This window comes from Nylanderia fulva, unplaced genomic scaffold (genome assembly GCF_048542155.1).
Source record: "Nylanderia fulva isolate GAGA-0341 unplaced genomic scaffold, ASM4854215v1 Scaffold2, whole genome shotgun sequence".
In the NCBI taxonomy this organism is placed as follows: Eukaryota; Metazoa; Arthropoda; class Insecta; order Hymenoptera; family Formicidae; genus Nylanderia; species Nylanderia fulva.
In genome coordinates this window covers 4,111,109-4,178,970 of record NW_028190263.1, presented here as the reverse complement: position 1 = coordinate 4,178,970, position 67,862 = coordinate 4,111,109, and the positions used below count along the sequence as shown (strand labels likewise).

General features: G+C 40.2%; 1 protein-coding gene and 1 long non-coding RNA gene across 2 annotated transcripts; one reads left to right on the top strand and one right to left on the bottom strand.

Annotated features, from left to right (window-relative positions):
• Positions 1–10,845: 10,845 nt before the first annotated feature.
• LOC114942969 (uncharacterized) lies at positions 10,846–12,016 on the bottom strand. Its single transcript, XR_003821922.1, has 2 exons — positions 11,617–12,016; positions 10,846–11,548 (listed from the first exon to the last, which is right to left on the bottom strand). It is a non-coding gene; the product is annotated as an uncharacterized LOC114942969 (long non-coding RNA).
• Positions 11,421–64,687, top strand: LOC114942964 (Meis homeobox homothorax). Its single transcript, XM_029318478.2, has 6 exons — positions 11,421–13,339; positions 23,862–24,115; positions 31,298–31,439; positions 40,865–40,915; positions 55,431–55,481; positions 62,098–64,687. The coding sequence occupies exons 1-6, from the start codon at positions 13,325–13,327 to the stop codon at positions 62,725–62,727; spliced, it is 1,143 nt and encodes a 380-aa protein (XP_029174311.2). The 5' UTR covers positions 11,421–13,324; the 3' UTR covers positions 62,728–64,687.
• Positions 64,688–67,862: the final 3,175 nt, after the last annotated feature.

Genomic DNA, 67,862 nt, shown 5'->3' with positions numbered 1-67,862 from the left:
CCTTCCGAAGATGCTGAACCGAATTTTAAGTTTTTTATATTGAGAGAGCTTTTCTCTTTTAAAAGAAGAAATATGTTAGCGCAATTACGAAGATAATTTTCTCTTCGAATTTACTCCAAAAATAATGGTAATGGACATGGCAATATCTACCATCATATAAGATATAAAATATGTTCAATTAATTTTACCGTGTACATTATTAATATATTTTTTTGTGGTAAATATTAATCAGAGAAACTCTTAGGTATAAGATTCTTCCAATACCATATTGTCCCATGATTATCATGATTTTCATGATAAATCTTAAGAAAAAATTATCTCCGTGTATAAACAACAAACACACAGGATGAAATTAATATTTTGCTAACAAGAGAAAACAAGCTGTCAGATAAGTTACAAAGGAATAAATTAATGTTTAATGCAGGTATAGGAGATAACGGGGTGAAACGAAGTCTTTTTGATGCATATAACTTGATATCCGAATCGATTGAGTCGAAGTGATAACGCGTCTCGGGCGACACGCAACAATTTTGCACGACAAGCGCTTACGGATCACGCGTCGTACGCGTCTCGCGCGAACTCGAAAAGAGTGAGATCGCGTTTGTTACTCCCCGTCATCTTGTAACGCGTAGAAATTCTATGCATTTGCAAGTGACGACGGGGCTGAGCCGGGGATTCCCGACGTGTCATCGCCTGGCAACATTATAGGGGGAGAGGGGTACATACACGCGTGCGTGTGCGTATGTTTGCATGCATGTAGGCCGGCAAAGTTCGATTTTTCGTTGTTGAAAGCTTCCCTATTTTCCTCAAGAATTCCATTCGCTGCGTACATGTGGAATTTTCATGCCAGCGTATGTCGATTGGAAATTTTTTTTCATTTTATTTTTTTTTTTATTACTTTTGCAAATGTCCATTTACACCTCCTTCGAACATGATTATCTCTTCTTTTTTAATGCAAACATAAAATTCTCTCAAAGCATGACACCGCGTTTTTTTTGCGCCAGCTCCTAGATCAAAGCACGATGATCGAGGTAGATGAACGCAAGATATTTCACAGTCTATAAAGCCATATTTCTGAGATGTATAAATACGAGACATAAATATTGCCGAGGTATACCTAAATATTCGTTCAACAAATATTTGAAATGAATGCGTGCGTTGACAAGGTTTAGACAATTTGGTTCCTTCAGAAAATATATATGACTTTTGTCTTAAACAAAGTTAACCACATACATAATCAACCTGCGTGAACAGAGGTATAATGCAGACCCCATATGAAGACACGTCATTGTTACCAGAAACAAAGAGAGTGAATCGAAACGAGAAATTCTCTTTCTTTTCTTCTCTCCTTCCTCTTCTCTCGAATTCCCGATATCCTTTTTACATAATGTTCTCTTACTCTAATCATTTTGACAGCGATTCAAGGAAGGTAATGAGCGATGCAAATCGCGTACTGACAATGAGTGCTCCTTAGTCACATCGAAATTCGAATCTACGCGCAAGCAGTAATTCATATTCGCGGAACGATCATCCGTCATTCTCTGTTGTAAATCAAAACGCGCCGCCCGCACGTATTCTCGCACGTTAACGAATCTTCCGGCCGTTCGATTTCGTCTCGCTATTTTCAGGACGCGATCGTACAGTTCAGAGGGAAGAACGAAGAGATGAGATTCTGTCAGTTAGTATAAGCGACGCCGGCGATTGTAACGCGATAATTTATAGCCGCGGTTAATCTTGTAACGCAATAAAACTTTGTATTAACATAAATAAAAAATTTTAATTTGTAAAACAAATTGTACAACTTGCTTCTTAGTCACATAGAATTTTGAGTCACTGATCTTGCGTACAACTGCCAGGCCATAAAGCTCTTACGTCGAATTAACTCTGGGCTTGCCGATTATAAAGCAACGTCTTTGACATGAATGCGGCTGGTGCAGTAGGCTTTTCGGTGACCGGTCGCTAGGTACGATGCATCATCTCGGGTCGACTCTCCCTTTCCATCTTGCTCATCGTTGCTCACCGTCGCGTCGATCTCTCGCCTCGGCCCGCCCGGGTCGTCTCAATGCAGGGAGGAAAGATTCTTTCTGATACCTCTCCGACGACCCCAGCTCTCCAGCATCCCGCGCGTAAGGCCTGCCAGTCATCTGTAAGGGTTTAGTCACACTGGAATTTGTCGGAAGATATTCCGTAGTCCTCTCGTTCTTTTTATTCGATCGAAATATGTCCCGGTCGTTGTCATATATATATAAACAATATTAGGTCTGATCGTTTTGGCTACTCTGGCTACACTAATTCAGAAGTTATTTCCTTCCAATGTCCCTGTGCAAAAGAGACAATCTCTGAACTAGTGTAGCTATATAGTGTAATAACCGAAACGAACAGACCTATTGTTTACTTAATTCTAGTCGTACAAAACACAATTGAATTTTATTTTTTCTTGTGGAAAAATATTTTATATTTCGTCAAAAGAATGAATGCCTCTGTCACGGAAATTTAATTCAGTGAAATAACTTTCAACATTTGTCTCTAAAAAATGTGACCATGAAAAGATCGTGTACAAATAAAGGACTACTTTCAGTTAGTATACAATGTATTAACTTTTGAAGGCTAGTTCCGCATAGAGCCGGAAGTAATTTGTTTTCTTTAATCGTTTTATTTAATTTTATTTTCTTTTGAAAAGATGCGTCGGCTCACGGCCTGTTTATTTCAAGATACTTTTGAAAAGCGTTATAATAGTCGCTCCTATTGTTTAGTATTTGTAGTAAAAATTTCTTTCTATTGACGATTTCTTGACGTTTCCTGTCGAAACGTGCAATTCTTTTTTTTCTTGAATACTTTTCTGAATGAAAATAGTCGTCAATTTTTAAGACCGTGATTCTGAACGCATTTAGATTACGGCTTTTGACCGCGAATTTTCAGAATAAGCGAGATATTATTTTTTTTTTACTAACGTTGTCTTTATTTTATTATTTTCGATCGAACACGCGCGCGGGATTGATGAGCATTTCTACAACAATAAAAATGCATGCGTAACACACGTGTCATTATGACGCAGCGAAAAATGTAAAAGCTACCAACATGTGGAAATTTTCTAGTACGAGCAATAATAAAGGGTTGTACTTGGGGTTGTACGAAATTTTTTTCTTTGCCGAATCTTTCGACGAGAAAGATATGTATTATATATAGATATATATTATCACGTATATTATATACAATAGTTTCTCAATTGTAGCATGAACAATTATCATAATCATTGCTTTGATTGGTTATTTTAAATTTCAGTTTAACTATCTTCAGTCAATATAAAATTTGATATTTTATATAAATAATTAAATAAGACAAACAGAAAAAAATAACAGATTACACATATAATGTTTATAATACATATACATAAATATTATATTTTTTCAAGCAACTTAAATTATTTCAATTTCTTTTCATGCTTATCATGCTTACTTTCGCACCCGACACACGATTACAAGCACGACGGCGCAATGAGAATTTCAGTTTCATAAGCGGGGTTAGCGGCGCTTAATGACGAGATCAGATTTCCACCTTCATTTCGGATGGTAATTTATGCCGCGCGCAGAACTCGCACGTCGCTAAGACGCCCACGTAACTTCGTTGCCTGTCTATCACTATTATCGCTAACACGACGAGAGCGAACGGTTCTCGCGCGGCTCTCTCGTTCAGATTCGCTCGATCTCATAAAAGGTATCGTTCCCAGGCACCGATATCTACATCGGATTTCTACCGTTTACACTGGGCGATTATCGTTCCCATTAGACTCTGTACATACTAACAATTACATAATCAGAGAAGCGGCTCTTTAAAATATATCCGGAGTAAATATATAATGTAAATATATAAATATAGATAAAATTCTTTCTTATAGAGTTTACCCAAGAAGATCATGGTAATCGTGAGATAATATGGTATTGAGAAAAATATTTTACAAAAGTTTCTCTGATTAACCATTTACCACAATAAAAAATATTAATATAAATATTAAAGTAGTTATAAATATTAAAGATTTCTAAATTCAAGTAATTCTTTAAGCGGGGATAGATCGATATCAATTTTAAAGCGAAAAAATTTTGCAAATGATCCCACTTTAAGATATTTCAAATCCGCTTGCGCAGTCTTACTTAAATTCGTTTGTAGTTTTGTTTGTAGTGATTTTATATTAAGGGAAAAAGTATATATTAAAAAATCTTTAAAATTGATAATTACTTTTGACAATTTTTTTAAACGATTGTAATTTCTAAACCGTGCAACTATACAAACGAAACGAGAATCGCTACAATCAACTACAATAAATGATTCTTAAAAATAGTGCGCACTGAAATTTAAGATATCTTAAAGTCGGGTGCTGTTTATCTTTTGAATTTTTTTTAATTAACTATAAACTATAAATACTATCATTTTCCGTATTAAGTAAAAATTTAATGTTTTGAATGTCAGGTGCCAGATTCAAAAGCTGCATGAAGTCTCAGTTTGTTCTAAAGCATTTTTGTTGCTTTATTGTCTAAAACTATATTTGTTTAAACTATATATCAGGAACTCTGGAACTATTGTAAATAAAATCAGAACTCTTAATTATTTATGAGTTTTTACAAAATGAGAACTTGACGTACACCGCGATGCGATCTCGCAAAGGGGAAGGAAGGACCTTGCTGCTCGGCCCGGCGCGATAGGTGCGCGCGCCATAGCTCGCAAGGGTGGACTACCGGTTTAATGGGGCGCGGATGTGCGTTTGTAGGGGTGTCGCATTCACCGGGGTGATCGATCACGGGTTATCCACCCTTAGTCTGTTATAATGCCGCGCCGCGCACTGTGTACACGTAGGTACCTAGCCGCCTTCCTTGCCTTGCGATGCCCGACTCGACGATCTTCCTGTTAGTCTTGGAGCGAGCTCGACGATAAATCGTATTTCAAGATTAATACAATCGAAGTAATTCAATAATCTGCTGGCTTATATTAATCACGTATCGTCATCTAACTGTTGTCGTAGCTAAATCCATAGAAGCTGAAAATTGATGAGTATGTACGTTTAATTTTGTAAATTGATATTAAATTATACTTTCGTATTTTAATTGTCTATTTGATTGATTATTTGAGATCAAGATTTTTTGATTATTTTCATGCAAAGGAAGCAGCCTTAGTTAAACGCGTTGTAATATAAATTCTCGCTTTCCTCAAGAAGATAGCCGTCTTACTCGTATAATTTGCGTGATCTCCGCGAGCGATCGGCGATGAAACTTTGCACGAATCACGCGCCATGACGAATAAGATACTTTCATTCTTTACTGCGGATAGTTTAAAGCGATTCGTTGTGGTTTAAGATCCCTTTTTCTCACGACCGGTTATTCCAAATCGTACGAGTGGCGAACGTTCGAGAGAACACGCGGATGGATGCATGTAGGATCGTCGAAGGAATTCATTGCGCGCTTTTCTAAGGACTATAAACAAGCAAAAAAGGAGTGTCGCTTATATGGCGCGGTTTCACGAAAAACATCCATACAGAAAGGGATGCGATTTCGAGGAATTTGTAATTCGAGAGCCTTAATCGGATCAGTGTTGTGTTTCACGAAACCAATAATAACAGCGCATCGGAGATTTCTCGCGATGAAAAATAACAAATTATTTCGTGTTGATTTTTTTCTGTGTATTCTATTATTAATACTTTTTTCGTTTATGTAATCGTAACTATTTTAAACACATCATCGATCGCGTAAATGAAAATTATGTCAATAATTACTCGAGATATACTCGTATATAAAATGATTATTATTATAATTACTAATTTATTTCTCCTTGTTTTAAGAAAATTAGGAAAGCTCGATTTTATTTTTTATACGTTTTCTTCCTTTCACTTTGTCTTCTGAAAAGAATTTTTATTTTTATCAAAGTTCAATAGCTGTAAGACCTGAAACGTTACTCTTGCAACATTTGACGTTGCTCGATTTGAATGCATATTTTTGTGTTCGCGTACTATAATCGGAAAACATATGTAGTTTCATAAACGTAAAATTGACGGAAACAACACGCAATTATCTTCGCTGAAATGTCTACAGCGAAATTGCGAATTGCTCTGTAGAATCTATTGTTCGCAAGACTCGCTCGTCGTAAATTACACAGTATATGTAATTAACTCAGCTATGTCAGGAGAAATATTTAATTCTTTATCGAAGAAGGAAAGAGCGTTAAATGGATTACGTATGTAAAACCTTCGGAATTTGAGTTTAGCTTAATTTGAGATTTACTTAAAGACTTAAATAATTTGAGATTTACTTAAAGACTTAAATAATTATAAAATAATTTTAGAATCCGAGTTGTTTTTCTGTTATCGGAATCGATGACACATTTTGTATCAAATATTTCTGCATGATGATAAAAGAGTTATCTTAACAATATTTAGTAAAATTTTGAAATTATAATTATAAATATGATATTTTTAATTCACGGAGATAAAATTGGGCTTTAATTTTTTAAAAGCTCTTTTTACCTCTTTTCTTTTGTTCTTTGCGTTGAAAAAATATTCCAAAAGATGTGGAATATTTTACCCGCGCTAAAAGATTTTTTTTTAATAAAATCAACTTTTAATTGTCGTCAACTGGAATAAAAGTTTTTATTGTAAAATTTGTTATGTCCTAACTGAAAGTTCGTATATATGTATATCATTTGTCGTGTACATACAATGTTAGTTTGTGTTAACAAGTACAATTCTGAAAATTCTGTGAAAGCATCTAGATTTGCAATGGAAAGAAATTAAATGGAAAGAAATTTATTATCACTCTCGCTCTCTTAGATATGTCTCGCGCTCTTCTTCGAAAAACTTTAAAAGATTTAGACCATAGTTAAATGGAAAGAAATCTATTACTCTCACTCTCGTTCTTATGTCTCGCTCTCACTTTCGTCCGAACAAATCAGACAAAATTTACAGAGAAAGTAAACTCGAAATTAAACAAGTCCAGATAGTCTTCGATAGGATAAGATAATTTTAAACAATCTTGCAATAGGAAAATATTAAGATTAAAGTTTCCCTTAGATTGTACTTTCGTAAAAACTTTACTTCTCGTATTTATTGAGCGCAAAGTGCATAAAATTTAACCAACGCATTCTAAATTCGCAAGTAAAAATCCTTCATAAGACGAAATATGATCTGCGTACATCGCACGTGCACGTGTACATACATAGTACATGTTTCGTTTTTTTTTGTTTGTCCGGTTAAATCGTACATAGCTTCAAAAGGCAGTCGAGACGTTTCGGAGAATTATGGACACAAACGGATTAAATCGCAAACTATTTTATCAGTTTTTTCGACATATTAATTCACGTTGTATATTTTTCTTCGGTTGTGAAGAACTTTTAATTCCAAAAACTATAATTCTATTTTTGTAAAAAAAATGCTTTTACAATTTGCCAAACTCTGACTGCTCCGAGAATACGACTACTTAGTGTTTTGTCAAACTTTATAACCGAATCGCGATCGCATCAAAGTTTATTTGTGACATATTTAAACGTAATCAACCTTTCCATCGTCTTTTGTATAACGTTGCCGATACATAGACAATAGGAAAATAAATCAGAGACGAATTACGTTTATTTCTCTTTTAAAAGCAAAAAATAAAAGCAGATATATATAATTTAATTTTATTTAATAAAATTAATAAAAGATTGTTGATAAGATTCTATAAAAAGGGAACCTATATACGAATAAAATATAAATAATACAGAGTTATACATATAATATATACTTATAATATAATGAGTAATTAAATAAATATAGAAAAGAATATATATAAAATATTAGTAAAATAAGAGAGTAGAGAAATAGAAATAAAAAAATAGTAAACTAAAATTATAGTATTGAATTATAACTTTTTAATTCAATTGTCGATGGATTATAAACTTATTGTTTCACACATTTCATTCTTTTATCTTATCTCATCTCATATTCTTTTACTTCCCGCGCTTTATCTTATAAATCTTAAAATTTAGTTGTGAAGCACGTGGTTTCAAACCCAGAAGAATAGCGAAGGTGGCAGTTTTCTCGGCTCCGTCAACGTTTATCGAATTTTTTCGGGAAGCCACTTAGATAATTCGCAGGCAGGCAGGAGGTTTATGTAAGAATCAATCATTCTTTGGCGTCACGAGGAATTTAATAGCCCGTGACTGGTAGCGCGATCGAGAAAAAGAGGACAAAAAAATTTTGTTTTTATTACATTGACAGATACGTTGACGTAGTTGTTTGTTTCATTTCATTGGCGAAATTTATGGCGAAGTAACAAACCCCGGGAGTATGCCCCCTGCATTCTGCAGGTAAGCACATTTTAACGACTTCCTGCAACTTAGAAATTAGACAAATAATGGCGTGTTCAGCAGAAGAAGTATGAGGGAACACATTTCATGGTGACCATGCTGTTTCTTCCTTATTGTTAGTTCGATTCCGGCGAACACGACTCGACGTGAGCGCACGTTGATGCTTTAGGATCGATTTGCTCTTTGGGTGTTTACTGTACAAACACTCCGATAAGAATGGTTCTGGTTTCATAAGACGGTCTAATGGCATACCTGAACGCTATTTCGAGCAAAAGCTGCTAAACAATTTCTTGCAATTTTCACCGTTGAAATAATTGTGCTTTACAAACTATTTTTGTATTTACCAATTCTTAATCCAATGTCTCAGTGTAGGTATATTTTAATTGTGAAATTTAAATTAAAAGTGAAACTTTTTTCACATATATATAATTCGTTCTCTTAGTCGTTTGCAAAAGTTGCTATGTAACTGAGCAAAGAAAGCTTGGAGTCTTGGTGTGAGAATAGAAAGTTAACCTTTAAACTCAACAAAATCTTCTGTAAGAATTTCTCATAATTTACGCACGATAAATTTTATTCACTATAGTATGCATAATATTTTAATCATACAGTCTTACAATTTATGTCATGTTTGTTTTTTTTTTTTTTGTATTTATAAATATTAGTCCTACAATTAATAATATCTATACTTAAAGAGTACATAATCGGTGCTTTCCCATTTAGCAACACACAGTTCGACACAAGCATCATTCTATCTTTATTCTTATAGAATGTAGAACAAAGATAGAATGACGCTCGTGTCGTTTTGTGTTGCTAAATGGGAAGCACCAAATATTATTGACTTTACGAAAATATAAACAAGTCGTATCCTCAAGGGGACGTTCTTGTCTTGGCGTTTCTATGTATAGTAAGAGGAAGGCTCGCAAACGTAAATTCGGAGATCCGGGATTCATTATCCGCCTCGTTGACGGCGTCCAGTTCGACGCCGTCACATCGATCGATGGCTGCTGAACGCGGATGTGTCAATTTGCGATATTATGCGGAACGCGGCGCGTAAACGCGCGCGCGACGACGACGGTAGACGCGCGAGGACGAGCCCGGGGTGGAAAGGGGGAGGGGGATCGACGGCGACGACGGGGGAGCAAGGGAAGGAGGAGAGAAGTGCGGGATGAGAGAGTCATAAAATCGAGCGAAGTGAACGCCAGGAGGGAGACACTGAGTGATGTCGGTGACAGGCCGACCGCCCTCCTCCTCGTCCTCCTGCAACCGCCTCCTGTCGCTATTACTCACCGAACGCCGAATACCATTCAAAGTTCGAAACCGCACGTTCGCGACCCAATTCCTACGCGGAGTCAGCTGTTCGGTTCATTCAAAGCTCGATCGTTGGCGCCGTTGGGCGCCCGGCGTGAAACGCCCCAGAAATTATGAAAAAAAAAGGACAAAATTCATCGCCCGCATTGACGTCGTCGATTGTTTTGTTTGGCCGCTAATCATTCCGCTATAGGTATTGATGAACTTACATCTCGGATCTTGGACGAATTCGCGAGTCATTGAAACGTCAATTGAATATTTTTTATTCGACACAACATTATTATAATTTATAGATTTTAATAACTTTAATATCGTCTCTTGCGAGAATAATTCTCAAAATTGCAGATAAAAATCGTAATTATTAGTATGTGTATGTATTTGTGTTTTTTTATTTCATACTTAAATAGGTGTGCATATGTATGAATATTCTACTGTCTAAAACAACAATAAAGTAGAGGACAATTTTCCATTTTTAAAACTTGGAATAAATATTAATTCTTGCTCTGTATGAGATTATAAACTCTGCAATTTCTATTTTGGATTTATCATGCTTATTATATATCGTATACACGTGTCTTACGTATTTCAAGTGTAATGAAAAAAAATTAAATGCTCGTTATTTTTATATCAACGCGTAGCTTCCTCTTCTTGCGGTTAACCGAGAAATTCTTATCCTGTTGCCCCCGCCAATATACTGTCCGACGGCAAACGGCGAACTGAAAGAATCGTTTCATTAAATAGGATTACTAAGCAATAATTTGCGACGTCGGTCAGCATCTAATTCCGCTAAAACAAATATTCGTTCTTCGTTATGCACGCACGTGATATCTATAATTTAGGAAGGAACGGTGATTTATCGAATACAGAATTAATTCTAATTCCGCAATTCTTGGATCGTTTGCAAATTCGTCGAAACGTTTGCGTTTGTGTGAAAACAGCGTGCGGTCTCCTCTTTTTCTCTCTCTCTCTCTCTGCCAAAAAGTATTCGTCGCGCTGGCTGTCAGTATTGTCCTGCGTTCGTGACCGCTCGAGCATCTTCGGTTCGATCCACCCAGCTAGGGGCAAAAGGGGAAGTAGTCCCGAAAGCACCCTGTCAAAATGCTTACCAGTTTATTCCGCAAGAAAACATCGATCATCGACGGTACGGATCTTGACGTGCCACAATCGTATTAATATCCACGTCGAGTAAACAAAAATCCAAAATTATCCATGTGCAATTCAATATCCTCTCTTTTACTCTAGATACACTGTTTAACAATAATATGTTGGTAACTATTTTTTTATTTTATAATTTTGTATGGAATATTAATCGGACTTTGTCTAAGGTGCGCGAGATAGAATTTCAGAAAAATAATGCTGCAGTTTCGTAAAATTTTGTCGGATCCAAGATCGCATCTTCTCCCTGCTTTAGTTTTGTTAGAAGACCAATCTCAAGAGTCTTCCCCGTGTATGAGACGCCTGAAATCGGAGCAACGGAGTCGGTTTCGCGGATTCTCCCTGGTATCTCGCGCTTCTTTCGCGCGAACGACGTTTCTCGTAGCGTACCTAGGCCCTCGTCGACCTCATCGCCGTCGTCGTCGTCGTGGTGATCCGTCGGCAGTCGCTTTGGTAGTGGTGTAGCGATGGCGGAGGATTCTGTAGTTCGCAATCTCGCCGTCGCGGCGCTGGACCACCAGGTTCTCTCTCTCTCACCCCCGATCCCGATGGGCGGTCTCGAAGACACATTGGCCGTAGGCGTGGCACCTGGTCTCCCACTCTGTGGCATAGCGCGGCGCTGATTGACAGTTGGCGAACGACTGCGGAAGGCGCAGGATCTAAAACCGCGCTAGGCGCTACTCTCCACGCTCGCTCGCTCCGCTCTTCTCTAACCCGTGCGATCTACACACAACCCGGTTGCTTTTTCGTGGGGGAAAACCTGAAACACGCATATCCCCGTGCCCGGCGTAGCTATACGTGTAAGCACACTATATACTACGAACCTACCGCCTTCTGTCCGCCGGAGTTACGAGTGCCACACGCAGTAGTAGTCACGGTCAGGGAGGAGGGTCGGACATCACTCGCTCGGCGCGAATCTCCTCTCTCGACTTCGCGGTCCGTACGCGCGCCGTCTTCGCGTGGTGATAGCGGGATGTACCCGTCGTCGTGCCCGCAGTAGGAAACCCACGTCCCCGTCTTCTCGTATATCCGCGGATAGTCTTCGTCGAGCACGCGCGCGCGCGAGATTGCTCCGATACATTGCAACGAGCGCGATCCGGTTGTTACGAGATTGTTGTGCGCGACTTCTCAGGCGGCAACTCGGAGAAGAGGAGATACATATCGCGGGACAGCGCGCATCGTCGTGGCAACGCTGCTGCCACACTGTGCGCGTCACGCGCGCGCTCTCTCTCTCTCTCTTTCTCTATCTCTCTATCTCTCTCTCTTTCTCTCACTCACTCACTCTCAGTCATTCGTAAACACGGAGCATCCGCGAGGTGCGAGCGTACGCATCGGTTGACTGTGCCGCGACGGTGAAATATAAGTGCTAGCGTCGTGACGCCCGCCGTCGTCGTCGTCTTCGTCGTCGGGCGTCATTGTGGATCCACGTCTCGTGTCCCGAAACGAGTAAACGAAGGATATAACGTGTTCTGTCAGTGACATCAGTGATCATTTTCTGTTGGTTGTGCTGCAAACAGTGAATGTAGAAAAGGAGAAAAAAAAAACAGGACGTCTCCGGACGCGTCGTAATATATCGTGTATCGTGTCGGATATTAGGAGAGGAATCAAGGTTTTGCTACCTGCGACCAGACATCCCGGCGCCACCTCGATGTGGCACGCTCGGCCGACAGGTCCCGCGATCACCTCGCGCGCGAATCCCGCGCTCTAGGTGTCATATTAGCCACCACGTTACTTCACCGCGTTTATCCTTGCTCCGAGATCGCGATCGAGAGAACCCAGTCAACAGTCGTTGAAGAGGAGTATATCGTTCCAGATAATATACGCGAAGATATGCGGGATTGACGGGAGGCGATCCGACACCGTGTCCCCGGAACGACCGAGGTGGTGTCATCATCAGCGACGACGATGTGGAAACACGTGTACCCGGCCGCAGCCGTAGTAGTAGCCGTCGTAGCCGTCGTGGAAGTCTCGCTGATACCCGAGATTGCTGAACTGTGCTGACGCTTGTTCGCAGTTATTGAAATTCGACGTCGGCTGCACGTCTCTCTTGCGAGCGACGCTCTTGAGCTCTTCGAAATCGCGGAAAAGAGAGAGAGAGAGAAAAACACGAAAGGGGAAGAGAGTTCGAGAGAAATATAGAAGGGAAGAGAGAGAAGAAAACGTAGATACAGCGGAAGAGAGCAGCAGCGGGCCGACGGAAAGCGATTGTGTTCAACACGTGTGCCGGTCGATTCGCATTCTGAGGATTAATCTGAAAAAAGAGGAGGAAGAAGGAGAAACTCATTCTTCTCGGTTTACCCGTCGGCTACCGACGGAGCTTGGAATTCGACCTCGATCCTCTACCCGTCGGACAACCTACTCTACCTTTTATCGTGAAAGTCCAACGTCACGTAGCGCGTTTGAGCGCCAGGCTTAGATCGCGCTACAACAGTGCTGAGAAAGTGTTGTGAAGTGTCGAGGCTTGCTTACATTGTGGGAAAATACAGCCGCTACGGTGGCTCAGCACGCAGAGTTCCCCGGCGCGGCCAGGGCGTTCATGGCGCAGCCAAGGGTACGTTTTATGCAGTTGCATTTCTGTGTATTCACCTTTTGCCCCCCTTCTTAGAGTTATCACGATGTTAGGCGAGAAATAGTCGACAGGCCGTGCGAGTCGTGTAAAATCAGCCGAGGTCCACGTACGATTCTTTTGCATTATTTCTCAATATAATCTTGGGTGAAAAATGTCCCAATTTTCTTAAAATGCGAGAAGTCGAGGCGTATCTTCAGTGACTAGCACTCTAGGAACAATTTGAGATATTTTCAAGTATTTTAAGAAAATAAAGTATCCACAAAAGGTAAAATATTTGTCACCATTTACGATAAGTGCCTTAAAAATGTTCAAGTAACGCGATATCCACGAGAGTCAAATTCTGAAATGTTATTGCCGGTAGAAGGATTTTATCTTGTCTGAGTATCGCACTGTGAAAAGGTTCTCGGGACGCTAAAGTGTTCGAGGGTTCGTCATTTCGTTTGCAAGGAAGATCGAATGTCAGAGTTTTCGCGAACCTTGCCTCTAGGCAGCCTCGAGAGTCATCGGCACCGCGTGAATTTATAAAACAGTGTCGCAGCTCGAGAGAGAGAAAGAGCGGCAACGAACTCGTCTTAAGCGCGGATCCCTGCAGCTAGTGAATTTGAATTGAATATCGTCGCCGTGTCGAAAGAAAATTTACATGTCGGCCGTTTTGTAACGTCGCTTACAACGCGACGGTCGCACAAAAGGGTTGGTTGCTTCTTCACCTCGTCGAGAGAGCGAGTTTCTTATTCTGACGTTTCGCCGGCGTCGCCTATAATTGGGTAGATAGAATAGGAAACAAAATTAGATATATTTTTTTGGAGGGAGAGAGCGAAGCATTAAATATCCGCTGCGAGTCTCCCGGACCCGTTTCGTGTTTTCGTGTCGATTACAAGCATCGTAATCGGACGACTTTGACCGCGGCGTAATTACGGCAGATAATCATAACACAACACCGGGGATTCGAGTAAATTTCCTCTGGCCTCGATTGCGAGTCGAGATGACGCCTCGTCGTCAACTTTCGATGAATTAGTGATATACGAGGCTAACAAACTCCGAAATAGTCTAACGAAATGTTGCGATCATTTTCGGAGTCAGTCGCGAAGAATCATCGCTCCAATGCGTTTACGACAATGTTGATTTCTCGTCAAGTATTTTGTTGCGTGGTAATTTTTTCGATTATCTCGGATTTGTATGTGTTTGAAACGGAAACGGTTCCACATGTGTCAGAATTGCAGAAGATGTGCGAGCAGAGTGTATACAGCTCTTGTCCAGTCAAGTCGTGATGACAAACGTCGCATTACACGAACGCATAATTAAAACAAGCGGCAAGTTGACACTCTGTTGTTGTCCTCAATGATGAAAGACGTCGCGACTCCGAAATACGTTTCTATTCACATCGTGTCTCGTAAATATTTCTAATGCGTCAAGAGCTAGGCGAATTATTTCTTCATTATTCCGGGCCGATGTAACAGTAATAAATAATTGCAAAATTATTGTGATAATGGATACTTGTCTATCGATAATTTAATTAAATACGATTGTTCAAGCTTTTGTTTTTTATAATTTTAAGTCGCCGAGAGCGACGTGAACTCGTGTTCTTCAACTTTCAAAACTGAATTGTCATTATACATATGATATAATGTGATAAGTGCAAATTATTTCTCGTGACATTATGGAATTCCCAACTTTTTTTTATCACTTATTAAAATTATATAATTTATTTATTTTAGCATTGCTCACTTATCATTGTCAATTTTATTACAATTAGTCTTCAATATTTAAGTTTCGATGACGTCATTTTTATCCAAGCTTGTAATTAAATTTCATCGCGGAGATCTCAAGTTTAATACATCACGATGAATGTTTCATTTTTTCTGTGTTCTAAAAATTTCCACTTTGTAATTAAAATTTATATCTGCGTGTCAGTTATCTTTCTCAGTGAAATCTGCCGACGGATGATAGAGTCCGCACAAAGTATTAACGCGAAGTTGTACAGTGAAATAACGATTGCGAGTAAAAAGTTTGTCGTATTCGCTTTATATTCACCCCCCGACGGGCGAGGATTCTCAAAGGGAGATTATTTCGATACAAACATCTCGTCATTTCTGATCCGCGGAGACGGAAAGTCTTGCAGTCGGAAGTACTTCATTTTGAAGAATCAATTAGTGTTTACACGTACGACAGATAAATACAATTTGCTGGAGACAATTGCCGTTTTCGTATAAAATCTCTCTATCTCGCGAATCATCTGCTTACGTGGAATCTGCCAACAAAATCGTAAAGTTAAATTTGTGATTTGTATATTTGTGTAGTAAAAAAATATTATATGCGAGAAAAATATTTTTTTTTTATTTCTGAATTTTTAGACGATATAAATAACTTTCTAAAATTCATGAACACATTGATGTATGAAAATTTACACAACACAATGAATTATTTATATATATTATTTTCTTATTATTTTATTATTTCTAACTTTGTTTTACTTGTCATGTGATTTTAATTAATCTCGAGTTGATCTATTGATCTATTATTGTCATTTTCTATCATCATGTGATATGCTATTGACCGTCGGATGTAGATACATATATATATATATATATAATGTTTCTTCTTCGACATACTTTTGAGTTTCATAATCTCTTTTTTCAATATTTTAATATTATAATTATTATTTAAATACGATTTATAAAAATTATAATGCAAAAATAATGTAAAGTTGAAAAAATTTTTGTCTCAACATAAATTTTTATTTTTGATATCGTATAGAAGCTAAAGTAGATAGAGCAAAATCGCACAAGACATTATTACAAATCAAAATATGCAATTTCTGAGAGAAGAGCTGCATATTAATACTTGTGTCATTTAAATGTGTTTTTATGAGAGACTTGACATTTTACGAATAAATGTTTCTATACATGCGTATGTATATGTGCGAATATATTCGGTCTGTTTTAAAAAAAATTGTATTTTCTTGAATCTCGTCTGACTCTTGTTTTGTCGCGATGCGGAGAGAATACTCGGCCCACTCGAATAATATTTATTCCGTCGTATGTAAATGCGAAATACTTGTGGTGAACTCGATCTCCGAAGTGAAGGAGCCGGGGATTACATTCGATCGTGTTGACACTTCTTGATCATTCAATGCTCAATGCTAAACGGGTCGTATTGATTCCGATAACTGACTCCGCGCAAAAGCAACGCGCCGATAATCGTTCGCGCGTATTATTTATATGTTTCGCGCGTGTGACACGTCTCACTCGATAGGATGTATCTGTGTGTAAAGGATCCTTTTCTTCTCCTCTCTCTCAATTTTTGGCGAGAGATGTAGAATCGACAAAATCTTTGCGTACAAATCTTTTCACATGTCTTTGAATTACAGATTTTGATTTTAATTGCGTCAAAATTAGGATATAAAAATTATTTCATTTTGAGCAGTAAATATGCGCTAAAAGATGAAATGAGGAACTTATGTCGAGAGCGCCATATTTTTTCTTTCTCTCGTTGCCATGAATAAATATCAGTGCTCCGAGTTCTCAAAGTGTTGATTGTACTTCGCGACGTGAAGTTCCAAGTAAGCTGGATATAATGAGTATAGATGATTTTGGGTAAATAACATGTTTTGCGGTGTCTCAATCGCAGTCGGATTGTGCAAAACGAGCGAACGCGCGCGTTTTACCGCTCAATTCCGCTTCGTGCCGGTCCCGGTTGCGCTGGCAAAATTGCCGAAACGTGCATGCGTGCGTGAGTGATACTTCGCTCCGGCGGAATCGCGAAACTCTTTCGCGTGTAGCGCGGAGAATTTCTGCGGATCCGGAGAAGCGGAGAAAGCGAAGTGCGTGGCAAAGCTCGATCTTTGACAGATGATTTTTTTTTTTCGATGACCTAACACCCCGTCGGAGGTTGCAAAATATTGGCGAAACGTTTTCGAAATGAATATTCGAGCGCTTATACCGAAGGAATGACAACGAGTAGCTGAGTAACTTTTCAGTTTGTTTGTAAACGATGACGGGTATCGGGAATTCAAATAACCGTAAATATATGATAAACATTGCATTTATTCGGGATCATTGACGGTTTTACCGATTTTTAATTTTATTTATTCATTATACATATGCAGACTGTTCTAAAATTATTGATGTTTGTTTTAATGACAGAGATTATTTAGAAATGTTTGGCTGTACGTTTAATGAATTCCAGAATTTGTTTTTTTATTTATTACAATATTCTATATTCCATTGAATCAAAAAAATTGTTTATGAAATTTGTTGTGGAAAGATTTCAAGTTGCAAAGAATTTTTAAATTTCACATATAGGATATTCTGTGAACTTTCATATTCTGCGATCTTGGAAAATTAGTAACATGAGTTTTCTATTAAGCTGAATGTGCATCGTAATGTATCTTGTTATAAATCATATTTCAAGGAAATTTTATTTTCCAAGGCAGCCATTTATTTCCATATATCTTCATATCATTTGAAATTAATGTTTCTAATTCTCTTGAATTTCGTTTTGACAGCGAAATCAGTATTTCATCAGTATTTAGGAGAAAAATAAGTAGAAGTGCGTTTCGTACGAGCGGTACATATTCATCTCGGTGAAGAAACCAGTGTAACAAGGCGATAGCGCGTCTCGGATTAAAAATTCCGACCGTGAATAACGGACGACTCTTCGACGACGAGGTGTACCCGATTTTTCGTCGTCCATCGGCGCTGTACCGCCACCGAATGAGCCGTGATTATGTATTTATGGGTATCCATCAATCACTTTCGCTCTCCCGATTGCCGCGGATATCGGCCTTTAGCCTACGGATTAAAGTCGTATCGATTTCTCGCCGTTCCCCATTGGTCGTTGCGCGTCGCGTTTTTTTTTTCCTTTTCCGTCTGGACAGTCGTTAGGAGGCATATTCATGCGAGCGAGATAAATGGGCCTAACTCGGCTCGGTGCCCGCGATTTGGAATTCTCTCGATACGAGCCTAATGTCTGTTTCTGTTTCTCCAAAAATGTGTTTGTGATAATTTAAGTCGCATCATCGCCACGATTGTCGAAATGTTATTATAAATTTGGTTAAAAACTTCTTAAGTGCGCGAGATAATTTTATCGGTGTAAAGAGGGAAAAAAGAAAGAGAAAGTGTACGGTGTATGTATATATAAGTTAAAAATCACGTTCAAGCTCAATGCTTTCGAAGATGCAATTGGAACATGCGTGTTTAAATTTGCCAATTTGTAACAGAAAAGAAAAAAAAAATTGTTAGCATATTTTTTATTTTTGTCATAAGTTTGTTTTTGTTTTGTGTTCGTGGAAGTTATTATTTTAGTAATTATTATCAATCCGTGACACATCGATGGTACTTTAGATTTTCTGAGGAATTTTTAATCATTTTTGTCTTTAGTTTTGGGAAAGAGAAAAACATTTCAATTTTTGCAAACTTAGTATTATATGTAAATAAAAATGAAAACTAAAGCTGAACTAAAAATATATGTCTTACTCTTATATTTCTTTTTCAAATTGGCAGATTAAGCGTCTTAAAAAAGATAAAGGCAGTATATTATAAGATGTGTAATGTTATATAATCGTTATTATAAAGAAAACGTTTTATTTTAACGTGACGCTCGTAGCGTGACCATTTCAGGGTTAATTTCAAGTTTTATGCCGTGTGCGATTTATATTGTTGGATTTTCTTTCTATTCTAACGTAATGAGAGAAGCGATAGGTAAGATAACAAGGCGCGAGCTGTCTTACGGGAACTTTATCTGATTTTATATGAAGTGTTTAAGGTAATTGAATTTCTGAGGAACTAATTGCTGCCATGTACGATAATTACATTTTATATATCGCGTAATTATGTGTGCAGTGAAGAAAAGAAAAACATTAAATATTTCGCAATCAAATTCGAAATAGAAAGACTTAACATCACGAAGAAAATGTCTTTTATAAATAATCGGCATAATAGTGATATTACGCAGTATTTTTCAAAAGTTGATATTGATTAAAAAAGAAGTCGGTGTTCGCAGAAAGCTTTTTTTCCTTTCGAAATGTTGGTTGTATTTTTACGATATTGACAGCGAAAGCGCCCGTAAGTAGTACAATGTCGTCAATCGATACGCATCAGCGAAAGTTTTATTATAAATTGTAAATTTTATTCGCGTTAAATAATAATCAATCTATCTATCTCTCGTTTATATATATTTGACGCCAGGCGATTCCTCCCCCCTTGGTGAACGAGTTTTATTTTCATGCCGACACTAAATGTCAAATGAAAATTTCGACGTAAAAGTTTGTTTCGAAATAAAACATTATGGCTGACGTGGAGAGCTCGCGATGAACATGCTTGCCGATTTCGAGACGAGCTTGCTTGCTCCGCTGTCAAACGTCATCGACAGTCTCGGTCTTTTCCTCCGCGATATCTTGATGATACTCAAGGTCGTCATTTGTTGCCGAGTGGTTACAGAAATATACATATTTAATTATTGTCGGTCTTGATAAAAATAACATTTACGCTAAGTGTTATTCGCGTACAGTAAATGTTTTATATCTCGGAGAAGTGCGATGACGAGTCTGGCAATACCAAAGACGGATTTTATTTTCTCTTGAAATCTTTTCAGCGAAATCTCTCTCGCATTACGCCTCTCTCGCGAGAGATTAATAGGCGGGTAGGACGCCTCCGATATTTCTTCGCGCGCGATACGTTATACAATTTTGAAATTGATTTCAACGCCAGCTATGCGCCATGCAACAGAGAGATAGAGCCGCAGAGTGCATTAGTGGAAAAGAGAGGAGTGAAAAAATGTGTGTGAGAGAGAAAGAGGAAGACATAGAGACGGCGGGCCAATGTTGTGCGGGTTATTGGTGTTTACCTCGTCGGTTCGCGAAATTCGCCGACGGCGGCACCTCAATCACTCGGCAATTTTCGGAGTTCTCCCGGTGATCCGATGTATTCTGCCGATTTATATTTTTTCACCCGAAAGATAATCGTCAGTATTATTCGTCCGCGTCTTGTCTGTCCTCCTTTTCTTCCCCCCATTCTTCTCTCACTCCTCTGCGCTTTTTTCGCAATTTATATCGAGATGCTTAAACGCTTGCCTTGACCTATCTACTTATAAATGGCGGTCGTTTATCAGGCTTTACTAAATTTCCCTCGGTTTCTCGGGCCGGTTGCTGCGCGAAATCGAAACGGGCTCTTTGTACGTGCGCGTGTTGTTTACGCAAAAACGTCATTTCCATACGTCGGAATTTTCGCATCTCGCATTAATCCCCCATGACAAGACAAATTCCGTATATTAACCCTAGGATGCATTATTCAATTTTTGCCTGACGCGAACGTGTTGGCGTAACATAATTCAGCATTTAAGGAGCCGTATGACTTTTCATGTGACATTTATAGTTTATTTCACGGTGGTATAACATAGATATTTGATGCGCTCGAAGAAATTAACTAAATTGAATTTATCTAACAAGAGATGAGAAAGCGAAATGGAGAAATAATTTACTGTAGAAGGACTATATTAACGCCAGTTCTCGCTATCTTGAAATCCGCTCGTCCTTTTCTCGCGCTGCTTCCGGAAATATCTTTTCCACGTCAAGCCGGGTCCCATCGCCCGGTAACGTCTCGGTGACAGTCCGACATCGTCGCGACGTCGGGCTGTAACTTTCTTCGTCGTTTCGGTCACAAATTAGCGCTGGACTGTCTGCAAATAGCGATTGTATTGTATATATGGCGTGCATGTTCTCGAACCCGCTTTGTCTGTCACGAGTCTTCTCGACGACGTTGACGAGGACGACGACGACGACGACGATGAGCTCCATCGTCGGTAGACGTTTGCAAGTCTCTTCCATGATGCGTCTTGAGAGACACAACTTCACCCCGCTCTTTCTACTACCCTTTAAGATATTCCGCTTGGTCGTCGAGTGATATCTTCATACCGTCGTGACGGTGAATTATTGTTCATGGTCTTTTTCAGTCCTCGCTACGGAGGGATTCGCATTCTAGACGCGACATGTCCGCTACCAAATCCTTTTACGTCGTTTTTCGCGAATAAATGGAACTTGCGTTATATGAATAAGGAAATTGCAAAGTGAAAATATTCATGATGGTCGGAAAAATTTAATAATAATTTATCGCGCGTTGATATAAGATTGTAAAAATATATTTCTAAAAAGTATTTGCCACAAATAATGCTCGCTATCTAATTATTATTACATTGCAAAAGGTGAATAATACTGAAATTTTTTTTTAGAATAATACTTGTAATCTTCTACAATTACCACAATGTTTTCAACTCGAGAAAAACCAATGTTTCGTATAAAAATTATCCATATAACAAGCAAAATGTCTAAAAGATGCACCTGTAAATATTCGAGAAACGACGATGAAGGTATCATACACATTAATTCAATACACTACTCCGGTTCTTCGCGGCATTATATCGCCTCCTTTTAACCATAAAAGAGCATTGCGATCGAATTCGACAAGATCGAATTTTAACCGACATCATACACTCGCATTCTGATCCGAGGCGACTTTAATGCGCGTATCGGATTAATGCAAACGCGATAAGCGGGCGCATTCGATTCGCGTCACGTAATTTTCGCAATTCCACCGCGATCTTGACGTGTACGAGTGTAAATCAAATTAATCGAGCACTTGGCATTAAATACTTGCTCCCGATATTTCCGTAGCGTTGTATTGGCAATATAACAGTTGTAATCTCATCCTTCGAGATTCTTTATATCGGCTCTTTTTCTCCTCCCTCGCAAGTAGATTGAATTCATTGCGAGTTGATAACTCCCTTCTGTCGCTTTCTCTCGTACGACGGAGGAATTGCGCGAATTAAATTAAACGAAACACAGAGAGATCGCACGCAGATGGTTTACGATATTTTTGCAATGTCACTCGGGCAGAATTACATTTTTCCGGATTTGTGCATGGAACGTTCCCTCCTTCCTCCGGTCGGAAACCGCGAATTCCCGCCACTACTTGTTTTCGCGACGGAATTACGCGGTATTCCGAGCCCGACGCTAAAATTAAGCAATTAACGATAATAATCGGCTTGCTTTCGTTCCCGCGCAGACCCTGCCGTAACACAAACCGCGGGCTTGGACGACTCCGGGAAAAAAATCATTGCTTCCATTCTCGATTGACCGACCGATCGCGATCGATCGGGCGGGTCTCTCTCTCTTTCTCTCTCCAGGCTTTCATTCGTCAAGCACCCTGTCGATACGCCGCGCTCTCGAATTTGTCCGGCAATTAGCGCACTTTTGCTCGTCATCCATCAGCTTTGCATCGGCGCGAGAACTTTATTGCTAGGAATCACGAGGTCTTGCCCTTTTTTTGCGGTATTCTGGTAGATCGACGTTGCTAGAGGCGTACTTGAATACGCGGTTATTTATTACCGGTCGTACGCGATGGTATGTAATTAATTGTCTCTCCCGCGGCGATTAAATCTTACATTTTTCTCCGACAGCGATGGCAAAGAAAAAGTTGACTATATATCCATAAAATTCAGCTGGGTCTTTACGCTTTTTTTTTAAATATTAATATTAAATTAATTTTTTTGTGACAATAAAATACATTTTTATTAATTATAATATCTTGGACATAAATTATTTTTAAAAATATGTATTTAAATTATAAAATAAATTTGCAAAAGCTTTTTCGAGAAGACAAGAATCAAAATCCACTATTTAATTAAAGAGAATTGAAATTGTCTTTTTGAAAGTATATGGTTGTTATCAACTCATATGACGATTGTTTCATATTATATCATTGGCTTCGAGGCTTACAATTAGCTGATGATGTAAGCATAAAGATTTTTATTTTCTAAATCTAATTGCCCTCCGTGGCCGCAAAACAAACCGCAATGACACTATATGTCTCGCGTCTTTGATTTTAAAATACAGTGTCCTTAGAAACAACCAGCTGATACTCGTCCCACGAACATGAAGTCGAAACTATGCTTGTTACAAGTTTGCTTAAAAAAAGACGTGACATTCTACCAATGTCTCGTGTCACCTTTTGAACGTTCTTCACGTGTTCTTTCCGAGTCTTTGCGTCAATCGTTATAAACGCGCGATTCTAAATTTATGAGCCAACGCCAGAATAGACAGCGCCTATATTTAAGCTCCTGTAACCCAAATTACTTTATGACAAATTATATATGGCAGAACATTAATAAATATTGAAAATGCGATAAAAGTTGAAGATTAATTAATTACATTTTTGTAAACACTTATTGTAAAAAATACTGTCATTAGTATTAGCTGCAAATTACAATGAACAATTCTCGAAGATTAGAATACATCATGAAATTTATATTACACTAGTGCATATAAAAGAATATTCTTCAATTTTTATTAATCTATAGCATGTGTGTGTGTGTGTGCATATGAGAAGAAAAACAGAGCCGAATATTTAATATTGAAAAAAATCGCATCTCTTAAATAAAAAGTAAACATGCATCAATATGTATTTTAATTTATATGCGTATTTTAATTTCGCAATTTTTTTTGTGATTGCAGTACGACGATGGCGGGCTGCACGGGGGTTACCTCGAGGGCGGTGGTGGCGGTGGAGGTGCAGGGCTGTACGATCCACACGGTAATGCCCGCGGCGTTCCCGGTCTCCATCACAGTCCACACCTCGGTAGCATGGGACCGGCTCACCCCCAGTATCCACCGCCTCAGCCGCCGCAGCACGTTCTCGCGGCGGCGGCCGCGGCCGCGGCTTCCGCGGTGCCCGATGTCCACAAACGCGACAAGGACGCCATATACGGGTAAGTGGTATTTTCTCTCTATTTCTCTCTTGTGTATATATATGTATATATTTATATTCCTGCCGGAAGCACCGACGATCGGGTGAAACGAGTCTATCGAGCGCGATAACGAGCGACGGTTGCATGCGCGTTACGTGGCTTCTAAATGCGGCTTATCGAGAAATTATGCGCACTTTCGGCCACCGTTATACGACGATTCTCTAATTTGTGCGACATAACTTTGCGCAAGCTCGAGTATAAATGTGCGCGCACGATTACGTCCACAATCGCGGTAATCGTCAATGATTATACTTATCATAATCTGTTCCACCGCGCGTATATCCACCTACCTACCTACATACCTATCTCACGTTCAAGAGATTTGCATAAAAGTACACGCCGATAAATGTCCTATTTTACAAGCGAGATGTTTTGGAAAACAGGTGCGAGAGCGAGCGCAGGACGAGCTTGAAATGCACATAAATTCGTGGCTATTTGATTTTCTGAATTCGCTTACTCGACCTGCCTTAACAATTTCACTGTGACGGACAAGTCACACGTTTCTATCTTTTCCCGCGCTTTCGAAAGGAAAGCGACTTTTTCTCTTTTTGATTAGTAGTATAGTTGCATATTTTAAATCGATGCTACATCAGTAATTATAAAAATTAAATATTTTAATTATATTTCAAAATTATTTTTGTCAGCAGTTAATTATTACCATTTTGTTATATTTTATAGAGACATAGAAATTATGGAATATATATTTATGGAAATCATAAAATAATAATGATTCGTAAAAAAATAAGTGTTGTCAGATAAATTATTATTTTCAATAATTAATGACATTAATAATACACTTATATTATGTTAATTTTACTTAGAGAAATATTAGAGTAGTATTGAATATTTTGTAAAAAAAAAAAAACAAAAAAAAAACAATTTATATCGAAGTTGTCTGTTAGCAAGGAAATGTCAATAATGTTTAAGCATCATGTAAAAAGTCTGGCTGTTAAATAATCGAAATATGAAATATTGAGGGGAATATATGGATGTGTATATAGTTTGCTAGTATCATTATAGGATTCTCAGTCTCGAATAATATTGACGTTACATTCCGAAGCGACGTGTCCAGTTTTCTGTATCACGCGCGATATCGTTTTTGCGATACATCGCAAAGTCGGACAGAATATCATTACCATATGGTTAACTCGACAGATAACCACGTTTCAACGAGCTGTCCCCCGGCTTAACGATACTTTCCGCTCCTCCGCGATGACAGTGAGCCACATTGCTTTACACGAGATTTTTCCTATTCTTTTTTTTTATTGTACATGTTAATTTCTTGTCCTTTTAACACAATAATACATATGTAGACTTATTAAGAATGTGAATGAGAGATTATATACGAAGAGTACATAAAATGAATACAGATAATATATGCAACAAATTTTACGATCGCCAAGATACGTAGAGAGACAGCGTACTTCTCATTCTCTATACATCTTATTTTTTACATTTTGTTGTCAACATTCCTGCGTTGTTTCTCTTTGCATCATCGTAGTATAGTTCGTGCCACGCGAATCCATCGTCCGTACGAGCTGAAACACGTCAATTGGCCGTTTTACGAAGTTGGATCGGCGACCGTGTTCCGCGTGATTTATAGCCGCGAGATGCCCCGATTTCTGATGTACCGTCCTAGAACGGGAGCCTCATTATTCTCTGCACCCTGTAATTTGTCCATTCGTCGTGTGCCCGGGCCCGACCCGAGGTGAAGATTCCACAACTTTCTCGGAACGCTGCTGCCGTGGAAGGGTGCTCTTTCGGCGTTTTCTCGCTCTTAAGAATTCTGTTTTAATTGCATACGTTAGAATTGCATTCTTTTGAATTAATTTTAAATTATATTGAAGATTAACTCGAATCGCGTTTTGAATAAAATTGATGAAATATATATTGATTTTGTGTTTTTTTGAATAATTTTGTTTTAATACGAAATCAGAATCTTTAAGAATATCTATAGTCTTTAAATTTATGTATTTTTTTCTTATTTGAATATACTTAATTCTTACTTAATTCTAGAAGCATTCATGATCTTACGATCTCACGTGCGTGTTTCTTTGTTGCGTTAAAAAAAACTTAGATGCTGAGAGAGAATATTCTATACAAAGTATGTAATCCTGTTTCATAGAATACGTTTTTGGCGTGATTGAATTGAGTCGTTCGATAGCAGAATCCGTGACCATTTTTGTCCCGTGTTTCATCCAGCTCAATTAATTCGTCTGTTAAAGCTTTACACGTGCGAGGAGATTGATGTTGCTCGTGCTCGAATGTAATGAACCGCGGTAAAAAGAGAAAAAGTCAGGGACATCTTAAGACATTTCATTATGATGATTTTTCAAACAAGCTGCACGGAGATGTAAATACATCGAAAAAAGATTGGCCTTACTAGAACTATATATTTTTGTAATAAAATAAGAAATAACGATGTTTTATAAACTTTTTTAATGCGATAAAAAATGTAAAACTCTTAATAATATATTCTAACAATAAATCTTTACTGTCAACTTGTCAATAATAGTCATTAAGTAATGACATACTTATTTTTTAATACTTTTTTATTCAATGGTAATGATTTTTTTAATACAGTAATATGATCTAAAGAACGGTATTATAAGGTTTCAAGCAATGTTTATGAATAATCGCTCTGTCATTAATAATTTTTTGCATTACGGCGACAATTTTCTTTTCCGCTTGGTGGAGTTTTACGTAAAAACCGGATGTAACGTGAAGACATTTACTAAATCAACCACTGCAATCTTATGCAAGGAGCCCGATGAACTTAGTTATTTAAGAATTACATCTTGCAAATTTCTTATGTAAATCCGAGCGACGATTTATCGTCCGACAGATGAAAAAGTGATACCGCTCACACACATTTATTTCTCGATGAAATAAATAATCGATACATCGCGAATATCATTTTCACTCAGTCAGCAATTTAATTAATATTAATTTGTGCATGTGAATGGTCATTATTTTCATGTGAATGATTCACAAAAAGGAATCTCTACAAAGAGTAACTGTAATTTATTGATTTTGAAAACTTATTTTTGACCTAAAAGCTTGATTTCTATATTTATTTTACAATAATGCAATACAGTAGTAGCTCAAAACTAACAGGATTTTGACATTTTTATTTTAATTTAAGTCTCACAAAAAAAACATTCACGACATAGTTTATAATTTATTTCTAAAATTGTTTTCTTATTGTGTTGTTAGATAATTCTAATCTGATCGATAAAAATTGCCGATTAATATACGTAATATACAAATGTTCTATCTTAAGAAACGAACATTACAGAAATGAGTTATTAATCAAAATAATTTATAAAACGTTGAGATTTGTAAATATCGATTTTTTTTTTTCGAATTCTTTGACTCGTATTATTTCACGTTCGATTATATATACTCGAGATTAAAGGACTGTTAACGAAATTAAGTCGTGCGTGCGAAAACGCGTCGCTGTCGTTTAGCGAATCGTAAACCGCGGCGTGGCGTGAAATCGACGATGCTCGCGCGCAACAATAAGAGCCGGCAGAAAGAGAGCGGGGGAGGCAAAGAGAGAGAGAGAGAGAGAGAGAGAAAGATAGAAAGAGAGGGAGTAGGCGTCGATTCGAGGGGCGGAAACCGCAAAACCGCAAACATCCCCCGTACGGCGTATAACGGTCCAATCATATCATTACCTTTTGCGGTCCCGTCATTCTGACACCTCGTTTCTGCCCATCGTTTGTCATCGACGTTGCACTTTGTTGTTCCGCCGCGCGCACGACCGTGTTTTAAAGGAACGCGTACTTAAAGCGCGCCCTCCATTCAATCGCGGTTCGTAACATGCTCGGTGGTTTTCCTGGTGGTATCCGGTTCCAGTCTCGCGAGATTCGAGAATATGCTACGAATTTTCAAGAATCGCACTGCTAAGAATTATTTTGTATAGTGCTTTGCACCGCGCAATGTTATTTTAATCTTCTCGAAAAGAATCTTGGGCCATCTCCGAATCTCATTATAGAGATACAAAAGAGAAAATGAGAGATGAAAAGAGAGAGAGAGTCGGGAAGAGTTTTCAGTGTGTGGCTGAGCGCGCGAAAAAATCTAAATTAACAATTACTGCGCGACGTTGCGTTAAATCGATTACCCGGTGGTGGACGGTCGGTAGGTACCGAATAGAGCGACGAGGGAGAGAGTCGCGGTATAGAGGCGATAGAGATATAGACAAGGAGAAAGCAGGAAAAAAAGACCGCTAGAGAGGTAACCGCGGCGGGCGATAAAGGGGTGAAGTCTCGACCGAGACTTTTTCTGCCCGGGTCGGCGCGGCGATACCTTCGGTCCGGTTCGGTTCGGTTCAGCAGGAGCAGTTCAGCTCTCGGTTAGGCGCAGGAGAGTACGTTGCTCGCGGCGGCCACGTCAATTTGTCGAAATTCGTTCCGAATCGTTTTATGTCCGCCACGCCGCGAGACGCGACCCGCTACCATGCGCACACAACGCCTCCACCTTGGCGGCTACCACGTTTGTTCTATCTCTCTCTCTCTCTCTCTCTCTTTCTCTCTCTCTTTTTTCTCTTCTCTCGTCGAACCTCTCTCTGGAGAGAGACCCCTCTAAGGTTTCATCGCCGTCTTTGAAATTGTATAACCCCATGGGACGAGACGGAGCCGCGAGCTAAAAATCCGTGTCAATGGTCACTTTTAACTGGCGTCGTCAAACATTCTGTCTACTTACAGAGAGATGTAGCGCCTTACTTTTATATTTTGTGTCATTTATTTTTCAAGTTCCGTGTTATTGGATTTGTAAAAATGCGTTGTTAAAAACATCTTTTTTAGGGTTTATATTTGAGATTCTGTTGCATTTTTTAATTAATTGTTGTTAAAATGATATATGTATTTTTGACGAGAATATTTGTAATTGCTGCGATATTTTGAATTATCAGTTTGTAGTAAAGACTATTTCTGCAGCGCCTATTTGAAATGAACGTACATACAAATTAAATACATTGTTCTGTGTGGGAAATTTGCTTTGCATATTATATTTAGATTATATGCGTATATTTTTTATCATCTCTTGTTCACCTGCGTCTTTAAAAGGACAATTTACATACGACTAATCATTTAACAAATTCCAAACGTAAAAAATGTTAATGATACGAACGCAAATTAGGAGTTGATGTAGGCTTCGCTTAACTTCAAAATGTCATTTGCAATGGTGAATACCTACATCATTTGCACGTTGTTCTAAGGTTAAATTTTATGTAAGTAGTTCTCAATATAGAACGTAAATATTAATACAGATTGCAAAGTGAAAAATGACGAAAACGTGTCGTACGCATTATTATACAACACAGTATAATTGCATATTATACGGACGCATAAATAATTATTTCTAGAACGCGCGGTACGGAATTGCGCCAGCTTTAAACTTCGATATTAAGACCTTGTTTGCAACACGGTGTTGCACCGGCACCAGCCTAATCTTATCTTATCCTCCTAATGCCGCGTTGCCGTAAGCACACTTTGTGTGTAACACGCGCTTTTGTACAGAAGAATATTACGCATGTGTAATATCGAGAAACGATGATTTTTTCATTTTTTCTTCTCTTCTCTTCTCGAAATGATCCTGAAAATCCTCAATAAATAACGTTTTGTTTTTCACAGTAAATTAACCGGTACAGTTAATCAGACTGGTTTTAATTATGTACAACCATTTATGGGTGCATATTCGTTTGGTATTTTTTAATTTTTTATTTATAGAACAGTGCATTTTAAATTAATTTTACTTGAATAACTCGCGTATTGATTAACAATAGACAGCCAGACTTTGAACCATGTCTCGATCTGTTACGATCGATGCGAGCTATGGCGAGACTAAAATAGCAAAAAGTAAGAGCGCTTTCATTATTTAGCACAAATCCACCCATCGAATTTGCAATTTTCCAACGAACACGCATGTTATTTTCCTCTGGTCGTTATTCACACGGGACGACACATTCCGTATTATCGATTGTTCTCCGTCATTATTCAATTTATCCGTATATGTACTGCGCGTGTCGATGAACGCGAATAAATCAGGAATTGAATAATGAAGAGAGAAAAAAATGGTTTGCGCAAGCTAAAAATTTCAAACTATTACTAATAAATTATTACTGAAAAGTAATGAATAAAATCATTTATGCAATGTAAATGGGATATGAACTAATACATGCGGAAGTAAAATTCAGTAAATGTTCTCGACGTTGGTAACACGCTTTTTATTTCTTGCGCGTAACAAGGATGAAAGGAGTGAATTCTAGTTCGCACGAGAAGGGGTCGGAGTCATTTTTTCCACGCGGTGGAGGCAGGAGTGGTCCGCTGCTTTTCGGTTAAGCGCTTCACGCCGGATTTCGCTTCTTTTGCCACCACGGTTGTCCGAGTTAATTGCGTCCTCGTAGCGCTAACAGGCGGCCCACCTCGTCGGTCACGCGCGGATAAGAGAAAAACGCTACGCGGATAAGAGAAAAACGCGTGGCCAAGCGGAGGACGAGAACTTTGTGTCGATCCGGATCGCGTTTTCACACGAGCCACGCTTCGACGATTCGAGAAACGCTATTTACGAGCATCCGGTACACGGGTATTCGGAACACTCTCGCGAGGATAGGATAAGGGAAGGTGAGAAGGAGGAAAGTGGACCTTTTTGGCGCGAGAATCAGGCCCCATTACCAGCGTGCCAGTGCTATCGTTTTTAAAACCTTTTGTCGTCACGAAGAAGTCCATTAGTATCTTTTTACGATATACACACATACCTACGCCTCACTAATTTACGATAAAATTACGATCGATTTATTGCTCGGCGGAGAACGCCGAGTTCGTCTCATCGCTCGTGATTTTCGCGCCTCCTTTCGCAACCTAAGGGTTACGTAATATCGCGGGCATCGGATGATAATTTATCGTCTCTTCGCAGAAACGAATCGGGACCCGGCGGCCAGAAAGCTCGAACGACCGCGCGGCGGCATTAATTAGCATGCCTGTCGAGATCGGCGCTTGATTCGCGAAACGGCGCGTGCATATGCTCCAGTTTGCGCGCTCCGTTAGCATAATATATCTGTCGTAATATCGCGCGCTCGCTCCTGCTAGATATGTCTTGCTATATGTCTTTTTAAACGCACTTTCTCGCTTCTTCTTTCAGACATCCCCTGTTCCCGCTCCTTGCACTCATATTCGAAAAGTGTGAGCTGGCAACGTGTACGCCGCGTGAGCCTGGTGTAGCGGGTGGCGACGTCTGTTCGTCAGAGAGCTTCAACGAGGACATTGCCGTTTTCTCAAAACAGGTGAGTTTACCATACATTACAGAATATCAAATTCGTCGTCTTATTGTTTAGGTATATGTATATGCTCTGTGCCGTATCGGAGAGTCTTGCCTTATCGATTGTATTTATATCGTGTGTTGTGCAATACGTATATAGTTCAATCTATAAATATATAGAATATCTTCTTTTGATGTTCAAAGTGTTACTTCTAAAGAATGATAATTTATACATACGAATCGCATTTAACGGTCGAGACGATATTAACTTTGGACTGACACACTTGTGGCACACAAAAGTGAAAGGATTTTCGAAAGAGTTATAAATAACGCGAGACGCGCACTCCTGACGTTTGCCTCGATGGTCCTCGCTAAAAAGTTGCGGTTTCGTTGGGCGAACTTCTCCGCGTGATCCTTTTCTAAAGAATGTCCCATGGCGATTTTTGGGTGTTGTATGAGTCACGAGGAACGCGCGTATAATCCTGAAACAGTAGATCCACGCACGAGAACAGGCTGGCGTGTTTTAGGCCTCGAAGAAGAAGAACCCTGCCCTCTATCCATGCGACTTATTTTTAGGATTACCGTTGAGAAGAGAGAGAGAGAGAGAGAGAGAGAGAGAGAGAGAGAGAGAGAGAGAGAGAGAGAGAGAAAGATGAGATTTCGAGACCCCGAATATATAGCGGACTCGAGACAGAAGACTCGCTCGCTCGCTCGCGCGTGTGAGCGCGTTTTTTTCTCTATTCCCTTCTTCCTATTTTTTTTCTTTCCCTCTAGCGGCTCACCTGAGGCAGGTCCCCCCAAGGACACGCGTAGGTAACCCGAGATCCTATGGGGCCGCATGTCGTGAAACGATTTGGACCTTTTAAAACATACCATTTCGCCGTCTGCGTCCCAGGTCGTGCACGTAGGTCTGCTCGAAGGTCTCGGGAAGTGTACCTCGAACGTTCGTTTCCGCGTGCTTTCTAGAGACGGTTTGGTTGACACGAACATTTGCATCGATAACGTGATACTTCGGAAGTGATATCCTCAAACTAGGACGTCTAATATATTGTTTCGCGGTTGTAAAAGGATACATATAATATACATATTCCATATTTCAAGGTGTTATATTTTCTCACTGCTATTTTTATGCCATCAAACGACATTCATCTTTAAATGGAAGTATATATACTTTCAGAAACTTTCCCAAATTCATTTTCTGATCTAATTAACTTGGCTAAATATAGTAATGCGGATATTTAATCTCGCGCGTTTATGTGGTAAATTGTTTTGGTAAAGGATACCGCATTTATATATAAATGGGAGTAAATTGAGAATTAAAAATTGAATTGAGTGAGAATGAGAGATTTATTCATTTCTCTCTGTTATTTTTCACGTAATTTTCTAGAAATATAGCTACATTCTTGACAATGTATTAAGCGGAGGCGACAGAATGGGTAATAAAAATGTTATCGTGTTCGTTTGCTTATAGTGAACTGATGCAAACGAATTTAGCACATTTAGATTGAGAGGTATAAGCACCAGTTGCTGTGCACCGTTAGATAGCTATAATTTCTAACAATTATTTTCATATAGCATTATCATACAGCGCGTTTTCTTTTTTTTTATTCGTATCGATTATAGAGAAATTTTGTCACATGTTAATTGAAATTTTTACTAATTCGAGGCAATAGATAACACCTTCAACAAGGAATATGTACAATAGAATATAATAATAGCTTTGCGAATGCGAAATTTTTCGCGAACTCCTTACGTCATACGATCGCGCATTTGTGCGTCATTTTATTGCCGCAGAAAAAAAATTTGTCTTACGTCTAAATATAGGGCGTCGGTAACACAGTAGCGGTGGCTTTGAGCAATGCTATGTCGAGATAACGATAAGAATTAAGCTCCGGCGCGAGGTAGGATAAGGTGGCCCGTGTGTGTATACATATTGTTTCGTCGTGTTGATGCCGAAAAGTTCCAGACGATAAAAAAATCGTTCCAAGTTTCCGGCGTATCGGGATTCCTGAGATAATCGAGCGTATTGCTTTCTTTCAACGCGATATACGATATAATTTTTTTTGTAAGTAGGATGAATATAGCATCGTGTTTCTATACGTTATTATTTATCTCATTATGAACGTTATTAGTTTACATTTACGGTGGGAGACCGTCGAAGATTCTGTCGGCGTTGCAAAACTAGCGCGTTATGATATTTGCATCTTAATAAGGCGCACCATAAGGCACATTTCAAAACGCGCGCATGAAAAATAATGCTTATGACTACGGGTTTATATTCCGCGACGACGCTGCCTTTTACTCGGATATTTCCTTCTTAGCTGTATATATTCTAATCGTAAGTCATAATTAAATCCATTTAATATCAAGGTAAAAATTGATGATTGCAACTAATTTTCTTTTTTTGCATCTTATATATTTTTCTAGTTTTCATAAATTGGTAAAAAAAAATAAATAATGAGGAGATACTATATTAAAAAAAATTACTACAATTTATTATTATATCTTTATCTATATAAAATCTTTGTTACATTTTTTAACTCTTGATTTTTTATTATCTCAATCAGATATTTTTACATTCTTTTAAAGGATTAATTTTTGATGCCTATCAAAGTAATTTGTTGTTTTTAATTTAATATTATCAATGTTTAAAGCATCTTCTAAAGATTTAATCTACGAATTGATTATATTTGCTTCCTCCATAATATTAAGTTAAAAATTTAGACAAAAATATAATTAACTTTTATCAATTAAATTTTGTATCGATTTTTAAAATTTTCAACCATTCTGTGTAAAATTTGCTTCATTGATTTATCGTATTGTTTTGTCAAATTTTTCATATTTTGTTCGTACAAAATGTTATTTGCAAAATGTTACTATCACTGATTATATTGTTGGTTTTACGGTAGCTCTTGCTCGGTCTCATATTTCAACTTACATATAGCTATACACATTTGATCTCTTCTCAATCCCTCCCCTTCGCACATACATTCAAATGCCAATAAAATTGCGTATCTGAAATTCGCGACTAGCAATGACTGCATCACAGAAGGTCGTTCGCGATCACCGTCGTATTCACATTAATACCAAGATTACGACCACGTATCGGAGTAGATAAACAAATTACGTTCGGCGGGATAAGTCTTTGTCAAGAATCATCTCTCAAATACCTGTAGCATTCACGGATGAATTTTTTTCCTCGTGCACTATCGTGATTCGTGCGATCACATTAATTCGAAGGGTCGAAATTAATTATCGAACTAATTCAGCGTAGTATTCTTTTTTTATTATATGCTTAGCTCTATTGTAGAAAAATATTTTCTAGAAATATCAAATATTTCGAGTACAAAGATTAACTTCTTTTACGTTAGAATGCAATTTATTTTTATTATTTGTACGTATTTATTCTATATACATATATATATATATATATTAACACTTTTGGAAGCATCGATAATATAATTAAAAGCAGTCATTGCTTTTGAAGGCTGTCACTAGGCACGTAAGTCTCTCACACGCGGCGCTACGACGATGCACATCGGCAGATAAGCAGGTGACAATCCTCTTGCGGCGGTTTTTGAGGCGTGCCGTGCGAGTCGTGCCCTCTCTCCCTCGTGTGTCGGTACCGCCGCGGCGATAGGGCCGTATGACAAAAGGGCCGCGCGCGGGATTATTTCGCGTTTTGTTGCGTGCTGTGCGTGCAAGCGTGCATACGCGCATGCGCCGTAGTCGTCGTGAGATGCGACGCATGCGCGATCCACAGTCGGGGCCCGACTATGACGGTCGGCGAGTCGTGAGAAGCGCTCAAGCGTAGAGAGTTGAGCCGGCGCGATGGTAATGGAAGAGACGAGAAGGATATGAGATGCGAGAAAGAGAGAGAGAGGGAGGGGGGCAGGCTGCTCATTTTCTGCCATTGTAAATTGATCTATTCAATGGGTCCACTATTATCCCCCCCTGTGGTCCATGCATCGTGTGCCCTATGGGGGCCACGATATTCCTCCAGTCTTCCGTCTCCAACGCCCCTTCTGCCCTTCTGTATGCACTCTCTCTTTCTCTCTTCTCTCCCCGAGACCCCTCGCCCTCTTTCTCTCCCTCGGTTCGCGCTCGTTGCCTTCGACGTTGCCTGGCTGCAACGTGCCATCGGTCGTACCCCGCTGCGCCACGTTGCGCCGTGCCTTTGTTGCGCCCTTTTTTTCACCCGCCAAAAGAGGCATCCCGCTCTTTTTTCGCGATCATCGCCGACGACCGCGTCGAAAAATTTCGCTCGCGCTTCGTCGCCTCTCGCGGCTGCGCACCATCTCTGTAAATCCGGTCACTCAAATGAGCGATCGACATTGGATTACAAAGAAGGGTGAAAACTTTCCGATTCATATGTGAGAAAAGATTATTATTAACGATTAATTCGACCGGATCTTGTTGAAAATTGATCGGCATTATTTAACGGAGATTTTACGCAAGACAATCGTTTTATATATGATATATCTTAAACAATGCAATTTATTTATGCCAAATTATCTCTCTCACGAGTTTAATGATTTAATATGTACGTCGTAAAATACGAGTGCGATATATTGCTGTTATTATCCACGGAACATTTTTTCCGATGGTGTTATTGCGTCTTGTACAATGAGTCGAAACTGAATTGGGAGATGTGGGCGTGCATGTGTTCGTCACGATGTCGCGATTTCGTGTCACGCTTATACAGATACACGAAAAGAGAGAGAGAGAGAGAGAACCCGAGAAGGAAGATCCTATCGGAGATTTATTGGTACAATTAGGATGCACCTCTTGAAGCATTAAACTCTCATAAAATGCCTAATGGCGACCGCTAGTAAACGTATCCTATTCGAATGTGAACTATCGGTTCTTTCGCCTCTTTCGACGTTCGTTCACCTTCTTCCTGTCCAACCCCACAAGTCAAAAATCTAATTATACAAAAATGCTATAAATATATGATATTTATAAAATTTTTTACATTAGAAAGAAACTTTACGCGCGTGCGCGCATAGTCATAAATATAAATAAGAAATATAAACGTTAATTATATCCGATATTATTTCTGCAGCGAATATTTTTCTCGTTCCATTTTCAAAGTACCTAAGTATACAAAACGTTGAAAAAAGTAGAACATTTTTCTGCAATTAAATTGATCGAAGCATATAATTCCGTGTCCTCCGAGCAGCTCAACGAGCCGTTACGAGAACCGGTGCACTATCGAAGTGTCTCGGTTTTAACAGAGATTCGAGGCCAATTAACGAAACGAAACCCACGTAGAAAATGCCGCGTAAGGCTCGATGCGAATACATCGTGCTCGGACCGGTTTTCCATATCCTGACGTCATTATATGTAAGATGGCATCGGCGAATTAAGCTATGGCCATAATAATCAATGATTAATCATGCTATAGTAGAAAATGACATAATAGAATTCAAGTATACATATATTAGAGAAGGGGGAAACTCAGATCTTATTAAAATACGATAATTAAAAATATGTCCATCGAAATTTTTAATTAACAATCTGATAACGATTGTTAAAATATTTGTAATAAAAAAAAACTTATGTATATACTGAAAAAAAACCATGTACTTTTACATGGAAATTACTAGTTCAGAACTGGAAAAGTTACTTGCTTATCACTGTAATTTCTTTTTCCATTTGTTTTAAAGTAAAAATACATATTAATGTAAAAATACATGTAAAATATAGGTAAAATTACTATTTTTATGCAAAAATCATATATGTAATTTTAAATTTACTATTTTTATTTTATTAAAATTTTATTTTATAAGTATTTATCTATTTTCTTTATAACATTATTTTATAGCATTTATACATTCCTAACATTTTCTATGTGTAATTACATGTTCAGTGAAATATTTTTAATCTTGAAAATATGTAAGAATATATTTCATATAAAATTACATACAATCTGTAATCTTTCATGTAAGTATCAATATTGCATGATTATACTGGGTCGGAAAAAAACCTAGCTTAATCATGTTATTTTACATAAATATTTTTTTCAGTGTATTTTTACATATGTACAACATTATATATTTTTTTTTTTGAGAATTCTGTCTCGAGTGTAGAAAAATTGAAACGTCTCATTGACATTCGCCACATTGACCCGTAAGTTTAGCTTTTATTTCGGATTCCGAAACATTCTCCCTAAATGGGTTTCAGATTCTCCAGATTCTCAGTTTTAATTGTTTCGACACCAAACGTGCATGCACGGTTAATTCGACGGTTGTTACGAGCCGCGTAACTATATCGCCGGCGGTCTTATTGCTACAATTTCGCAATTATCGCGTTCTAGCGTAAATACCTGCCCGTTTTGATGTGTGTGCTACCACGCGATAGTGATCACGCGGTATCACGCGCTTTATCAGTCCTCTTCCTCTTTCTCGCGGCTTGGCTCATATTATTGGAAAAACACGCGATCACTCGTAGGAAGTGTAGAAACATTCAATGGCTTCGATTAATCTAGATATCAAATTAAATGGTATCGAGTATTCGCATAGTTGTCACGTCAATTAGATATAAATCGAAATTATATAGATGTTGATATACTTTATACAGATGAGATGAATAATATTCCAGAGAAATTAATTAAAATCAAATGTTATATTAGTTTCTCAGAGACACTCACATCAATACTATTCTTATTTTCAAAGAGAATATTTGAGATATTTGTTATATGATTAAAGCATGTAACAAAAAATTTCTCCAGAAAAACTTCAATTTTTTGTAGACAGTTTTTGAGTGAAAGTTTAAAGGCAAAGAATTGATTGGCCATTGTTAAAACTTTTCTAGCTGTATTGTTCTGTAACAAAAAATTACTATTATATTCTCCGACATGCTTTTACCAGGATGTCATGTCAATGGTAACAGTAAAACATTGTTCGTCTTTGAGAAGATATATACGAAATGATTGTAGGAAAAATGACTTACGACAAGCGTGACGAAAAATATTTTATCTGCATAGTATTGTAATTTGTCAGGTTAAGGAAATTGAACATTCTCTATGGTCATATATTTAACGTAACAAAAAATACGGGATTACAAAAAAGTCTAGGGATTGTAACAAAAAGTCTAAAAAATTTTGAAATTAAGAAAAAAACTGTTTATTTTTTATTTTATTTCTTTTTATCTTAAAGATCTACATAACTATGAATTGACACTGCATTCTTACATAATAACATAATTGAAAAGTTACATTGTGTCATATATTTATTTCTTGTTATTACTATTTCTATAATTACAAAAGAATGCGATAGTATAAAATTGAAATATTGAGAATTATTAACTAGAATTGATTCTTTTTTAAGTATTTTTATCGATTCTAAAGGTATTCTTTAAAATTTATAGGCGTCACGCATAATTCATAAAATAATAAAGAATATATGTTAAAAATGAAATAAGAAAAATTGGAAAATGTTTCACATATACATATGTATGTATATATATCACGTGTAGAGAAACGTATAGTATATTCCGGTCTGCATAGAGTTCTCCAATCGGAAAGGGAAGGGTTTACAAAACGAAGGGTTCGAGGGGGCGGCAGCAATAGCAGAGGCAAGAGAGAACCAGCAACAGCAGCAGCAGCAGCCTCCTCTAAAGCAGCTGCTTCGTATATCTCTCGGCAAGATCGGCGCACACCGGGAAAATCTTAACACACGATACGTGTGCGTACGTATTTTCCCTCCATGTGGACCCTCGTACATGCATACGAGATCGTGCCGAACAGGCACCCCGCTTACCGGAACGAGAGCATTCTCTAAATATTATCGCACAATATTTTTACCGCCTCCGCGCTGAGTTATGCGCACCCGACAGCCAGCGAATGCTGACGTTTCTATACGCATCTATCGATGTTTATTTTCTCATCCGAACATTCTCGACCGCACGAACGCTCGATTTCCTTCGTCATTCGCGTTTCGTACGATGATAACCATTTTTTTTATAGACTTTTACTTTGCGCTGTCGCTGCTTCAATATTCCTACTCGCAAAAAAATCATTCCTCGTATTCCCTGTGTAAATACATTTTTTCTTACAAATTAGATGAAGCGTATCGCGCAATCACCGTTAAGTTAAACGCTGCCTAACTTTGCCAATTTTCTCGTTTCCCATTATTCTCTTTCGGACGTGATGAGTCTTTTTATTCCACAGACTGCTGCCAAGCTTTTTACGAATGCGTCAGCACGTGTCGGCGTATGAACGACTGCACCGTTTCGGGAAAAACGGTGTGCAAAGAATCATAAGCAGCGCGGAGCAAGAGAGAAAAAGACAGAGAGAGAGAGAGAAAGGCGACTGGGCACAGAAAACAGAATGGGCTGTTTACAATTTGTAATCTTGCCTACCTGCGTGGCGCTTAGCTCGTTGCTCGGGAACCGTCGAAAAAGTGCGATGACAGGACCGCGCAAGAACTAGTCCTCTCTCCCCTTACCTACCTCTCCTCTACGAACAGTTGACAGTATTTTTGTCGTACGAGACGCCTTCATTACCTATACACTCTGGAACACAGGAGAGCTCGAGGACTCTCCCATTCAGAATTCCGGCTCATGAATACGCGCTCTTGCCTGGGAATTCGTGCGTGCGGACAATATTTCATTATCCGATTTTTTTCTTTCGTAGAGAATAGTGACGCTCCTGACTGTATCTCATGGCTTCTTGACTCTTTGGATATTCGATATTGTAAAAGAGAAGTTATTCTTCTCGGAAATTCTTAGGAAAACTTTTATCGTGCTTTTGAGACTTAACATATTTATTCACGTGCGTGTAATAAATAATGACATTTATAATAATTTCAAGAATTTTGCATTTACCTAATATTTCGTGAAGTGAAAAATGAAACTAGCAAATATATACATTTGCATTTTAATCGATTTTGACGTTAGTCTACACTCATTCTTTCTCAGTAGCAAAAATAATTGGCCCCATAGAGAGTTAACGATATCCCGAAGACTAATCTGATCCGATGTCGCGGATACCACGAGACTGAAATAGCACTGCAAACGAGATTTGTCGTGCAGTCCTTTCTTCCTCTCTTTTTCTCTCGTCGAAAAGTTTGAACGCCAATTTGGAAGTAAATTTGTTTCCATTCTGATTGCGGTGCAAATGTCTGAGAATCTCTTCCCATCGCTGTCTGCCTTCTCGATTTGCCGCCAGGATTCCATCGTTCCTTGACGCGTTTCCGTTTCTGTATGTATACGAATTGAACAGTGGGGGTCCAATTAAGAGGAAGCACGCGAAGGAAATCGCTTAAAGAAAGAAGCGAGAAGAGACGAGAAAGAGGGAAGGGAGAGATGGAGATTTGGCTGTACTCATGTGTATCCCTATACATATATGTATGTAGACCGCGATACGATCGTCTATGTAGCTTTTAATACCGCAATTACGTTGGATCCAATTATTAACGCTCTTATACGTATGTCTGTGTGTTACAGATCAGACAAGAGAAGCCGTATTACATTGCGGACCCGGAGGTGGACTCGCTGGTGAGTATTTCCTTATTTATACGTCTCTCTATGTGTGCAAATTAAATATCTCCCGATATATCGCTTATCCGTGGCTTGTAATTTTGCTCAACACGTTTATAATCATTCAATTTCCTTTGGAGATCGCGCGCGTTACAATTCACACAACACGCGAGAATCGCGAAACGTTCGCTTGTGTCGAGACATCAAGGGTTAATTACGGGATTAATTAAACCGCGAGATGAGAGAGAGAGAGAGAGAAGGCCTTCGAACGAGCGGGACTTGGAGACCGCGTTATCCGATTTAGCGGCGTGTAAATAGCGAGAAGTCTCGTGGTTGCGTTACGTTACGTTTTCCCTGCCGGCTCCGGCGCGCGTCTAATCGCCCAATTTAATCGGTGAGGTGATCGCCCGTCGAGATACCCAAATACGGTCGGTCGGCCGACTTCAACGACAAAATAACGATCCAGGAAGTAAGGCAACAACGCACGAGTCAGCGCCAGTGTGTTCTATACACTTTTTTTTTCTTTCTTTTTTTCTCTCTCGCGGTGTGTGGAATAATTAACGGAATAAAGCGTTATCGTTGCGCGCTTCCATCCGTCGTTATTGCCGTCGAAACACGGATTCCGAGTTTCACAAGGGCGGATACATTCATTATGAGATATCTGGATGATAAAGCGTCGTGTCTACCTGACCAAAACAAATGTTGCCATGTTGCATTCCTCTGTGCACATCCTAAACATAATTGAAACTATACGTACAATCGCTCTAAATCTCATTCAAATTTTTATTAACCAGATAAATACATAAATTGTGTAATTTAGTCATTTATTATTACGAATAAATATGTATGAAACGCAATAGACGAAATTTCGATCTGCTGGATAAGAATATATTACCGGAAGGTTGATGACGTAATTTTCAGGCGTAATTACAATCTGGTAATTAAAGATCCGCGAAGTAACATGCGACAATATTGTACGGTATTGTTTTTCGAGCGGATGCCGATTTTGCTCGAACTTTCAGTCGGATCGTCGAAAAGACGTGGAGGAAGAAATATTTTAGGCGACCCTCCACACGCGCTCTTCGATCGAGATAACGGGGTGTAGTGGGCTTTTTAAATAACTCCGAGTGTGTATTTTTCGTCGGTGAGAATGCGTACACGCGGCCTTACGGACGATGGTTAGGGCAACTTAGGATCGAACCGCCATTATGAATTCCTCGAGGAGTCATTGCCATTTCTGACGTAGTTCTCCTTCGACTCATTGTGTTCTGCAAGGTTTTTCACAAGGACCGTATGAAATCGCTTTATGAGCTATTTTTAGCAGGTTTTTTTTAGAGACTATTAATCATCACGTACGCGCAGAATTTAAATATTGAAATATTTAATGTAAATTTAAATATTTTTAAAAATTATTTTAAAAATTATATTTAAAAAATTATTAAAAAAGATTGTTTCTCAGTATTGACGTCAGCATAAATAAAAATAGTTTAATATGTTTAAAATATATACTGAAATATTAATGTGTGCATGTATGTACAATACTTAAATCACATATAATTTAGTGTTAATAAGAATTTGATTGAAAGTTTGTTTTTATCACTATTTAAATAACGTTACTGTTTGCTATATATATATGAAGAGAACAATTTTACGATTGCAATATTTTTCATATAAAAATTATTTGAGCTTATTATTTTATTCAAATATTTATCATTTTATTTAAATCAGTATGTAGACAACAGATTTAAATTTATTAAATTGTAAAAAATTATTTTCTTGTCGCAATATGTGTCAACTTTTCAGATTTGTTAATCAATAATGTTTGACAAGAGTATTTTCGATAAATATATATCGTATATATTGTCATACATAAAGTTATTTTTTCGTGAAGACGATTTTTATTTAAAAATATACGAAAACTACATTTTTTAAAATCAGCATATTGAGTTAACGTCAAATTGCTGTTGCGCTTGTTTTGACTTTTTGCATGGAAGAAGAGAGAGACAGAGAGAATAGTAGCGAGAGGAATGCATTTCGCCGGCGCTGTTCTCGCGCTGTTGCCCACAATTTTTCGAAACGTCACGTCCGTTACCTGCGGCTTGTCACGACTGTAAATATTCACGCAAGGTGGTAACTTGTATCTCCCATCACCATTGTCACAACTGTCTTTTTCTCTCTCTCTCTTTCTCTCTCCCTCGACCGATCTTATTTAAAAATAGAATTATAAAGATAAAATTTTGGGAACAAGAGAAAACATGGTTTTATTACGGTGATATTTTATTATAATTAATATATAATTATTATGTATATTTTTATTGTCTTCTAAAATCAAAACAAAATTATTTTTATTATTTTACTAGCTTTTTCGATCGAATAAATACTTATAAATCACGTGAAACTATAATAAATCACATCGATCATTTATGTCTTGAGTTTTGCGTCATCGAAAGTATCATCGACGTTTCTCTGCGTTCGTTGTCTCTCTACGAATAACTATCCCCAACGCGCATTCGTAAAAAGTCGCCTCTGGCAGGTGTTACGGGTAGTAAATCGAGGAAGTTAAATGGACTGGGCGGATAAAAATTTTCGTATCGTCTGTCACTTATATACTAGCATATACTACTATGGCAGGTCGGCTAGAAGGAGGCAGTTCCTCGGGGCTGTGCATTCGTCGTTGCATTCACCGTTGCACAGTTGCTCACCGATAGTTGCCGGTAGGAAGGCCGGCGGAAGGTGGCGTGGCTTTATTACGTCCGTGGCAAATCGCAATCTACGAGCAATGAGCTTCTATCGTAAAGAAGAGGCACGTAACGTTCGCGCTTTTTGCTTCGTCCATCTCGCGCGTTCGCCCTTACTCTCTTCTTCCGCCGCCCTCCCGGTGTTTCTTTCGAATCTCTGTTCTCTTCCTCTTCGACAGAGAGCCTCGGGTTCCTTCTTTTCTTCTGCTAGTCCTTCGACCGTCTTTCTTCTATCGCGTTCTCCATCTCTTCGAATGGAAGAAGAGGCTGTTCCTCTCTCCTGCAATCCCCGCGGACGCTAATCGAGCGGAGCTTTTTGCCGATAATTTCGCAGAACGGAAAAGTCACCGAGTCAGATTGCTTTTCAAGTTGAACGCGGCGAGATTCTATCGCTTTCCTCGCCGGTTGTTAGCGGTCGGTAGCGCGACGAAGAGACCGACCGGTTTTTCTTACGTACAATTGTTCGAGTATGAAAAGACGCGAAATGCAGCAAAATCAATTCGACAAACAGAAAAAGTCAGAATAGAATCGGTGCATCGATCGATTATCACTGATTGACAAATGTGACAAAATAAAGATCTGCAAAGATGATTACAAAAAACGATTAATCAAATGACACAAAAGAAGCGATGATGGAATTTACAATTTCAACTAGAATGCTGACAAATTTTTCAATTTTTCATGGGTTTCCGAGGTTTCGGTATATTTCACGGTATAAACGTGTATAAACATAATAGAATGCGTTCGTTGAAAATTATTATTTTTAAAGACTGATTATCACGCGAGAGTTTCTTAGAGCGGTTCCAGACGTGGCGATACAGCTCTCAGACGGTTCTGCGCGCATTCCGGTAAATCGCGGGGAGTTTCCTGATGGAGCTAAACGGGGAAATCGCGCGAGGAGACACCACGTGGGCGGACAGAACGGCGTCTCTCGGCTTCTTCTGGTGCGCCGCGTCGCGTCGTAAACGGAACGGGAGAAAAGAAAGTCGCGGCGAGACGTCGTCTTTCGCGCGGCGGAAGGCGGCAAAGCGAGCAACGCGAGGCGACGGGCCGCTAAACTCCGCGAGAGGAAGCCGACAGAGAGAGAAACGAATGAGAGAAAGAGGCGGAGGTAAAGGAGGATTAACCTTCCTCTCTCTCTTTCTCGTATACGCGCTTAAATAATATTCCCATTAGCATAAGCGAGAAATGAGCCAATGAGATGCTAATTGCTGGGTCTTGCGTTTGGAGAATAATTATTATTGCGAGAGGGCATTCTACTCTCCGGCCGGACGTTGGACTTGCCTTCGTGATTTACTTGTGGCGCGGCACGGCCGGAATGCGCGGCAAGAAACGAGAGAGCTCGCTTATTAACTTTTCGAGTATTAATTATGATATGTATAATATTGTGGTATGTATCAAATATTTTTTTGCATTCGGAAATTAAATTCTTGCGCAACCTAGGTGTCTTGTTTTGGCAAAGATTTCATTTCGCAATCTTTCGCGGAAAGTCCGCGGCGATGTCGAATCTGTTCTGGATAACAGATACGATTCCGATATCGAAGCGAAATATTTCCTTATCGCGAGATTAATTTCGGGCTATACTACGTCGATATACTGCGCGTTGTAGATGTCAAAATGTATTCTCTGTTTTTTTTTTTTCTAAAATTGCCCGCAATGTAAATCATTGGTTGAAGCGCCGCTGTGTTCGGCGGGCACGATAAAATACGCGACGTTTTTACATATTGCGTCAAATTTATTTTACATTTATTTGCATCAAAAATATTTTTTTTATTTTTGGTCATGTTTAGAGAAATTTTTAAATCGCTACGCATACATTTTACATGAATTCCGTCGTATATATTTCAAAGTCCGAAACATTCTGTGATAAAAAATTCAGGTGACTCATTAATCAATAAACTCTCCGGATCTCTCGACAGATCAGAGGCGTATAAATGGTGTACAAATAATTTTTTATGGAACTTCATTTTACGTTATTGCATAAAATTGATGTAGGATTCATCCAGCGTATATTTTTGTATGCCACTCAAAGGATTTCGTACAATTACACGTGTTATCTTGAATGAAATCGATGATGTAGTCGAGAGAAAAAATATATGTATAGTGAGAAGAGATGTATCAGGGATCGACGAATGAAACTGTTCACGTTCTTCTCGTTGGATGCGTGTCGTTGTCCCTTCAGCACGCGATTAGCGCGCGTTTCCAAGATCTGGTCGCCGCAGGCAATATTATCGCTGATTATTGCAATTTCGCTGCAACCTCCGTTTTGACTGTCGATCGCTAAAGAATCACGCCGACTGTCATTGACTTTTTCGCAATTTGTATGCGACACGATTGAAAGACAGCATCGGCGAGTATTCAATGATTGAATTATACCCCGACGATGAAGTTCATTATTTAACATCCGACTTGAATCGCGAGCGAAACCTTTCAACTATAACTAACGACTCTCCGAAAGATGCGATCGTAATCGCGTGGTTAAGGCTTTTTACGACCGAGTGTATTATTATATACGCGCGTTTTGCATTTTGGAATACTGCAAGAACGTCTTTTCTTCTCCCCGAAGAGTCGATGCACCAGCATGGCACTGATAAATACACCGTTGGAACGTATTCGATTTTTTTCTATTTCTTCCCGGTAAAAATATGTTGCTCTTATCTTCGCTTCGTGTAGCCCGAGAAGTCGAGAAACAGGCGTGCCTTCCGACTGACGGACAAAAAGAGATATTTATCTGGTCCCCGTGCGTCGAGCTTCAGGAACGTATACTCGCGCTTCTTCCGCCCACGCCAGGACCGTCTCACGCTGGTGGCGATATTATATCCATGATGCTTTTTTTTGCCGTGGTGGTTTGTGAATTAGGAATAAAGGACCCGGATATATGGCGGTGAGGAAGGCGCGGGTCCGAGTGCCCCGCAGAGACTTCTCGAACTCTAAAGGGAAACAACCACTGCTCGGACCTGAGAGAGAAGAGAGAGAGAGAGAGAACCGTTGCGAATGTGTAAAGTATAATGTAACAGAAGGACTGCCGAACGCACTCTGGCCACTCCGGTGGTCCCTTATGCGTGGGCCTCTCGACGAACGATGCGTCCAACGCGGCCTTGCGATTGCAATCCCTCTTGACACAATTATTTTCGAAACCAGAGCGAAACGTAATCTGTCAAGGTAGATTTTATCTTTCGTCTCCCCTCGAGAACTTTACCGCGAATGTCTATATAAATATATTTAACTAACTCGTATTTAAATATCGAAATCTGAGTTATAAAATATTATGAATTATACAATATTATATTTTATTTATTATATGCTCTCATGCTTTCTAAAATAATTTTTAAATATTTATCACTTTTCAAAAAAAATATACAATATATTTCATTTTTTTGGATTCGGAATTTTCTCTTAGAATTTACCCTGAAAATCATAACAATGAATATTTATATGTACATAGTAAAATTAATCTCTTAAACATTTTGTATCTTATTATGGTAGATATTAATATTTTTTATTGTGATAAATAGTAAATATTAATTAGAGACACACTTATATAATTCTTCCATTACCACATTATCTCACAATTACCATGATGTTCAAGGTAAATTTAAAAAAAATCTTTGTGTAGATATTAGTATTGATGGATATTATTAATCTCGTCATAATCGCGAGGATAAAAATTCGAAGATATGAAGCACGTGCTCGATCGTTCGAACGATGAGACGGGCGTCGATTATCGGTCGTTCGGATACATTAAATATTTAAGCAAGCCGCGGTGCATACGTCATCTCGTCGCGGTCGCGCCGAGATGGGATCGCGCGTCGTCTAATAAATTCGGTATGTCGAAAGCGTGGCTACGAATTAATTAGTCGCGCGCGAGCGAGCGCGCGGAATGACGCGGAATCGCGAAAATAAAGTGCGGCCGTAAAAAAAAAAAAAACCGTGAGGCGTCTCGTGGCTTTTATATCAACATCATCATCAGGTCATCGCCGTATCGATATTGTATATTCGAACTGATTAAACTCCCGGCCGATATCTGTGCATTGAATATACTTGATAAGAGCGGGCAAACGTACCCGGGGACTCCACTAGGTGCACGTGCCCGAATATAATAAGAAACCGAAACACAGCCTTTAAACAGCGTCTCGCCGTTATTCGCGCGCGTTCGTTCGCTCGCAACAGGAATTTGCGCGCTCGTTAAGGCTTTACCGATCGTAAAGGCCGGAAATGTTTTATTTATACGGCGTATATTCCGTGTGTGGTAGAGAAATTGATTTTATAATTCCCATGGCGGGCGGTAATTAGCGGCGGCGACGTCGACGGTGCGTAACACCGGGCAAAAACGACACATTATTGTGTTCGTCGAATATCGCGTCGAATGGTTTTCTCGAGCGCATATATATATATATATATATATATATATATATATATATACAACGTTTGTGTATGTTTCGTGCGGTGATTATTCGACAAGAAAATGAGAGACATGCGAGACTAACGAAGCGCGAATCCGATTCGCGCGGGCGACAATCAAGAGCGCATAAAATAATTTCGAGATGCTTTTAGAGCGGCCGAGAGGATGTTGTCCCACGATGTATGCGTGCGTGTCTCCGGGTTCTTTTACTCACGGATTTATCGTCGTCTCTCCTGTGTAGAGAAACGACGACGAAAAAGAGCAAACCGAGTCCGCGTGCTCGCGTCTTCTTCCGAGTTCGTTGTACCGCTCGTTAAGACATTAATGTTGCTGAAAATATTCGTAAACATGCAGGTGCAGTTAAAACGAACGTCTCCTTTGTATACATGCGAAACCTTCGTGTGTGCGCGTCCTCACTTTACGGCACATCGATGAGAAGCATCGATTTTCAATGGTTGCTTCTAACTATCACGATATATACATATGCTGTTGAGTTAAACGTAAAATTATTACGATTATCGCGTCGGGGTGTTTTTTATTACGTGCGAAGAAAAAATAGAAGCCGGAGAATTTTTTTTCCCCCCGAAATATTATATTTGCCGCGAGATGTTTTCGGCCCTTTGCGTTCGATTTTCTCGTCTCGCAACTGTTGAAGAAGGAACAGCCGGAGTCAGCGGCCGAGGAATCACGCGACGGCCTCTCTTCGTTTTTCTTCGTTTCCTCCGTTTATCCGGGCGCCCGTAGTGCACGGAAAAAAAATTAGCCACCATAGCTAAATTTTAGCTGTCCATATATTACACATGAAATTTAGTTATCATGCTTAAATTTTAGCTATGACAACTAATATTTTTTAGCTATAACATTCTCCGTTAAACTATGGCTAAAAAATATTAGTTACCATAGTTAAAATTTAGGCACGATAACTAAATTTCAGGTTGTAATATATGGACAGCTAAAATTTAGCTATGGTAGCTAATTCTTTTTTTCCGTGCGGATCCTCCTCGGCTGCTTTCGTGGTTTCTTCTTTGCCACACGCGCCCTTATACATATATACACCGCGGGCCTTCTTTCTATACGGGACTTTCGGTTGGGTTATATTACGGCTAGACCTCTCTCCTTCTATCTCTTTCTTTCTCTCTTCCTCCCTTCGGAACCCCGTGACTTTGCGCCGAGTCGCCGGGACTATAAATCTTCGGCTATTAAGACGGTAGTCCGCCGTTTTGATGGCCCGTGCCAGGACGCACTATCATCTTAATACCGCGTTACGTGCACGTGCGGGATACCCGGAGTTCTTGCGCTCTACATAAACGTCCTGCGGAGTCGTCCTGATTGCCTGTCAGAGCTATTACTATTGATATTTTAAATGCAGGCATTGCTCTTTCGTTTCTCTCGATCGCTATAGCTGAAAGAATTCACACAAAAGTGATATCTGTCATGTCGCTTAATTATTTTATTTAATCTATAATCTGTATCTTTGTACCACGAGCAAGGAACACGTTGAGATATCTTCTGTGAGAAGAAAACTCGTGCAAGAATATTATTTTGTAACAAATATCATCTCGTTTTCTTTATATCTTTCTAAATCCACCTAAAAGATCTCGAGAGCGTAACTTAATCCAGGAATTTTCTTGCGCAAATGAAATTTATTCTTACGAGCGTGCGTTTGTTTAACATAATGCTGGCAATATCGAGAGAACAATGCACGGCCAACTAGCGGAACACAAGTAGGAGCGGCGTGTTTGCCGTTGACAAGTATCACACGATTTAACAATGTTTAAATATTGTCCCTTCGAGTGTCTTCGTTCTAAGCGCGCGGCCAGGTCGTAGATAAACCATCCCTTGCTTGCATAGCGCTCTCGACTACCGCGTATCGCCGGTTGTTCACCTTCCCGCTCGTGTACACATCGAATGAGAGAAGGTGACGTCCCCGCGTGAACCGAAATATGGATTTTCGTAATCGATCCTCTTCCAATGTCACAACACGTATGCCCGCTTTCTTCAGGGTGTCTAGCGGTCAGGGAAATCTGGAAAACCGGGCATTGTCAGGGAATTTTATAAATCTGGAATTGTCAGGGGAAAAAATCAGGAAATTTTACTATTCACCTGGATTTTCTCATATTATTCTACATTTGTCTCAATAATTTGAAATTTTTTATTAAATAGATATAAACTTTTTCTTGACTACCAACACGCTAATTTTCTGTGTTGTTAAAAATCGATTCATCTAACAGCGTGTTCGTTAATTTATATTTTCAGCGTCGTGTTATTATATTTCAATGTGTTTGATAGAGACAAAACTAACAAATTTGATATAATATAAATAAAAATGGTGATTATTTAAATAGTTTATAGTGACATGATTTGTGATTTGTTTCGATTATCATACATAATGCAGATTGTATAATTGATTTAAATTTTTGTTTTAACTTCCGAACGTTTTCATTATTGACAAAATATCTCAAGAATTTCATGCTGTAACATTTAATTGATTTATCATATAGATATATGCAAATTATATATTTGGAAAAAATAATACTAAAAAGTCAGGGAATTTTTTTCATTGAATCTGCTGGATATCATCCTGTTCTTTCCTCGTCTAGAATCTAGATTATCGGATCTTTTGATGTTGTTTGAGCTCTCGCACTTTCTTTCTCTTTCTCTTTTTTGTTTCGTAAAATGTATTGTATATCGATTTGAGAAAAAAAGTCGCGCACGTGACAGATCTATCTCGACAAATCTATCTGAATGCATAAGTCACATACGGATTGCTACGTGGATGTCGAATGCAATCCTGTCACGTCGGCGGATTGAAAATTAATTGCCACGGGTCGACATCGCCCCGGCTGATAATGCTCGTCAACGCGATTTTATATTTTCCCTACAAGTTTAACGGTCGAGCACGGTGCGATAATGAAGCAATCGGGACGTCGCGCGAGCGGTAATCTGACATGGCAATTATAATCGGCACGAAACTCTTATTCGACGACGTCGAAAAGAGAGAGAAAGAGACAGTCGCCTGGGTAATATCTGGGGAAGAGAACGCGCTCGCCTCGTAAATCACTGGACATCGATAAGAGTTGTCGCGGCGTCCGCGCGACGTCCCTCGTTAATAATTGATACAATTAACGGTCATTCATTAGAGCCATTCGCGTATATATACAGGCTCAGAATATGCGGCACTCTCGTATCCGCGTGACGCAATTTACGTCTGACCGATCTCTGTTTTCGCTCGATATTATATACTGCGCACGTGTCTCGTACTACGACGCGCTTATCATTCGATTTCTCGCCCATCCTTCTGTCATCCGCGAACCGATTTAATTTACCGTTTATATCGACGGAGTTACTTCCTCGCTCGCGCACTTGAAAGTTTATTGCTCATCTCTCTTTGAGATGCCGATTGAAAATCTCCGGGCAATTAGCTATCAGTGATAAATATTATATATCACGATCTCTTGCTGCTTCGCAGCATGTCGTTTATGCACTTGACCTGAGAGACACCTGCGGTTCTATTACTCTGGGGCACGGCAATCTCGCGGAATTTTTATCAACATCCTCATAAGATTATTAGGGCTATATGAGAAACCTCGTTTTTCCGGGGAATCGGCGTGAGCGAAGAGATCGTGCTTCATTTCTCTCGTAATAAGAAGATAATTAATTTGATACGCCTCATGGAATGTCGGGCCTTTGGTTTTTTCTATCTTTTCCACATTCGATTGTTGTCGCGAATTTTCTGTCCGGCACCTGCGGCTCTACCGCGAACAAAAGAGAGGGGCATCAATATTAGATGCGACGGGTTTGTTAATTAATTATAGGTATTTCAAATCGATAACGATGTTCCTCGCGGCTTATGCATATGCATCGCGCGGCTTTATGAATTCTTTCTCGCGTGAACAAGTACCCGGTCGTCGCGCACAGTCGAGCATTCACTCTTGTTTTTTCCTTCTTTCTTTCTCTCTCTCGCTTTATCCGATGATCTCTTCACCTTTTTCGCGATCTCACTTTCGCTCGTCGCCCCGTCATCCTTTTTCCGTCGCCGCGCGCGTATGCGGACTAATTAATACGAGCCCATCTGTCCGGCGCAAGGTCCACCTATGCGGGTACCGACCTGACCGCCGCGATATAACGATCCCGTCAAGGCCGAATCACACAACTTCACCGTACAATCTTGTTGAAAGTGTTGAAAACTACCGGTATATTGCCGGGCGCCGAGATTTATGCTCGGCGGGACCGAGATCGAATTTAATTCCCTCAAAAATCGTCGCAATCAATTATAAGATGCTAATCGCGGTGCTTTTAAACGAACAGCATATCAACAGAACTCATTGACCTGCTCTACACGGGCGAATTTTTTATTTATTATTCCTTTAACCTTGATACTCATTTTAATCGCAAAATTTACATCTATATTACAGTTATGCGCATATGTTCGAATTATTAAAAGAGAAGAACGAATTGTTTGATATATGGATGCGCGTGTAATGGATTCGAGCGGCAAAAGTGGGGCAGTGATGCACGCCTGCATTTACGTCATTGACAGCATCCAATTAATTTCGTTGATTTAAAGAGTTGCGTACATTAATCGAGAACTTGGGCAACAAGTACATGTATTTTTTTCTCATCGTTTGCTAAAAATTTGGAATTATTTATTACTATTAATTGGACATTATTATTATTATTATCATCTGGAAGACGCGTGATGATGAAGAGATTTTTCTAGATCAAGTTTCAAGTTATTTAGGACGCGAACGGGGTGGTCTTGGGTATTCGCAAAACATATATTCGCGAGTGCAGCCGCCAGACTTTCGGAGCTCAGCATCCGCGAGGCGCGAATCCCTGCACTCATTTACGTTCGTACGTGCGTATCTCGCGCATACATCACGCATTCGTTGATGCAGCATGCATCACGCGTCACGGTGCAGTGGCGCTCGAGTGGAAGAAGCGAAGGGAGAGGAAGAGGAGACAGAGAGAAGAAGCGCGCGTATATACGCGACGATGACGAAGGGAACGAAGAAAAGAGAGTGAAAGGGGAGGCTTCAAGTGGGGGCACCCTTCGTCGCCCGGGCGTTGCTTCCGACTGCGTCGTCCCTGTCGGCTTATAAATAACACCATCTCCCTGTTTCTTCGTGCGTTTCTCAGTTTTTCTTCTGCCTCCGCTTCTTCTTCCTCGGGTCTCCCTCCCGAGCTCGAGATACTCGACCGCCGCTCGCAAGCCTAATTAATAACACGTGATGAGCGATCGTGGCAAAACCTCCCGAGCCGAAAGATCGCGAGCGCGGCAAGAGAGCCGGCGAGAAGATGTAAGGGAGAGAGTGAGTGACGGCTTGGACTAGACGAGGGATTTCATTCGCGAATAGCTATGTCATACGGACAAATGTACTGTTGTTGAAGATCTAGATATCAAAAGGATCGCGAAGCTGTTATTTATATCTCTTGACCAAATTATATTAATTTCCTCTCGCGCAATTAAAAACATGTAAAGGTGGAGTCATACAAAATATCAACTTTTGTTTTATTTTCATCTATAAAAAAAGTGAATTACTTCTTATAACTTGTACAAATTTGTATCGGAATGCGCGATGAGATCGGTGGACCGATGAATGCTGCATCGTGGTAACTAAGTCGTTATTGGTCGGACGAGCAACAAAACCCGTCGGATATAGAGAACACATTGTGTGTAACGTCGGTTGCGAGGAGCGAGAAAGACGTCGTGGCGAATCGCGTCTTCTCGCACCATCTCGCGAGGGAGAGCACCCGGGTGTTCTGCGTTGTGTGTTCGTACTGGACCGATATCATCTTCGCTTTTTTTCTCCCGTTCTGTCTCTGCCTCTCTCTGTCGGCTCCATCCAGCCCTTCCCTCTTCTTCTTCTTCTTCTTCTTCTTTGCTGCCCGCTCGTTGATGAGTAGGGGACCCTGAAGTGTCGAAGACCCGATACATATTCCTTCGACGTCGACGCTCCGTCTTACAATGCGGACGATTGTTCTTCTGGCGATTTCGGTTCTTCGCTGTTCACCGGTAACTTCGATACTGTAAGCGAGAGACTCGGAATAATATACGATACTTTCATAATACAGCAACATACATACTCTATTTTTTTGACAGGAAGGAAGGAGATATTTTTCCTTTTTTTATCCTCGATATTAGCCATGCATCTCGACATCTCGATGGGTGGGATATATATATATATATATAAAACATAAATTTTTCAATAAGTGCATATCCCCATAATCTTCGATTTTATTTCATTCGGAACGCGAATGGCGTTTCCATCTACCGCGTACGAGCAACGAAATGCACTTCGCAGAGACCGATATCTCTCGTACGCTTGTCGCTTGTCCCGATGGTGGTTACGGGTGTTATACCTGTCCCGCTTAAGAGCGTATCCTTCCACGACGAAGAAGTGGAAGGTGATGCTGGGCAGAGACTCCGTAGAGAGAGGAGTCCGTTATCTCGGGGAGCACTCATCGCGGCCGCTTCGTTATCGGCCACGCGGAATCATAATGGACCATAATTGCATAAATATAATGTTAATTAACAATTAAGATTGCCGCTTTGCCTAATTGAATCGCCTCTTTTGCTGCCTCTCGGAGGGAGGGAGAGAGAAGGAAGGACGGGATGACATTGCCGCAACATACGATCTTCTCTTCGCGGTGAGATTGCGTCGGACGGAGGGGAAGGAAGGGGGAGGGAATCTCGGGTGGCCTTTAACGTTAATGGCGTATCGGAAAATTATACCGATGGTCCTGCGTCTTTGATATCGCGTCTCAGACAACAACTATCGCACTTCGACTTCTCGCTTATCGAACTGTATCTAAGCGCGTGGGCGTTTTTTTTTAAAACGTCATCCAGGTAAATTTCTCTCTCCGGAAGTACACTGCCGCCCGCAATTTTTGTTTCCTCGAAAACACGAGTTAAATGAAGTAGCCGGTTAGGATAGACACCTCCATGATGGTTTAACCGCGATATCAAGTACCAAGTCGTATATACCGCTCGAATTCCGCGCGAATTCCGACCGAGTTCAGATATGCAATTAGCGGAGTGCAGATGCAATAATAATGAATTCCCGTTAATAACCGTCGCGCCGTCGCGCTGCCGTTCCATCCGCGACGGCGATATTTACCGGAAGAGATAAATGTGGAAGAGCGCGTGAGAGAGGGCGTGCAAATAAAAAAGATCGAATCCGGAGAACCGTGACGGTCGATCTGTGCTGCCGGACCGCTGCTGTTGACGATGCAGCAGCGCGTGATTAAATCATGTCTGCTTCATGTTCCTTCTACTCTCCTCTGCCGTCTCCTCTTCTCCCGATCCGAACCAGCCTCCGATGCCTTTTTTTCTGTCTCCCGCGTCCGTCGAATGCATTTTTATTCAATTCTTTTTTTTCTCTCGTTTCAGATGGTTCAAGCGATTCAAGTCCTCCGGTTTCACCTCCTCGAGCTCGAAAAGGTGAGTATTCTTCACGTCTGCATTACAAGGCTTATAATGATTATTATTACCGATCCAATCTGACATGGTACATGTGCGCGATGCATTACTAAACTCCATTTCTTTTCTCTCTATCCAAGTTTATTATTTTATCTCTTTGCATCTATTCCTTTTTATATAATGAATAGATTTTTGTCTAAAATGTTTCGTGCGTATAGTCATATTTGATTTCTAATTTAAAGTAAAAAAAGAAAAATAACGCGATTCTGAAAGTACTTAAAAACTTGGCGTGAAACGTCGCAAGATGCAGTTTTCTACTTAAGACTAGTCTACGACCGACTCGGAAATTCTCGCGATCGGTCGTATTGTAAGAGATTACGGCGCTCGCTCGGCGATAAGTCGTCTTTAACACCTGAAAAACGACTGTTATGACTGCGAGGGCAATTTTCCGTAATTGCAGTGAAAGCTCGGAATTGCTTGGATCTACGGCGCATTACGCCGAGAGTACGACGCGAATTGACTCTAACGTAAGTGGAGTCATTTTGCTATCCAACGCGGTGACGGACGCGTTACCTCGTTCGCAGTCGTTTGCTCTGGAACGGTCTTGTTTCTTGTTTCTCCTCCCTCTTTTTTGTCAGTTGCAGTACACCTCTCTCTTTCTTTTCGAACGGCGAAGCGAAATGACAATACGTGCCGATACTTCACGAGGCTCGCAACCAGTATATAGTCGCCAGAATCATCGCGGCGTGGAGTTATATGGCCGCGCGCGAACGGTGAAAGTGAGACATCTGTCAAGGGAAATTCTGTCGAGATCGGTGCGTTTTTCATCGACGGCGCGAACGAGAGAGCTCGTTTCGCCGCGAAATCTTTCGCTTTTCGCTCGTTGCCATCGTGTTTCACGCGAGAACTTCTCGGGAACGCGTTTCTTTTTCATCGAGTTGCAACGTTGTCGATAAGATACGGAGGAAAGACAAGACCAGGACTCTCTCTTGCTTTCAGCGCAGGGATTTTTCGACATTCCATCTCTCTTTCTTTCTCTTTTTTCCCTTTTCGAACGACTGCGCCCGCGGGATAGGATGGAGGCGGGTCTGGTTTATCCAGGCGCTTTTTGCGGCGATATTTTATCATACAAAATAGCGGACACATCCATCGCATTTCCATCGAAATGGCAGCTGACGTGGCGGCAGCCATTGGCCGTCGCCCGCTCTCGAGACCTCTTCGTGGTCCCTCGTTGCCAGCCGTTCGGCCGGTTTGATCGCGCGCAATTTTATAGCAATTTTCCTCATTTACGGCAATTACATTATTATAATGCCACACCACCTGCGGCGGATTCAACTATCGACTCTTGGATGCGTCACTATCGGCATAGAGTATATGGCATTAGTTCCAGCACAAGATTCATATTTGTCCGTGATGAAAAAATTTATTCAGATTTCATTTTGATAATCGCGACATGAAATGAAATGCACCGTCGTATACCACGTAAAGTAAAATCACAGATGGAATACACAAATTTCACAGCAATTCTACGTGAATGCTCGCGAGGTGGCGTATCTTAAACTGGACGAGGATCATTAAACGAGCGAATAAATCACCGAAACGCGGGCTCTGTGCCTTCGCATTGGCTTATCTGCATCGAGGCAAATGAATTTACTAATTGGAGCTCGCTCCAAATTACAGCTACGTTTCTCAAGTCTATCGCGATAACGTTTATTACTCATTAGTCGTGCCTCTAAATTTGCCCTCGTTAATGGAAGCACACGATTAAAGAAATTAGCGGACGCGCTCCGCGGACGATAACGCGGACTGTTGTATTCTTCGTAAGCGCGCTGGAAACGATACTTGCCGCGAATACTCGGTTACTAGTAAACGTGTAAATCGGGCCTCGTCACGTATTCGTCGAGAATCCATCGGAGTCTAGAGACGAAACGCGGCTTGGCACGCCATCGATGGTAACGGAGATTGAAACGTTTCTGGTCCCCGGGGCCTCTTCTAGACAAGACGAGACGAGATGCGAGCGAGCGGTGCGGAATGTAGCTGGCGCGCGATGAAGAAGATTCCATAAATATCTGTGCTCGAAGTGGAGGAGAAGAAGAAAGAGAGAGAGAGAGGAGAGCGAGATGAAGAGAAGGAAAGAGCGGCATAGAGAATGAGAGAGAGAGAGAGAGAGTAAACCAATGGAGGAAGGCTCATGGTAGCCCGCGGTGTTGCGCCTCGTGCATTTAACATTTTCGAACCAATCGCGTATTAGCATAATTACGTTTTGCCGGGGCCCGGTGCGCGGAAGGAAGGTCTGGTCAGGCCCTCTTTTCCCTTCTTTCTCTCTCTCTTTCTCTCTTTTCGTCTTTGCCTTTGCGATATTTTCTGTCGGCACAGCACGGTCTCTTTTCCTCCCTTTCCATCCTTCTCTCGCTTCTCTCTTCTTCCATCGTCTCGCAGGACAAACCGCCTCGCGCGTACACCGGTTGGAGAGCGGTAAATTTCTTATGGGATATTATGGCGTACACAGTGCATACCAACGGGATTCGTACTGGTACAACACGCGGGCGACCTCCTCCTGCCCGCGGACGCGTCGTACGAAACTGGTTCTAAACCTATGCCAGCGCACGTCACGTCGTTCTCTCCTGCTAGAATATCCTTGTGTTTCGAGCACGCGTATATGTATGTACGTGCCTTACGAACTTTTGGACGATAATCTTGTGACTTGACGATTTTAGCCGATATGTTGCGAGAATCAAGTCTTACGTTTCTAAAGTAAAATATGCATTAACAGATATGGATATGTCTTCTAAATTATTATTCAAAGTGTCTAAAATTTATTTGACAAGTAAATTTTGTTCACATTTTACGAAATACGGATTAATTTCTGCACGATAACAAAAAAAAAAAATCCAGAACGGATTTTTGGTCGTAATTGATCGTTATCAATATCACGCGGTGGAAAGGGAAGGAAACGAGAGCCCGATCGTTCGCCACGCACACCCGGTATACAGATATCCTGTGCGTGCCGTAAGGGTGGTCAGGTTGCGAATCGGGCCGCAAGAGAGGGAGACCGGGACAGACACCCCGAAACCTTCATTACCTTCGGCTTCAAAGGAGCCCATTGTGCCGTAAATGGGGTTCCCCGTGTTCCTTCTTTTCTACTCTCTCGCTCGTATGTACCTTGGATCCGCTCCATTCTTCGGCGTTTGCCTTTCCGAGAGTCCGTGAAGAGACAAGGCAGGGCGGAAGGGGCGGATGTAAGATAGGGAGATGGGAAACGCTTTACCCGTTCTTTCCTTCGTTTACGTAAATTTTCGAGCAATTTCGAGGCTGAATGAAAGGAAACACGAGGTCCTCGAGTTCGTATAAATGTCGCGGCACGCAGAATATCCTCTCTCATTTCGCGATAACACCGGCAGCTAAAGAAAAAAAAAGGGAGAATCGTTTAAATGCTCTGAATCGAAAACTGGTTTTGACGTAATCGTTCTTCGTCTTTGAAACAGTATGCAAATACACAGAATAATCACGCAATGTTACAAGTAACAATTTTATTCAAACTAAAAAACCAACAAATTTTTTCAATACACATTTCCGCGAATTCGCATATATAATTTATGTATTTTAAAAAATTAAATGATTATGTAATTTAAAATATTAATATATGTATTTTTTCATATTTTCAAATTGAATAGCATCGAAAATAAGATTACTGAAATTTTGTTGGCGATCTACTAGATATTTTGACCTAGATATACATAAAATTCTGATCTTTCTTTAACTGCGTTCTTGGCAGAAAGTTCTCAAAGGCCAGCTTTAGTGAATGAAATTTAATAAAACAACTCGGCAACAATTTCTCTTTCGCGCATTAAGTTATATATAAAAAGAGATGTCTTTCTAATTTATTTAAAAATTGTTAACAGTAAAATAGAAATAATTTCATTAATATTGCAAAGCATTGTTAAATAGCACTATACATTTTGCTTAATAATATCTCACTTTTTCAAAAATATAAAGATTTTTTTCAATAGTCTGATACTCTTTACAAATAATTGCGTCTAAATGCATTGACGATTTGATGATTGTTTTATTCGCGCGATAGATAACTTAAGAAGCACAGACGAGACCGGAAGGAGACAAGATCGCTCATTGATGTCGAGTAGCTCTCCGTTCTCACTCTAGAACATCGATAGAAATCGCATTACCGCAACCGGTTAAATTTTCGATCGCGGCGTTCGCATTGAAAGTTTAATACGATCGATGATAAACCTCGTTCTGAAATTGAATCGTAATTTAACTTGCGTTGAATCTTTAAGCAGCCGCACATTCAAATCTCGGGGATTATTTTCGTACGGCATCCAATTACGGACGCGTAGCTCGAAATTTGTTTCGCTCGTCTTCGTTCGCCAGATAACGCCAGACCACTTTGTGTCGTATCGCGCGCCACGAGATATCTCCGGTTCTTTCCCTGAAAAAAAATTGGACCTAACCACGTTGTCCTCTTGCTCTTTCGATGACCGCCAAAAGTGATCTCGGAAAAGGGAGACGCGAGCGATCGAGCGTTTCGTTTTATCGTCTCTCTCTCTACGGCCTCCTTGTATCCTGTATCAGTCTCCCTCCTGAGATCATCGTTCACGGTATAGGATGACGCGAGAGATTCAATGGTAGGATAGATTGCAAAAACTCGCGTGCTCCAAAGCGATCGTATCATATTGCGCATCGTAGTTGAAGTATCCAGCAGCCATCGATCTTATCGAAAAATGTTTCTTCCGATAATTTCGAGATTATCAGCCAACGTCGGTTTCATCTATTGTTCGAATTAATATTAATTTGAAAATTTTATATTTTTTTCTCTAAATCTTTAATTTTTTTATTCTTTTATTTTTCCCCAAAAAAATTATTTACTCCCACATAAGTAATTTTGTTTACATGAAACGCGATAAAATTGGAATATTTAATATATATTTTTTTAAGATTCAGAATGTTATTTATATCAAGACAAGCTGTTGATTTGAAGCGTTAGAGGGGGACTTATAGGCCCTTTTTATTTCTTTTCTTCACTGCATTGTCCCTCGGTTCGACTCGACTCCCGGCGGATCAAATTCTAACCAGTCTGGCATTATAGCCGCTGTCCTTCGGAGTCCTTCGTCTTCTCCCACTCGCCCTCAGAAGTCCCTGTATTAAAAAAAGAGAGTCTAGTCATCTAGAGGAAGGCATTGTATTACGCGCCGCGTCGCGATAATGCATCGGAGGCAAATAGCTCCGGAAAAAAGCTCTGGTGAAAGAAGCGCGATCGAGAAGCATCAGAAGTTACCGCATTATCGGTTCCGATGAGAGGCCTTTTTTTATGAGAGGTAAACGAACGCGACGAATGTCTGTCAATCGATGCGAAATATATATCGTAGTCCTGTAGTGACTTTGCATAAAATTCATAACGATATTATTGATCGTTTCTAATAATACCGTCATTGAATCACCCTTGACGAGTTAGGCGAAAACGACTTAGCAAGCGCGCGCTATCTTATCTAATATGCAAAACGTTTGATTAGAGAACATGTATTCACTATTTATCCGCTATATCGATTACCAAATCTATTTCTCTATTTGCGTCTATCTTTGATGAATGATGCACGATCATTTACGCAACTCGTTTCTTATTATCGAGGTCTCTCGATCGGTCGACGCAAACTCGGTCTTGCTAACATCGCGAAACTTCTCGCATGCGCTTAGCTGATGATAAACACGCATATTGTCCTGTTCGTGTTCTCGATACACGTCACCATTGGACGGTGCCGCCTACGGCAAAGATGGCCGTCTTCTCTATTATATATAAATACCTAATAAGAGCGTTATAAGTGAGCGTTAGAGCGATATGGAGGTAAGCAAGGTAATGCTTGCGAGTTGTAGTAGCCTCGGGAGTGAAAGACGATAGAAGAAGAGAAGGAGAGGGTGTACGCGTTTGCGAGGGAACTGTCGTACACGGCTTCATAATACCTCGACTCGCCGCCGATGATTTACATATAACAAGATAACGATTTTTATTTGCTTTTGCTTATATAATACGTTTATTCTAAGCGGAATCAAGGAGGCGAATCAGGCGGGAAGATAGGGCCGAGGAAAGGGCGAGGGCTGGAGGATGAGTCGACGAGAGGGGGACGGAGAGAGGATCGACTATCCTATAGGCCTGTCAGGCCTCATTTGCATACATAACATTCTGGTCGACTGGACACCGGTCAGACCTCCTCTCCATCCTCCCTTTCTCTCGCTCTCTTTCTCTGTTCGTTCGTTGCATCGGTTTCTCTTCAGCTACCAGATCTCGACCATCTTCCACGGCCTCGAGATGCACGCTCTAGCCTCCTTCTCCTTCATCTTCGTATATATCGATACGCCACGTTCGAGCCTGCTGTTGATCGCGTCTCTTTCTCTCTTCTTTTCTTCATCATGCCTCTCGCGCTATGAAACCGTGAGTCGATTGGATCCATTCGAATCCGTCTATTAATCATTTCCAGCGGCATGGTTAATCAGCTGCCTTCGTTTGGAAAGTATATCTTTCGGAAAACTTATGTTCGTTCTCCGATGGAGTTAAATCTAATTGATTCCCGAATCTTACAACTAACGAACGTTTCAAATAATCTTTTTTTTTTTTTTTGTATTTCAGGTGCACGAACTCTGTGACAACTTCTGCCATCGATATATAAGCTGCCTGAAGGGCAAGATGCCGATCGATCTTGTGATCGACGACCGAGAAAGCTCGAAGCCACCCGAGCTGGGTAACGGTCTCGACGGCGGCGGACCCAGGAGCACCGCCGACAGCACCAGTCATACAGACGGAGCCAGCACGCCGGACGTCGTGAGTACCTCACCATCGTCAACGTCTTATTATCCGCACGACGCGCTCACCCCCCACCACCACCATCACCATCACCACCACCACCACCATCACCAGAATCAGAATAATAACAATAATAGTAATAATAATCACGCCGGGATCGGCAGTACCGCCACTACCACCCCCCTGCAACTGAGCAACCAAAACCAAAGCCAAAACCACCACCCTGCGCCGCAGTCGAACACCACCACTACTACTGCTATTACCCCAAGTAGCGCCGCCACAACTCCCAACTCCCTAAAGCGTACGCACCAACAGATGATGATGGCAGCCGCGGCGGCATCCGCGATGGCCACCTCGCCGCACGCAGCCGCATCCGCGCCCCCTGCGCACGCGCACGCGCACGCCGCCCTCGCCGCCTACCATAGCATTAGCTCGGCCGTTTATCCGTGCTCGTAATAGACTACGCGACTTCCGTGCCGATTTTGCGAGACCTTTTCTCCTTCTTCTCTGTGTTGTTCTTTCCGCGACATTATTACCTTTCTCTTATTTGCTTATCCTCGTAAATGTTACGTCTTCGTCTTCTTCTTCGTGGTCGCGTTCCGCTACTTTGTCTCATACGTGGATGTCAAAGTTAGTGTCGTCGAGTATTCTTGGTAGAATCGAATCCGCGATTAAGATGATAGAATGTCGCATAGAACATCGCATAGAATGTGTCGTTCCCTCAGGATCGATCGCGTTCGCTCGTGAAGGCTTCGCGATCGATCCTATTCGTCCTGTGAGGGACGAATCGATCCCCCTTTCTCTCTCTCTCTTTCTCTCTCTTTCTCTCCTCTTACAACATCGGGAACGGTCTGGGTGCTGCGGTAGTTGAATCGTGACTGACAACAGCGAGCCAGATCGAACGGCGCTCTCTGACTCACTTTCGCATAGAGGTCATACACGCGTGGGAGTCTGAACATGCGAGTCCGGGCCCGTGAGAATATGGGCCTGGTGCTCTGTAGAGAGACAGTATCTCTAGTACCTGATCGATGATGAAACGCGGGTACACGTGGGCAGTAGCTCCTGGTGCTCTGTTCTCGTCCTCGTTAATGTCTTCGTTCGACCTTTGCAAAGAAATGGGGTTTACTTGACGTTTCGTGGGATATATTAGATTGTTTACCGTACGCGAGGAAAAGATGACGCGGAGACTCGTATTGTTGGACTGGCGCTACTTGTCGGAACTCTTTATATATATTTTCCGTAAGTGTCTCGTACTGCTTTGCGAGGATTAATGCCGATCTTCTCTTCGGCACTTGACTTGGCTTTGAGTTCGTTCATTCTATCGTCTTGTTTCTTTCTTCGTCTATAAATTATATAATTATTCGAGATTGTAGATTTTATTTCATCGTCGCACTTTTTACATTTATCTTTGTTAAAACGTATCACTCGGTTAAGTTTACCTTGTACAGATTTTGTTGATATTGCGCGTACAAATGGAAAAAAAAATTAGACAGAAAATTGGATGTAGATATTTGCTTTGAAGTCGGAAGAGTTCGCGATGAAGTTGAGATGCATCTCTGGGTTCATCGTCTTCTCAGATCTTTGCCAAGTGCATTTGATTTTTTTCGGGATACTTTCACGTAGCTCTTGCGACGATTAAATTAATTCGCGCGATTATTGAATTGACGCGCGTAATTAATTCGCGCGAATTTTTGCTCGAACGTGTTATGGATCTGACGCGGATTTGATTACGTAAGGTCACGTCCCTGTGGCGCGTAGTAGAAGAAGAATGTTTCTAAATCTGTTTCGAGCCAGACAGGCAGCGGTCGTCCGTTGACATCGACCCTCACACTCTGACATCGATCCGCTTTCAAAACATATTCAGAGATATTCTCGCTCGAAACCGCCTTGGAAACCAGTCGTAATGGGCTATTATCGGTGCGAGAGCGCCGAACGAGAGCTCGCGGCTGGTTCGCAGCCTTATGCAACCAATCGTGCGTTTTGCTCTTCGTGCGGCCGGGACGCGGTCGGCCTCTTTCCATCTGCAGGCCCGGCAGTTATCGGAAATAACGAGATACGCGGTTCGCGCGCGTTCATCGGTAAACCGCTTCGAGAGCATTCGTTTCCATCTCGGAGCTTCTCTCCTCTCTCTTTCTGTCTTTCTTTTTATTATCTTGCAGCCTTCTCTCCTGTCTCTCCTTCAAGGTCTCTCGCGGCACACCACGTACGAGAGATACTTAAAAGAACGGGCATTAGCGAAAGAGGGCGCGCTCGCGACCTTTCCGCGCGACAATCGTCAGCGAAACAGTAGGTTGCCGAGTAGCCTAGAGATAGGGTGGATAGAGACACGCGTGAGAAAAATCGAGGCAGTAGTCTAACTGGTTTGAAAGCGTCTTTTTTCTTGCATCGGATACGGTGATCGAACGTGAGTTGGAGAGAGGATGGGAGGGAGGGAGGGAGGGAGGGAGGGAGGGAGGGAGGGAGGAGAGAGAGAGAGAGAAAGAAAAAGAGAGAAAGACAGAGGGAGGGCAAGAGAACAACGCACGCGGGTTACTTCGAATGTCACGCAAACGTCACGAGACCGTATCAGGTGTATAGCGACAGAGAGAAGAGACAGACGGTCAATTAACTGAATTTTATCGCGATGTAGGGAAGACCCTGGGGTGTAAAGAACCCCACGTTGCATTTAATTTAATCTTTCTCTTTTCATTTCGTTTTTTCCTCTTTTTATGTTTTTTTTTTCTTTTAATATAAATACCGCGATTATTGACCGCGATTTATTATAACGCGGGGCGCTGTACAGGGGCGAGAGAGAGCACGCCTTTGATAGTCTAACCGGCCTCGATGATGATCGATACTATCGCGCGCGGTAGGCGTGTTTACGACAGGCATTATATCGTCTACGCGGTGTCTACTTTCCTAAGGTAGCTTCTCTTTCGTGGGCGTACACGCGCGCGGGTGATGTCGCAGCGCGCGTCTTCCTACGATCGAAATACGGAGGTAGCAGCCGAGGCCATCGACGTGATCGATTAATGGATTCGCTGAGTTAGATATTAATCGTGATCTGGATATACGTAATAGGATTAAGGCTCATACGCGTCACAAAAAAAAAAAAACAAATTTTGTGTCTATTTTTAAACTGAACGATCCGAGTTAGGGAACGCATGAAAGGTATATAGAGAGCGAATGGGTACGCGAGACAGTGAATAGGATGACGTAATATGTGTGAATCGTGTTTAATAAGCACAAGATAGACTGTAGTGTTTAATTTATTTTAATTTGAGGTTACCGGGAGTTGGCAAGTATACTATTATAAAACATGTAATAATGAGACGGGACGCGAGACAGGAATTACGAGATATATATGACGAGCGAATGTGAGACCGCATTGGACTGCAGAATTTCTTGGAACGTAAAATTGCGGGTGTGCGATCGGGATCGAATTGAGCGAGAGCAGCGAAAACGCAGAGCACAAGGCATATATTCGAGATCGGTCGACGATAAATGCGAGAGCGAAGATGTAACTAAAAGTCGTGCGCAATCGAGTCAGCCAGTTATTGTCACTAGGTCTTCGGTACTCGTAACTAGGGAGTTGTGTGAGGTACTAGTCCTGATCGGCAGGGCGCGCGAGGTCCACCCCCCAATCCCCCGTACTTTAATAACCCTTGTATCTTATATGAGAGAAACAAGAAAAAAGAATAATCGAGATTCTCAACTAAAAGCGAGGAGTCGAACTCTTCTGCTGGTGCCCCGCTAGAAGGATTTTTAAGAAATTTGCCGCCTTTTGATATTGATATGATTTTATTTAGGTTCGAAATGTATATATGTATGAGTATATGTATATACAAAAACATACGAATCGCGTTACGTAATCTGAGATGTAACCAAGTGCAACTACGTTTATATGTTACATGTTTATAATATAATAATCGTATATATTAAAAACGTAATTTTTATATTATAAATATACAACGTAGTTTGTATTATAGATATATATATATATATATCACATATACATATACTATATATTCATTTCCATCAAATAAAAATATCGCGTGTGTAAAATATATCGTGTATGTCGTTAAATTCACACGAAAATGTATGTATCTATCTCACGACATATATCCGAAAGGATATGTCTTGATGCTTTACTTAGGCGGAAGTAAATCTAAGGAATCCTAAATTTTATACGGTAGATACGTAAAACAGTATATGCAGGGCACCAGATTGAAGGGGGACAACTTTAAAAATTTGAACGCCGATTGAACGCGACGGCGATCTTGTCGTCAAGTTTGCTGTCGCGACTCGGCGTGAACAGTCACAAGATAATGCAAGGGTGTACGGGGGTTGGAAGATGGACTTTGGCACCAGTCGATCGGAACCCTAGTTACGAGTGCCGAACCTAGGGTCGAGAGTATGAACCTCTCGGCTTTTGTTAGATGTTGGAAGAAAAAAATACATATGTTCCGGATAAAGTTATACAAAAAAAAATGAAATGAAAAAGAAAACAAGAATGAATGACAATAGTTACAAGACAAAATGAAAAATCGAAGCGCTTATTTTTGTTTTACGCCACGATAAGGAATTAATCTTTCAAGGGTCGATTATTTCCGCGCGATTTATTTTTAGTTTGTCTAACATCAAATTTCAAATTTATTAATCATATTTCGCTTTGAAAATTGAATTGTTCATTTTATTAAGTCGTTGAATAAAATGCTAATAATTTTTATATAATTTAAGAAATGATTTTAAATTATATGGATAAATTAGTAACAATTTTTATAATTCAAGGATTGATTCGATTTTGAAAAATGCGTTATTATTTATTTTAGCTTATGCGTTTAAATAATCGATTCGTGACGGATAATTTTATTTTCGTGAAGCTATTCGTGTGTTGTGGAAAACTCGTTGCGCATCGACATGAAAAAGAGATCAATTTCGCGATGGCGAAAGATTTTAAAACTATAAAGAACGCAGAGAGAATAACGTGAATACTTAGTGCCATAAGTTGCAGCGTGCGCGTACTCGCGCCGAGACTGTGTACTTAAATAGATATTAATCAAAGAAAATCGCGAATTTTTAGCGTAACTTGGACGAGAAATAATCGATATTTTTTAGTGCTCAAGCGTGTGTATAGGCACTGTTACCACATAATCAAAACTCGAGGAAATAAATATCGTTCGTTTCCATCTTTATTCCGTTCGAATTTCGATTTTTTACGCTTTTTTACGTTTAACGATCGGAAAACGGTATTGTCGCTAGAACGATCGATGTGATGTTTTGTCGCGTTTCAAATTTTATAATACTTTTTATACGTCGTCGCGGGGCATATGTGTTCTGTTCCTATAATATTCGCGCGACTTTGCGAGAAAAAAAACTTGACCAATGACGGGTATAATTCGTTGGACGTCGACGTCTTGCGCGACATCCGACGATTATTTCCGTCGCGGTGCGAGATTGCGAGCTATATATGCGAGCGCAAGAAAAAAAAGGGGGCAGATTAGTTTTATCGCAGGATTGCGCAACGCGCAAACGCGCTGCTCCCTTTTTCGATCTCGCGCTCTCAAGCAAAGTCGCGCAAAGTTCGTTGACGATGCCGCGTGATATATATA

Coding starts and splice junctions, on each gene's coding strand:
- LOC114942964 (XM_029318478.2), top strand. Junction 31,440..40,864: donor TTGCCGTTTTCTCAAAACAG/GTGAGTTTACCA, acceptor TGTGTGTTACAG/ATCAGACAAGAGAAGCCGTA. Junction 40,916..55,430: donor ACCCGGAGGTGGACTCGCTG/GTGAGTATTTCC, acceptor CTCTCGTTTCAG/ATGGTTCAAGCGATTCAAGT.